This window comes from Pelophylax lessonae (genome assembly GCF_965119305.1).
Source record: "Pelophylax lessonae genome assembly, contig: HAP1_SCAFFOLD_261, whole genome shotgun sequence".
NCBI classification, from domain to species: domain Eukaryota; kingdom Metazoa; phylum Chordata; class Amphibia; order Anura; family Ranidae; genus Pelophylax; species Pelophylax lessonae.
In genome coordinates, this window is record NW_028120079.1 from 136,815 (window position 1) to 191,158 (window position 54,344).

The following is a 54,344-nucleotide window of genomic DNA, read 5'->3' on the forward strand; positions in this document are numbered from 1 at the left end:
GCTGGGTGTATATAATAATATATAATGAGATGAGAGGTGTATACATCCAGTATATGATATCAGAGTCGCACAGTCGCTGGGTATATATAATAATAATATATAATGAGATGAGAGGTGTATACATCCAGTATATGATATCAGAGTCGCACAGTCGCTGGGTATATATAATAATATATAATGAGATGAGAGGTGTATACACCCAGTATATGATATCAGAGTCGCACAGTCGCTGGGTATATAATAATAATATATAATGAGATGAGAGGTGTATACACCCAGTATATGATATCAGAGTCGCACAGTCGCTGGGTGTATAATAATAATATATAATGAGATGAGAGGTGTATACACCCAGTATATGATATCAGAGTCGCACAGTCGCTGGGTGTATAATAATAATATATAATGAGATGAGAGGTGTATACACCCAGTATATGATATCAGAGTCGCACAGTCGCTGGGTATATAATAATAATATATAATGAGATGAGAGGTGTATACACCCAGTATATGATATCAGAGTCGCACAGTCGCTGGGTGTATATAATAATATATAATGAGATGAGAGGTGTATACACCCAGTATATGATATCAGAGTCGCACAGTCGCTGGGTGTATATAATAATAATATATAATGAGATGAGAGGTGTATACACCCAGTATATGATATCAGAGTCGCACAGTCGCTGGGTGTATATAATAATAATATATAATGAGATGAGAGGTGTATACATCCAGTATATGATATCAGAGTCGCACAGTCGCTGGGTGTATATAATAATAATATATAATGAGATGAGAGGTGTATACACCCAGTATATGATATCAGAGTCGCACAGTCGCTGGGTGTATATAATAATAATATATAATGAGATGAGAGGTGTATACACCCAGTATATGATATCAGAGTCGCACAGTCGCTGGGTGTATATAATAATAATATATAATGAGATGAGAGGTGTATACACCCAGTATATGATATCAGAGTCGCACAGTCGCTGGGGTATATAATAATAATATATAATGAGATGAGAGGTGTATACATCCAGTATATGATATCAGAGTCGCACAGTCGCTGGGTATATAATAATAATATATAATGAGATGAGAGGTGTATACATCCAGTATATGATATCAGAGTCGCACAGTCGCTGGGTGTATAATAATAATATATAATGAGATGAGAGGTGTATACACCCAGTATATGATATCAGAGTCGCACAGTCGCTGGGTGTATAATAATAATATATAATGAGATGAGAGGTGTATACATCCAGTATATGATATCAGAGTCGCACAGTCGCTGGGTGTATAATAATAATATATAATGAGATGAGAGGTGTATACACCCAGTATATGATATCAGAGTCGCACAGTCGCTGGGTATATATAATAATATATAATGAGATGAGAGGTGTATACACCCAGTATATGATATCAGAGTCGCACAGTCGCTGGGTATATATAATAATATATAATGAGATGAGAGGTGTATACACCCAGTATATGATATCAGAGTCGCACAGTCGCTGGGTGTATATAATAATATATAATGAGATGAGAGGTGTATACATCCAGTATATGATATCAGAGTCGCACAGTCGCTGGGTATATATAATAATATATAATGAGATGAGAGGTGTATACACCCAGTATATGATATCAGAGTCGCACAGTCGCTGGGTGTGTATAATAATAATATATAATGAGATGAGAGGTGTATACACCCAGTATATGATATCAGAGTCGCACAGTCGCTGGGTGTATATAATAATAATATATAATGAGATGAGAGGTGTATACATCCAGTATATGATATCAGAGTCGCACAGTCGCTGGGTGTATATAATAATATATAATGAGATGAGAGGTGTATACATCCAGTATATGATATCAGAGTCGCACAGTCGCTGGGTGTATATAATAATAATATATAATGAGATGAGAGGTGTATACATCCAGTATATGATATCAGAGTCGCACAGTCGCTGGGTGTATATAATAATATATAATGAGATGAGAGGTGTATACATCCAGTATATGATATCAGAGTCGCACAGTCGCTGGGTATATAATAATAATATATAATGAGATGAGAGGTGTATACACCCAGTATATGATATCAGAGTCGCACAGTCGCTGGGTGTATATAATAATAATATATAATGAGATGAGAGGTGTATACACCCAGTATATGATATCAGAGTCGCACAGTCGCTGGGTATATAATAATAATATATAATGAGATGAGAGGTGTATACACCCAGTATATGATATCAGAGTCGCACAGTCGCTGGGTGTATATAATAATAATATATAATGAGATGAGAGGTGTATACACCCAGTATATGATATCAGAGTCGCACAGTCGCTGGGTGTATAATAATAATAATATATAATGAGATGAGAGGTGTATACACCCAGTATATGATATCAGAGTCGCACAGTCGCTGGGTATATATAATAATAATATATAATGAGATGAGAGGTGTATACACCCAGTATATGATATCAGAGTCGCACAGTCGCTGGGTATATATAATAATAATATATAATGAGATGAGAGGTGTATACATCCAGTATATGATATCAGAGTCGCACAGTCGTTGGGTATATAATAATAATATATAATGAGATGAGAGGTGTATACACCCAGTATATGATATCAGAGTCGCACAGTCGCTGGGTGTATATAATAATAATATATAATGAGATGAGAGGTGTATACACCCAGTATATGATATCAGAGTCGCACAGTCGCTGGGTATATAATAATAATATATAATGAGATGAGAGGTGTATACATCCAGTATATGATATCAGAGTCGCACAGTCGCTGTGTATATAATAATAATATATAATGAGATGAGAGGTGTATACATCCAGTATATGATATCAGAGTCGCACAGTCGCTGGGTATATAATAATAATATATAATGAGATGAGAGGTGTATACATCCAGTATATGATATCAGAGTCGCACAGTCGCTGGGTATATAATAATAATATATAATGAGATGAGAGGTGTATACACCCAGTATATGATATCAGAGTCGCACAGTCGCTGGGTATATATAATAATAATATATAATGAGATGAGAGGTGTATACACCCAGTATATGATATCAGAGTCGCACAGTCGCTGGGTATATATAATAATATATAATGAGATGAGAGGTGTATACATCCAGTATATGATATCAGAGTCGCACAGTCGCTGTGTATATATAATAATAATATATAATGAGATGAGAGGTGTATACACCCAGTATATGATATCAGAGTCGCACAGTCGCTGGGTATATAATAATAATATATAATGAGATGAGAGGTGTATACACCCAGTATATGATATCAGAGTCGCACAGTCGCTGGGTGTATATAATAATAATATATAATGAGATGAGAGGTGTATACATCCAGTATATGATATCAGAGTCGCACAGTCGCTGGGTGTATAATAATAATATATAATGAGATGAGAGGTGTATACACCCAGTATATGATATCAGAGTCGCACAGTCGCTGGGTATATATAATAATAATATATAATGAGATGAGAGGTGTATACATCCAGTATATGATATCAGAGTCGCACAGTCGCTGGGTATATATAATAATAATATATAATGAGATGAGAGGTGTATACACCCAGTATATGATATCAGAGTCGCACAGTCGCTGGGTATATATAATAATAATATATAATGAGATGAGAGGTGTATACATCCAGTATATGATATCAGAGTCGCACAGTCGCTGGGTATATATAATAATAATATATAATGAGATGAGAGGTGTATACATCCAGTATATGATATCAGAGTCGCACAGTCGCTGGGTGTATAATAATAATATATAATGAGATGAGAGGTGTATACACCCAGTATATGATATCAGAGTCGCACAGTCGCTGGGTGTATATAATAATAATATATAATGAGATGAGAGGTGTATACATCCAGTATATGATATCAGAGTCGCACAGTCGCTGGGTGTATATAATAATAATATATAATGAGATGAGAGGTGTATACACCCAGTATATGATATCAGAGTCGCACAGTCGCTGGGTATATATAATAATAATATATAATGAGATGAGAGGTGTATACATCCAGTATATGATATCAGAGTCGCACAGTCGCTGGGTGTATATAATAATAATATATAATGAGATGAGAGGTGTATACATCCAGTATATGATATCAGAGTCGCACAGTCGCTGGGTATATAATAATAATATATAATGAGATGAGAGGTGTATACACCCAGTATATGATATCAGAGTCGCACAGTCGCTGGGTGTATATAATAATATATAATGAGATGAGAGGTGTATACACCCAGTATATGATATCAGAGTCGCACAGTCGCTGGGTGTATAATAATAATATATAATGAGATGAGAGGTGTATACATCCAGTATATGATATCAGAGTCGCACAGTCGCTGGGTGTATATAATAATAATAATATATAATGAGATGAGAGGTGTATACATCCAGTATATGATATCAGAGTCGCACAGTCGCTGGGTATATATAATAATAATATATAATGAGATGAGAGGTGTATACACCCAGTATATGATATCAGAGTCGCACAGTCGCTGGGTGTATATAATAATAATATATAATGAGATGAGAGGTGTATACATCCAGTATATGATATCAGAGTCGCACAGTCGCTGGGTGTATATAATAATAATATATAATGAGATGAGAGGTGTATACATCCAGTATATGATATCAGAGTCGCACAGTCGCTGGGTGTATATAATAATAATATATAATGAGATGAGAGGTGTATACATCCAGTATATGATATCAGAGTCGCACAGTCGCTGGGTATATAATAATAATATATAATGAGATGAGAGGTGTATACATCCAGTATATGATATCAGAGTCGCACAGTCGCTGGGTGTATATAATAATAATATATAATGAGATGAGAGGTGTATACATCCAGTATATGATATCAGAGTCGCACAGTCGCTGGGTGTATATAATAATAATATATAATGAGATGAGAGGTGTATACACCCAGTATATGATATCAGAGTCGCACAGTCGCTGGGTATATAATAATAATATATAATGAGATGAGAGGTGTATACACCCAGTATATGATATCAGAGTCGCACAGTCGCTGGGTATATAATAATAATATATAATGAGATGAGAGGTGTATACACCCAGTATATGATATCAGAGTCGCACAGTCGCTGGGTGTATATAATAATAATATATAATGAGATGAGAGGTGTATACATCCAGTATATGATATCAGAGTCGCACAGTCGCTGGGTATATAATAATAATATATAATGAGATGAGAGGTGTATACACCCAGTATATGATATCAGAGTCGCACAGTCGCTGGGTATATAATAATATATAATGAGATGAGAGGTGTATACATCCAGTATATGATATCAGAGTCGCACAGTCGCTGTCAGTAGGTGAATAGAAATGACTTCCTGTATATCTGGATAATGGCGGCGGAGTCACTTCCGGTATAGAATTCTCCCAGCATGCATTGCTCTCTGATAACTTTATTAGCACACAGAGAAGCGGACAATCTGTGAGGTGAAGAGAACAGATAAAGTTATTGGGGGTGGAAATAGAAGGGGGCGGAGCTCTCCGGTATGTGAAGTGAATAGACATACAGTGGGCGGAGTATACAGTTGAAAGGAGGAGATATAAGATATCACTCGGTGATTGGATGATACAGGAATTAAGTGAAATGCATTGTGGGAAATGGAGTTTACTGAGTAAAAATGTTGATTTTATTTCCTGACAGAGGACTACATTTCCCATCATGCAATGTGATCTCCCATACAGGGAGGAGGATGTGACTCTGGTCAGTACTGTGTGTAATACATATACAGAGTGATGTGTATACAGTATATAGGAGGGTGTAATGTGCTCAGGACGAGGGGGGGGAGGTATAGTGTGGTCAGTATGGGGGGGTGTAGTGTGTTCTGTGTTATGGGGGAGGGGAGGTATAGTGTGGTCAGTATAGGAGGGTGTAGTGTGTTCTGTATTATGGGGGAGGGGAGGTATAGTGTGGTCAGTATAGGAGGGTGTAGTGTGTTCTGTGTTATGGGGGGAGGAGGTGTAATGTGATCAGTATTGTATTGTACAGATGTAGAAGTTCTATTCTGTGTTCTGATCGCCCTCCTGTGGTAGGTGACATGTATTGAATTCTCTCTCTTGTTGTACAGATTCTGTGGCCCCCTCCTCTGATCCCAGGTCCCGGCTCTCCTTTTTCCTGACACTGGTGATCAGGATGGAAGAACGCTTCCCCTTCTCAGGTCCTATAGGTGAGTACTGAGGCTGGAGGTTTCCTCTCACCACAACCTGCTTAGGCTCCTCCCATAGTCTTACCACAACCAGGTTAGGCTCCTCCCATAGTCTTACCACAACCAGGTTAGGCTCCTCCCACAGTCTTACCACAACCAGGTTAGGCTCCTCCCACAGTCTTACCACAACCAGGTTAGGCTCCTCCCACACTCTAGCCACAACCAGGTTAGGCTCCTCCCACACTAGACACAACCTGGTTAGGCTCCTCCCACACTCTAGCCATAACCTCATTCGGCTCCTCCCACACTCTAGCCACAACCAGGTTAGGCTCCTCCCACACTAGACACAACCTGGTTAGGCTCCTCCCACACTCTAGCCATAACCTCGTTAGGCTCCTCCCACACTCTAGCCACAACCAGGTTAGGGCTTCTCCCACAGTCTGGCCTAGGACTACCCCCCCCCCCCCCCCCACACTCTAGCCATAACCTTGTTCGGTTCCTCCAACACTCTGCTCCTTCCTAATAAACATCAAATACATTTGTCCATCTGGCAGACCAATATAAAATTGTGAATTGTGGGTGGAGTTGTGAATTGTGGGTGGAGTTGTGAATTGTGGGTGGAGTTGTGAATTGTGGGTGGAGTTTGTAAATTCTGGGTGGAGTTTGTAAATTCTGGGTGGAGTTTGTAAATTCTGGGTGGAGTTGTGAATTGTGGGTGGAGTTTGTAAATTCTGGGTGGAGTTTGTAAATTCTGGGTGGAGTTTGTAAATTCTGGGTGGAGTTGGGAATTGTGGGTGGAGTTGGGAATTGTGGGTGGGGTTGTGAATTGTGGGTGGAGTTGGGAATTGTGGGTGGAGTTGTGAATTGTGAGGGGAGTTGTGAATTGTGGGTGGAGTTGTGAATTGTGGGTGGAGATGTAAATTGTGGGTGGAGTTGTGAATTGTGGGTGGGGTTGTGAATTGTGGGTGGAGTTGGGCAGACAAGCAGTCAGGATGGTGTGATGAACCTTCCAGCTCCCAGCTTGGGTGTCTCCATCAACATATACAGCTTCCTCCATTCAGGAATCCGGTATTATAGCTCAGCCACACTAGGCGACACCAGCTTAGGTGTAAACTGGAACTCTTTATTGTAAAGTCACCCAGAATATACCGTATAGCACAGGAGATCAGGTAATAGGCGGATCACATGATCCTAGACAATTAGTACATCTAAGGAACAGCCAACATAAACAATGCACAGTCCGCTAATTACCATCAAGCCTTGATTAGTCAGAGGGTGCCCAGACAATCCGACACCCCGCCCACTACCCTGGATATAAAGTACATTACACATTATTATAAACACAGAACACCCCACTATGGTTCCACAACAAGGTAAGGGGGTCACCATATTAATCACATCTCCAAGAGATGATCAGACAGACAGAAACAATAGGTGACTCTATGACCAATGGGAGGCACACAATCCAAAGCAAGACCACTCCAAGGGTCCCCCAGGCACACCCCTCCCAAGAATAGAGCCCCCTCAAAGGCCAGGGCCCATAGTAGGCAAGAGGCCAGCCTGCAGTCCCCTCCAATAGCCCCTGTATTGGTTGGGTCTGTCACATTTATCCCAGAAGTAGACTTACAAGGTCCCAGACTGGACATGTGTTAGTCGGGCAGAGTGAACCCTCATAGATGGTCCACATGATTTCTATTCTTGGCCGCAGGGAATAGATGTCCTCCGTAGGTGTGGGTCAGAGGTCGTGGAATCTCTGTCCAGCTGGATAGTCTTTACCATTCCAGGGCTCGGTCCTTTGCTGGGCAGAGGGGCTGACTGAAGCCATGGAGACATTGTCCGTGTGTCACGGTCTTACCTTGCCCTCCTGTTGGCAGCCATCTTAGACATGTGCAGACTGCTGCCTCTTATAGACTGATTGCATCATCACTTCCTGCTTTCTGGGCGTCGCACATTGATGATGTCACACACCTGACTATAGCTATCATTGCCCTTGTGTTTGTGCTCCAAGAGGCATCTCTGCTAGCAGTCTTTTGTTCTCCGTGTTCCTCCGTGCATGGCCTGGCTTGGCTGACGATTCTCCTGGTTCTCAACCTGGCATTGGCTGACGACTCTTCTGGTTCTCGACCCGGCATTGGCTGACGCCTCTCCTTGCTCTCGACTCGGCATTGGCTGACGCCTCTCCTTGCTCTCGACTCGGCATTGGCTGACGCCTCTCCTTGCTCTCGACCCGGCATTGGCTGACGCCTCTCCTTGCTCTCGACTCGGCATTGGCTGACGCCTCTCCTTGCTCTTGACCCGGCATCGGCTGAGGATCCGGCTTTGGCAGATGACCTGGCTTCAGCAGACTATCCCCTTCTGGATCCGACCCCGGCTTGTTCCTGCTCTCATTTCCTCACTGTTGCTGTGCGATTATTATTATTGTTTCCTCCAATAAACTGCTTCACTTTACCTGCATTCCCGTGTGGTCTGGTTTTCTGGCACCCTGACAAGGTGCTAGGCAGAGACCAGCGGCACTCTATCATGTTGCGAGCTCTTTAGCTGGGTGTAGGAAATTCACAACATCAGCCCGTCTCTGGGGAGAGGGGCCACCTGCCCCGGTTCCCTGGAACTCTGGAGTTGTTGACGGTGTTGGGCAGAGGTTGGTAGCACTCTGTCCTGATGCCAGCGCTTCTGCTTGGGACCCCACATGATCTGCTCTGGCTAACTGTTGGGGAGGGAGAGTGACCACCTCCTCCCCCAGACTGTGGATCTGCCGCTGGGGAGAAAGTACGACCACCTCCTCTCCCTGGTCTTTGGCCTGCCATTGGGGAAGGGGAATGGCTTCCTCCCCTCCCTGGATATCTGACTTGCTGGGGAGTGTGAATGACCACCACCTCTCCCAGACTGTAAGTCTGCCTTTGGGAGGGGGAGTAGGAGGACCACCACCTTCTCTCCCAAACAGTAGATCTGCTGCTGGGGAGGGAGAACGGCCACCTCCTCTCCCTGACTGTGATAACCACCTAGTCTTCTTTCTCCCCCTGGATCCTGGTCTGCTGCCGGGGGAGGAAGAACCACCACCCTCTCTCCCTGGGTCTCCGGAACTGCTGTGGGTGTGGGGCAGAGGTCTTGGACCCTCCGTCCAATTGCCAGTGCTTATGCTGGGTTTGCAGTCAAGGATAGACAAAGCTGGGCAGCACTCTGTTCTGCAGCCAGTGCTTCGGCTGGAGAAGTTTGCTCTTACTCCACAGATGCTGCTTTTGGGAAATCCCAGGTCCCTGTCAGTGGTGTAGGAGAAAGGCCGGCTGCCTCTTCTCTCAGGAAGGCTAGAGCTGCTATTGGTGCTGGGCAGAGGTCAGTAATGTTCTGCCCTGATGCCAGCTCTTCCGCTGAGAGCAAAATGAAAAGGCGGTGGCCTTGCACAATGCCTCCAGGGCCTCTGTTACAGGCAGAGGTTAGCAGGTCCTCTTTCTCTGCCTTGATGCCTGCTCCTCTTCTGGAGGTTCACTGGGTTGTTCCTTCTCAGCAGTCTATAAACTCCCCAGTTGCTGGAGCTGGTGGCTGGGGAGTAAGAACGACCACCTCCTCTCCGCTGCTGGGGAGATGAGCCGGCTGCACCATCTCCTATACCCTCATCCAGCTGCTGGGCAGACGCATTCTAACATACAAGCTTGTCCGTACAGAACCAGGATCGTCAAGGTGAGTCAACGCTTACTGCATCCACCATAAGAGCTCCACTTTCATAGCTGGAGGTGGACAAAGCACATCGTCACTCTGCTCTTATTGCTGACACATTAGCCAGGATTTCAGGACTGTCGGCTGGTAATTCTGGATAGTCCCAGGTAAAGGGAGCCCAGACCTGCTGCTGAGCAGAGTCTAGCAGCCATCCATAGGCGATCTCTAGCTCCTATTCCTGAACGTCTGGAAACGCTCACTATTCCAAGATTTCCTGTAAACGCCACTCCAGATCACTCCCAAAGTCAGGGTCCTTGGACAGCCTCTCTAATGACAGTCCCAGACCGCTGTAGCCAAAGCCTTCCATTGGGCTGTCATCCGCTGTCCACAGGCATGCTAGGGTTACATACCAGCAGATGGATTTGTAGCTCTCGTCCAACCGCATCTCTGCCTGGACCAGCCTGCTTAACTCAGCTGTGCACTCCTTGTGCGGTTGTTCCCCAATAACAGTACTTGCACATCGTTTTGCGACCAGGATCTTTCCTGGGTGGAGATTATTTTTCCCTGGCAACACTGCTCTCAGTTCAGTTCTTCCTTCCAGAGTTGCCGGCAGACAGAGTCATTGCATCCCAGCAGGACCTGCATTGGCACTGGTCCTCTATACTTTATCTGCATCTCTTGCACTCTCCTTACGTATTCCTCTTCCATAGTGGCTGGTATCTGTAACGCTCCTCTTCTGCTATCCGGACCTCGGATCCCGGGGGAGGTTTGGATGTCCCAGACTTCAGGAAACATCCCGCCGCTCCCCACCAATGTGACGGAACCTTCCCAAACTCCACTTGAGTGCCTCAGTCAGTATACCGCTTCCTCCAGTCTGAACATAGATAAGGAACCAAGAACTAGACAGGGCTAGTTTAACTGCAAAATGGGAACTGTTTATTGAACAAGAATACAGGCTATTTATACACTACACACTCAGGTGAGGCTGATCACATTATCATATGCAAACGTAACTGTGTACAGAAATAATTAATACTATAAACATTAAGTTAATTAAATAACTAGCCACATGGACAATCAGGGATCTCATTCCAGGTCAGACTGTCTGGCATCGACCTCCCACAGTACAATACACATTATTACAAGTATAAACCCATCCCCACAGTACAATACACATTACAGACATGCAAAAATCCAGAATATTGCTGCACTCCTTGGTAAATTTAGTGAAGCATTAAAATCACATCACAGGTATGACAGGAACATAAAAGGTAACGCGTTTCGCTCTAAAGTCAGCACTTTAGAGGTTTGAGTAAGCGCTGACTTTAGCGCAAAACGCGTTACCTTTTATGTTTCCGTCATACCTGTGATGTGATTTTAATGCTTCAATAAAGTTACCAAGGAGTGTAGCAATATTCCGGATTTTTGCATGTCTCTGAATCTCACAGACGAGCTGTGCAGGACCCTGGGTTCCTGTTCACGTGTGAGATTCAGTCACTCACCTAGAGCGGCATATTTTTGGTTTTACAATACATATTATTACAAGTGTAAACACATCCCCCAATAGTTTGCTAGCAGACAATAGGTGAGTTAATTAGCACAATTAACAATACAAACAGTGATAAACAGCGGGTATATTGGATACACTCGGGGATAGGCGCGGATATATTGGATACACTCGGTGATAGGCGCGGGTATATTGGGTACACTTGGGGATAGGCGCGTGTATATTGGGTACACTCAGGGATAGGAGCAGGTATATTGGGTACACTCGGGGATAGGCGCGGGTATATTGGGTACACCCAGGGATAGGCGCGGGTATATTGGATACACTCGGGGATAGGCGCAGGTATATTGGGTACACTCGGGGATAGGCGCGGGTATATTGGGTACACTCAGGATTAGGCGTGGGTATATTGGGTACACTCAGGATTAGGCGTGGGTATATTGGGTACACTCAGGATTAGGAGTGGGTATATTGGGTACACTCAGGGGTAGGGGTGGGTATACTTGGGGTAGAAGAGGGTATGTTGGGTACACTTAGTGTACCCAGTATACCCACCGCTAACCCCAAGTGTACCCAGCATACCCTCTTCTACCCCGAATATACCCACCCCTACTCCTGAGTGTACCCAATATACCCACTCCTAATTCTGAGTGTACCCAATATGCCCGCTTATATCTCCCCGTGTACCCAATATACTCACCTCTAACCTGGAGAGGTAGAAGAGGGTATATTGGGTACACTCAGGGGTAGGATCAGGTATATGGGGTACACTTGGGGGTAGGAGCAGGTATATTGGGTACACTCGGGGGTAGGAGCGGGTATATTGGGTACACTTGGGGGTAGGAGCGGGTATATTGGGTACACTCGGTGGTAGGAGCGGGTATATTGGGTACAGTCGGGGGTAGGAGCGGGTATATTGGGTACACTCATGACTATATCTTCCATTCCTCAGGACTTTATGGAGGACTCCCAATGGTGAAGCGGGAGTTGGTGGCGGACTCTGAACATAAAGAGCGATGTGATGTCAGTGACGGCATGAAAACTGGTAAGAGGAAAGGCAGAGATTGGGGAGGGGTAATATTTGGGGTGTCATATCATTCTTCATCTGTGACAGAGAGTGACCGCATCCAGTATGAGCGCCTGGAGTCCGGTCCTGACCTCATCGTGAAAGTGGAGCCAGAGGAGGACGTGTCCAGGTGGGGACCTCCGCTGCCCCGAGACCACATCCTTCTGTCCAGGACCGAGCTGGGTGAGTGACGTGTACAGGGTGTATTACTGCGCTGGGACCGCATTCTGTATAATACCGCATACCGTTGTGATGAAAAGTCCCCCCTCCCCTCTGGCCTTGGTACAGACACACAAGGTGACACACACAGGAGGTAATTTCTCACATCTGTGGTGTCTGGGTATAACTAGTCAGTGAGTGTGTTAGCTCTCACATGGATGCACTGAGTAAGCTAGATACTTAGATATGGGGTGCAGAAAAGAACTGTCAAAAGACCTGCGTAACAAGGTAATGGATCCTTATAAAGATGGAAAGGGATATTAAAAAGCTATCCAAAGCCTTGAAAATGCCAGTCAGTACTGTTCAATCATTTATTAAGAGGGGGAAAATTTAGGGATCTCTTGATACCGAGCCAAGAAAGATTGCAGCCACATGCCAGAAGAATTGTTCGGGATACTAAGAAAACCCCCCACAGGTGAGAAATACCGGCTGCTGTGGAAAGATACTGTTTGGTGGTTTCAAGGAGCACAATACAATGATACTTGACGCCAAATGAGCTGCATGGTCTAGTTTCCAGAAAGAAGCCTTTACTGCACCAATGCCACAAAAAAGGCAGGTTACAATAAGGCGGACACCTTGACACGCCTCACCCTCACGCTTTTTTCTGGCTCCCACGGGATTACTCAGTGTGAGCGTTTCTGTGTTCATTTATAAACGGAAGAAGAGGTAGTTGTAATAGAACCATCCCACACTCTACTTGAGTGCTTCCGTCAGTATACGGCTTCCTCCAGTCTGAACATAGATATCAGATATAATAGCCGCATATTGCAACCAAGAACTAGACAGGACTAGTTTAGCTGCAAAACTGGAACTCTTTATTGAAGAAGAATACAGGCTTTTTATACACTCAGGTGAGGATGATCACATTATCATATGTAAACGTAACTGTATACAGAAATATAATTAGCACTATAAACATTAAGTTTCTTAAACAACTAGTCAGCTGGACAAATGGGGATCTCATTCCAGGTCAGACTGTCCTGCATCGAGCTCACAAAGTACAATACACATTATTACAAGTATAAACACATCCCCCAATAGTTTGCTAGAAGACAGTAGGTGAGTTAATTAGCACAATTACAAATACAAACCATGATCTCCCCCCTCCTCAGACTAGTAGGCAACAGACTATAGCAGGAGACTTACTTACAATAAGCACATTATGGCCAGGGACCCCAGACTGGTGTCTTTCTGATGACCTCAACATCTGCTAGTCTCACAGTGTGACGCAGTCACTATTTTAAATGAGGCAGCTAGGCCCTAAACAAGGACCCCGGGCCTAATGTCTTAGAGTCTATATGTCTTGGGGAGACATGGACTTTACCACAAGGGTCCCCCAGGCATACGCCTCTCAAAGAGTAGTGGCCCCCAAAAGCCAGGGCCCATAGTCAGTGGGTAAGAGGCTTCCTCCCAGTCCTCTCCAAAAGCCCCTGTCCCGGCTAGGTTGGTCACAATAGTGAACATGCCAGTTCTATTTCCTTTGCCTTCACATATGAATGACTGGCTGTATTGATGGAGGAATGCTTCCCCGCGACGCAGTTGTGTTCTGCCAGCTGAGAGCGCAGGGAACACGATGATTACTGCTAGCGGGTATAGCTGCCGGCAGTAATCGCATGTAAACGATCAGACAGGCTGGTTATACTTCCCATGTCCTGACCTTCTCTATGTATTTCATACAGGAGCATCTTCGGGGATCTCGGCGTACGTTGCCCCATCAAACCGTTTCAGCGCTGTCCGGCAGCGTAGGCATCCGGGGACGGTTCTGTCCCGCCCCTCACGTGGAGAAACGGCACGGTTCCTGGAAAGGGAACGGCTGAGGAACGTGAAGTTCAGCGATCGGGAGAACAATGTCCTGGTGAAGAATATCTCTGAGAATTATGAGAAGATTCTGGGCAGACTGATAACGGGAACCTCGGCGGCAGAGAAGAAGGAGATCTGGAGGGACATTGTGGCGGCAGTGAACAGTATCTCCCACCATACTCGCACTGTGGCTCAGTGTAAGAAGAGGTACTCCGACATCAAGAAGAAGGTGAAGGAGAAACTGGCCAAGCAGAGAGGCGGCAAGCAAGTCAACGTCTTCTTCTGGCCGTATGAGAAGCACATGCTAAGCCTCATGTCCAGCAAGATGGCCCTCAGCCTGAACGGAGAGGTGGACTCCCCAGCTATGAGCGAGGAGGAGGACTCCGCCCACACACTGACCCCATGTGAAGGTGAGAAACCCCCTTAAATATGAATGTTAGAGTCACTCCTGGTGGTCTCCATTCAGATATCAGTGCAGGAGGGTGGAGGAAGGAGAAGAGAGGGCTAGAGTCCCTTCTGGTGATCTCCATTCAGATATCAGTGCAGGAGGGTGGAGGAAGGAGAAGAGAGGGTTAGAGTCACTCCTAGTGATCTCCATTCAGATATCAGTGCAGGAGGGCGGAGGAAGGAGAAGAGAGGGTTAGAGTCACTCCTAGTGATCTCCATTCAGATATCAGTGCAGGAGGGCGGAGGAAGGAGAAGAGAGGGTTAGAGTCACTCCTAGTGATCTCCATTCAGATATCAGTGCAGGAGGGTGGAGGAAGGAGAAGAGAGGGTTAGAGTCACTCCTAGTGATCTCCATTCAGATATCAGTGCAGGAGGGCGGAGGAAGGAGAAGAGAGGGTTAGAGTCTCTCCTGGTGGTCTCCATTCAGATATCAGTGCAGGAGGGTGGAGGAAGGGGAAGAGAGGGGAAAAATCACTCCTGGTGGTCTCCATTCAGATATCAGTGCAGGGGGGGTAGAGGAAAGGGAAGAGTGGGTCAGCGTCATTCCTGGTGGTTTCAACTCCGATATCAGTGCAGGGGGTTGGGGGATTAGAGCGTCACCCCTGGTAGTCTCCATTCAGTTAGTGCAGGGGGTGAGAAAGAAGAAGAGATGGTTAGCATCACTCCTAGTGGTCTCCATTCAGATATCAGTGCAGGAGGGTGGAGGAAGGAGAAGAGAGGGCTAGAGTCACTCCTGGTGATCTCCATTCAGATATCAGTGCAGGAGGTTGGAGAATAGAGAAGAGAGGGTTAGAGTCCCTTCTGGTGATCTCCATTCAGATATCAGTGCAGGAGGGTGGAGGAAGAAGAAGAGAGGGCTAGAGTCACTCCTGGTGATCTCCATTCAGATATCAGTGCAGGAGGGTGGAGGAAGGAGAAGAGAGGGTTAGAGTCACTCCTAGTGATCTCCATTCAGATATCAGTGCAGGAGGGTGGAGAATAGAGAAGAGAGGGTTAGAGTCCCTTCTGGTGATCTCCATTCAGATATCAGTGCAGGAGGGTGGAGGAAGGAGAAGAGAGGGTTAGAGTCACTCCTGGTGATCTCCATTCAGATATCAGTGCAGGAGGGTGGAGGAAGGAGAAGAGAGGGTTAGAGTCCCTTCTGGTGATCTCCATTCAGATATCAGTGCAGGAGGGTGGAGGAAGGAGAAGAGAGGGTTAGAGTGTCTCCTGGTGGTCTCCATTCAAATATCAGTGCAGGAGGGTGGAGGATGGAGAAGAGAGGGTTAGAGTCCCTTATAGTGATCTCCATTCAGATATCAGTGCAGGAGGGCGGAGGAAGGAGAAGAGAGGGTTAGAGTGTCTCCTGGTGGTCTCCATTCAGATATCAGTGCAGGAGGGTAGAGGAAGAAGAGAGGGTTAGAGTCCCTTATAGTGATCTCCATTCAGATATCAGTGCAGGAGGGCGGAGGAAGGAGAAGAGAGGGTTAGAGTCCCTTCTGGTGGTCTCCATTCAGATATCAGTGCAGGAGGGTGGAGGAAGGAGAAGAGAGGGTTAGAGTCACTCCTGGTGGTCTCCATTCAGATATCAGTGCAGGAGGGTGGAGGAAGAAGAGAGGGTTAGAGTCCCTTATAGTGATCTCCATTCAGATATCAGTGCAGGAGGGCGGAGGAAGGAGAAGAGAGGGTTAGAGTCCCTTCTGGTGATCTCCATTCAGATATCAGTGCAGGAGGGTGGAGAAAGAAGAGAGGGTTAGAGTCCCTTATAGTGATCTCCATTCAGATATCAGTGCAGGAGGGCGGAGGAAGGAGAAGAGAGGGTTAGAGTGTCTCCTGGTGGTCTCCATTCAGATATCAGTGCAGGAGGGTGGAGAATAGAGAAGAGAGGGTTAGAGTCACTCCTAGTGATCTCCATTCAGATATCAGTGCAGGAGGGTGGAGGAAGGAGAAGAGAGGGTTAGAGTCCCTTATAGTGATCTCCATTCAGATATCAGTGCAGGAGGGTGGAGGAAGGAGAAGAGAGGGTTAGAGTCACTCCTAGTGATCTCCATTCAGATATCAGTGCAGGAGGGTGGAGGAAGGAGAAGAGAGGGTTAGAGTCACTCCTAGTGATCTCCATTCAGATATCAGTGCAGGAGGGCGGAGGAAGGAGAAGAGAGGGTTAGAGTCCCTTATAGTGATCTCCATTCAGATATCAGTGCAGGAGGGTGGAGGAAGGAGAAGAGAGGGTTAGAGTCACTCCTAGTGATCTCCATTCAGATATCAGTGCAGGAGGGTGGAGGAAGGAGAAGAGAGGGTTAGAGTCACTCCTAGTGATCTCCATTCAGATATCAGTGCAGGAGGGTGGAGGATGGAGAAGAGAGGGTTAGAGTCCCTTCTGGTGATCTCCATTCAGATATCAGTGCAGGAGGGCGGAGGAAGGAGAAGAGAGGGTTAGAGTCCCTTCTGGTGATCTCCATTCAGATATCAGTGCAGGAGGGCGGAGGAAGGAAAAGAGAGGGTTAGAGTCACTCCTAGTGATCTCCATTCAGATATCAGTGCAGGAGGGTAGAGGAAGGGGAAGAGAGGGGAAGAATCACTCCTGGTGGTCTCCATTCAGATATCAGTGCAGGAGGGTGGAGGAAGGAGAAGAGAGGGTTAGAGTCACTCCTAGTGATCTCCATTCAGATATCAGTGCAGGAGGGTGGAGGAAGGAGAAGAGAGGGTTAGAGTCACTCCTAGTGATCTCCATTCAGATATCAGTGCAGGAGGGTGGAGGAAGGAGAAGAGAGGGTTAGAGTCTCTTCTGGTGATCTCCATTCAGATATCAGTGCAGGAGGGCGGAGGAAGGAGAAGAGAGGGTTAGAGTCCCTTCTGGTGATCTCCATTCAGATATCAGTGCAGGAGGGTGGAGGAAGGAGAAGAGAGGGTTAGAGTCACTCCTAGTGATCTCCATTCAGATATCAGTGCAGGAGGGCGGAGGAAGGAGAAGAGAGGGTTAGAGTCCCTTCTGGTGATCTCCATTCAGATATCAGTGCAGGAGGGCGGAGGAAGGAGAAGAGAGGGTTAGAGTCCCTTCTGGTGATCTCCATTCAGATATCAGTGCAGGAGGGCGGAGGAAGGAGAAGAGAGGGTTAGAGTCCCTTCTGGTGATCTCCATTCAGATATCAGTGCAGGAGGGCGGAGGAAGGAGAAGAGAGGGTTAGAGTCACTCCTAGTGATCTCCATTCAGATATCAGTGCAGGAGGGTGGAGGAAGGAGAAGAGAGGGTTAGAGTCACTCCTAGTGATCTCCATTCAGATATCAGTGCAGGAGGGCGGAGGAAGGAGAAGAGAGGGTTAGAGTCCCTTCTGGTGATCTCCATTCAGATATCAGTGCAGGAGGGTGGAGGAAGGAGAAGAGAGGGTTAGAGTCACTCCTAGTGATCTCCATTCAGATATCAGTGCAGGAGGGTGGAGGAAGGAGAAGAGAGGGTTAGAGTCACTCCTAGTGATCTCCATTCAGATATCAGTGCAGGAGGGCGGAGGAAGGAGAAGAGAGGGTTAGAGTCACTCCTAGTGATCTCCATTCAGATATCAGTGCAGGAGGGTGGAGGAAGGAGAAGAGAGGGTTAGAGTCACTCCTAGTGATCTCCATTCAGATATCAGTGCAGGAGGGTAGAGGAAGAAGAGAGGGTTAGAGTCCCTTATAGTGATCTCCATTCAGATATCAGTGCAGGAGGGTGGAGGAAGGAGAAGAGAGGGTTAGAGTCACTCCTAGTGATCTCCATTCAGATATCAGTGCAGGAGGGTGGAGGAAGGAGAAGAGAGGGTTAGAGTCCCTTCTGGTGATCTCCATTCAGATATCAGTGCAGGAGGGCGGAGGAAGGAGAAGAGAGGGTTAGAGTCCCTTCTGGTGATCTCCATTCAGATATCAGTGCAGGAGGGTGGAGGAAGGAGAAGAGAGGGTTAGAGTCCCTTATAGTGATCTCCATTCATATATCAGTGCAGGAGGGTGGAGGATGGAGAAGAGAGGGTTAGAGTCTCTCCTGGTGGTCTCCATTCAGATATCAGTGCAGGGGGGGTAGAGGAAAGGGAAGAGTGGGTCAGCGTCATTCCTGGTGGTTTCAACTCCGATATCAGTGCAGGGGGTTGGGGGATTAGAGAGTCACCCCTGGTAGTCTCCATTCAGTTAGTGCAGGGGGTGAGAAAGAAGAAGAGATGGTTAGCATCACTCCTAGTGGTCTCCATTCAGATATCAGTGCAGGAGGGTGGAAGAAGGATAAGAGAGGGTTAGAGTCACTCCTGGTGGTCTCCATTCAGATATCAGTGCAGGAGGGTGGAGGAAGGAGAAGAGAGGGTTAGAGTCTCTCCTGGTGATCTCCATTCAGATATCAGTGCAGGAGGGTGGAGGAAGGAGAAGAGAGGGTTAGAGTCCCTTCTGGTGATCTCCATTCAGATATCAGTGCAGGAGGGTGGAGGAAGGAGAAGAGAGGGTTAGAGTCACTCCTAGTGATCTCCATTCAGATATCAGTGCAGGAGGGCGGAGGAAGGAGAAGAGAGGGTTAGAGTCCCTTCTGGTGGTCTCCATTCAGATATCAGTGCAGGAGGGTGGAGGAAGGAGAAGAGAGGGTTAGAGTCCCTTCTGGTGATCTCCATTCAGATATCAGTGCAGGAGGGTGGAGGAAGAAGAGAGGGTTAGAGTCCCTTCTGGTGATCTCCATTCAGATATCAGTGCAGGAGGGTGGAGGAAGGAGAAGAGAGGGTTAGAGTCACTCCTGGTGATCTCCATTCAGATATCAGTGCAGGAGGGTGGAGGAAGAAGAGAGGGTTAGAGTCCCTTATAGTGATCTCCATTCAGATATCAGTGCAGGAGGGCGGAGGAAGGAGAAGAGAGGGTTAGAGTCACTCCTAGTGATCTCCATTCAGATATCAGTGCAGGAGGGTGGAGGATGGAGAAGAGAGGGTTAGAGTCCCTTCTGGTGATCTCCATTCAGATATCAGTGCAGGAGGGTAGAGGAAGAAGAGAGGGTTAGAGTCCCTTATAGTGATCTCCATTCAGATATCAGTGCAGGAGGGCGGAGGAAGGAGAAGAGAGGGTTAGAGTCACTCCTGGTGGTCTCCATTCAGATATCAGTGCAGGAGGGTGGAGGAAGAAGAGAGGGTTAGAGTCCCTTATAGTGATCTCCATTCAGATATCAGTGCAGGAGGGTGGAGGAAGGAGAAGAGAGGGTTAGAGTCACTCCTGGTGATCTCCATTCAGATATCAGTGCAGGAGGTTGGAGAATAGAGTAGAGAGGGTTAGAGTCCCTTCTGGTGATCTCCATTCAGATATCAGTGCAGGAGGGCGGAGGAAGGAGAAGAGAGGGTTAGAGTCACTCCTAGTGATCTCCATTCAGATATCAGTGCAGGAGGGCGGAGGAAGGAGAAGAGAGGGTTAGAGTCACTCCTAGTGATCTCCATTCAGATATCAGTGCAGGAGGGTGGAGGAAGGAGAAGAGAGGGTTAGAGTCCCTTCTGGTGATCTCCATTCAGATATCAGTGCAGGAGGGTGGAGGAAGGAGAAGAGAGGGTTAGAGTCACTCCTGGTGATCTCCATTCAGATATCAGTGCAGGAGGGTGGAGGAAGAAGAGAGGGTTAGAGTCCCTTATAGTGATCTCCATTCAGATATCAGTGCAGGAGGGCGGAGGAAGGAGAAGAGAGGGTTAGAGTCACTCCTAGTGATCTCCATTCAGATATCAGTGCAGGAGGGTGGAGGATGGAGAAGAGAGGGTTAGAGTCCCTTCTGGTGATCTCCATTCAGATATCAGTGCAGGAGGGTAGAGGAAGAAGAGAGGGTTAGAGTCCCTTATAGTGATCTCCATTCAGATATCAGTGCAGGAGGGTGGAGGAAGGAGAAGAGAGGGTTAGAGTCACTCCTGGTGGTCTCCATTCAGATATCAGTGCAGGAGGTTGGAGAATAGAGAAGAGAGGGTTAGAGTCCCTTCTGGTGATCTCCATTCAGATATCAGTGCAGGAGGGCGGAGGAAGGAGAAGAGAGGGTTAGAGTCACTCCTAGTGATCTCCATTCAGATATCAGTGCAGGAGGGTGGAGGAAGGAGAAGAGAGGGTTAGAGTCCCTTCTGGTGATCTCCATTCAGATATCAGTGCAGGAGGGCGGAGGAAGGAGAAGAGAGGGTTAGAGTCACTCCTAGTGATCTCCATTCAGATATCAGTGCAGGAGGGCGGAGGAAGGAGAAGAGAGGGTTAGAGTCACTCCTAGTGATCTCCATTCAGATATCAGTGCAGGAGGGCGGAGGAAGGAGAAGAGAGGGTTAGAGTCCCTTCTGGTGATCTCCATTCAGATATCAGTGCAGGAGGGTGGAGGAAGGAGAAGAGAGGGTTAGAGTCCCTTCTGGTGATCTCCATTCAGATATCAGTGCAGGAGGGTGGAGGAAGGAGAAGAGAGGGTTAGAGTCACTCCTGGTGATCTCCATTCAGATATCAGTGCAGGAGGGTGGAGGAAGAAGAGAGGGTTAGAGTCACTCCTGGTGATCTCCATCCAGATATCAGTGCAGGAGGGTGGAGGATGGGGAAGAGAGGGTTAGAGTCCCTTATAGTGATCTCCATTCAGATATCAGTGCAGGAGGGCGGAGGAAGGAGAAGAGAGGGTTAGAGTCACTCCTAGTGATCTCCATTCAGATATCAGTGCAGGAGGGTGGAGGATGGAGAAGAGAGGGTTAGAGTCCCTTCTGGTGATCTCCATTCAGATATCAGTGCAGGAGGGTAGAGGAAGAAGAGAGGGTTAGAGTCCCTTATAGTGATCTCCATTCAGATATCAGTGCAGGAGGGCGGAGGAAGGAGAAGAGAGGGTTAGAGTCACTCCTGGTGGTCTCCATTCAGATATCAGTGCAGGAGGGTGGAGGAAGAAGAGAGGGTTAGAGTCCCTTATAGTGATCTCCATTCAGATATCAGTGCAGGAGGGTGGAGGAAGGAGAAGAGAGGGTTAGAGTGTCTCCTGGTGATCTCCATTCAGATATCAGTGCAGGAGGGCGGAGGAAGGAGAAGAGAGGGTTAGAGTCACTCCTAGTGATCTCCATTCAGATATCAGTGCAGGAGGGTGGAGGAAGGAGAAGAGAGGGTTAGAGTCCCTTCTGGTGATCTCCATTCAGATATCAGTGCAGGAGGGCGGAGGAAGGAGAAGAGAGGGTTAGAGTCTCTCCTAGTGATCTCCATTCAGATATCAGTGCAGGGGGGGTAGAGGAAAGGGAAGAGTGGGTCAGCGTCATTCCTGGTGGTTTCAACTCCGATATCAGTGCAGGGGGTTGGGGGATTAGAGAGTCACCCCTGGTAGTCTCCATTCAGTTAGTGCAGGGGGTGAGAAAGAAGAAGAGATGGTTAGCATCACTCCTAGTGGTCTCCATTCAGATATCAGTGCAGGAGGGTGGAGGAAGGAGAAGAGAGGGTTAGAGTCTCTCCTGGTGATCTCCATTCAGATATCAGTGCAGGAGGGCGGAGGAAGGAGAAGAGAGGGTTAGAGTCCCTTCTGGTGGTCTCCATTCAGATATCAGTGCAGGAGGGTGGAGGAAGGAGAAGAGAGGGTTAGAGTCCCTTCTGGTGATCTCCATTCAGATATCAGTGCAGGAGGGTGGAGGAAGGAGAAGAGAGGGTTAGAGTCCCTTCTGGTGATCTCCATTCAGATATCAGTGCAGGAGGGTGGAGGAAGGAGAAGAGAGGGTTAGAGTCACTCCTGGTGATCTCCATTCAGATATCAGTGCAGGAGGGTGGAGGAAGAAGAGAGGGTTAGAGTCCCTTATAGTGATCTCCATTCAGATATCAGTGCAGGAGGGCGGAGGAAGGAGAAGAGAGGGTTAGAGTCACTCCTAGTGATCTCCATTCAGATATCAGTGCAGGAGGGTGGAGGATGGAGAAGAGAGGGTTAGAGTCCCTTCTGGTGATCTCCATTCAGATATCAGTGCAGGAGGGTAGAGGAAGAAGAGAGGGTTAGAGTCCCTTATAGTGATCTCCATTCAGATATCAGTGCAGGAGGGCGGAGGAAGGAGAAGAGAGGGTTAGAGTCACTCCTGGTGGTCTCCATTCAGATATCAGTGCAGGAGGGTGGAGGAAGAAGAGAGGGTTAGAGTCCCTTATAGTGATCTCCATTCAGATATCAGTGCAGGAGGGTGGAGGAAGGAGAAGAGAGGGTTAGAGTCACTCCTGGTGGTCTCCATTCAGATATCAGTGCAGGAGGTTGGAGAATAGAGAAGAGAGGGTTAGAGTGTCTCCTGGTGATCTCCATTCAGATATCAGTGCAGGAGGGTGGAGGAAGGAGAAGAGAGGGTTAGAGTCCCTTCTGGTGATCTCCATTCAGATATCAGTGCAGGAGGGTGGAGGAAGGAGAAGAGAGGGTTAGAGTCCCTTCTGGTGATCTCCATTCAGATATCAGTGCAGGAGGGCGGAGGAAGGAGAAGAGAGGGTTAGAGTCACTCCTAGTGATCTCCATTCAGATATCAGTGCAGGAGGGTGGAGGAAGGAGAAGAGAGGGTTAGAGTCTCTCCTGGTGATCTCCATCCAGATATCAGTGCAGGAGGGCGGAGGAAGGAGAAGAGAGGGTTAGAGTCACTCCTGGTGATCTCCATTAAGATATCAGTGCAGGAGGGTGGAGGAAGGAGAAGAGAGGGTTAGAGTCCCTTCTGGTGATCTCCATTCAGATATCAGTGCAGGAGGGTGGAGGAAGGAGAAGAGAGGGTTAGAGTCACTCCTAGTGATCTCCATTCAGATATCAGTGCAGGAGGGTGGAGGAAGGAGAAGAGAGGGTTAGAGTCCCTTCTGGTGATCTCCATTCAGATATCAGTGCAGGAGGGTGGAGGAAGGAGAAGAGAGGGTTAGAGTCACTCCTGGTGATCTCCATTCAGATATCAGTGCAGGAGGGTGGAGGAAGAAGAGAGGGTTAGAGTCCCTTATAGTGATCTCCATTCAGATATCAGTGCAGGAGGGCGGAGGAAGGAGAAGAGAGGGTTAGAGTCACTCCTAGTGATCTCCATTCAGATATCAGTGCAGGAGGGTGGAGGATGGAGAAGAGAGGGTTAGAGTCCCTTCTGGTGATCTCCATTCAGATATCAGTGCAGGAGGGTAGAGGAAGAAGAGAGGGTTAGAGTCCCTTATAGTGATCTCCATTCAGATATCAGTGCAGGAGGGCGGAGGAAGGAGAAGAGAGGGTTAGAGTCACTCCTGGTGGTCTCCATTCAGATATCAGTGCAGGAGGGTGGAGGAAGAAGAGAGGGTTAGAGTCCCTTATAGTGATCTCCATTCAGATATCAGTGCAGGAGGGTGGAGGAAGGAGAAGAGAGGGTTAGAGTCACTCCTGGTGGTCTCCATTCAGATATCAGTGCAGGAGGTTGGAGAATAGAGAAGAGAGGGTTAGAGTGTCTCCTGGTGATCTCCATTCAGATATCAGTGCAGGAGGGTGGAGGAAGGAGAAGAGAGGGTTAGAGTCCCTTCTGGTGATCTCCATTCAGATATCAGTGCAGGAGGGTGGAGGAAGGAGAAGAGAGGGTTAGAGTCCCTTCTGGTGATCTCCATTCAGATATCAGTGCAGGAGGGCGGAGGAAGGAGAAGAGAGGGTTAGAGTCACTCCTAGTGATCTCCATTCAGATATCAGTGCAGGAGGGTGGAGGAAGGAGAAGAGAGGGTTAGAGTCCCTTCTGGTGATCTCCATTCAGATATCAGTGCAGGAGGGCGGAGGAAGGAGAAGAGAGGGTTAGAGTCTCTCCTAGTGATCTCCATTCAGATATCAGTGCAGGAGGGTAGAGGAAGGGGAAGAGAGGGGAAAAATCACTCCTGGTGGTCTCCATTCAGATATCAGTGCAGGGGGGGTAGAGGAAAGGGAAGAGTGGGTCAGCGTCATTCCTGGTGGTTTCAACTCCGATATCAGTGCAGGGGGTTGGGGGATTAGAGAGTCACCCCTGGTAGTCTCCATTCAGTTAGTGCAGGGGGTGAGAAAGAAGAAGAGATGGTTAGCATCACTCCTAGTGGTCTCCATTCAGATATCAGTGCAGGAGGGTGGAGGAAGGAGAAGAGAGGGTTAGAGTCTCTCCTGGTGATCTCCATTCAGATATCAGTGCAGGAGGGCGGAGGAAGGAGAAGAGAGGGTTAGAGTCCCTTCTGGTGATCTCCATTCAGATATCAGTGCAGGAGGTTGGAGAATAGAGAAGAGAGGGTTAGAGTCCCTTCTGGTGATCTCCATTCAGATATCAGTGCAGGAGGGCGGAGGAAGGAGAAGAGAGGGTTAGAGTCACTCCTGGTGATCTCCATTAAGATATCAGTGCAGGAGGGTGGAGGAAGGAGAAGAGATGGTTAGCATCACTCCTAGTGGTCTCCATTCAGATATCAGTGCAGGAGGGTGGAGGAAGGAGAAGAGAGGGTTAGAGTCACTCCTGGTGATCTCCATTCAGATATCAGTGCAGGAGGTTGGAGAATAGAGAAGAGAGGGTTAGAGTCCCTTCTGGTGATCTCCATTCAGATATCAGTGCAGGAGGGTGGAGGAAGAAGAAGAGAGGGCTAGAGTCACTCCTGGTGATCTCCATTCAGATATCAGTGCAGGAGGGTGGAGGAAGGAGAAGAGAGGGTTAGAGTCCCTTCTGGTGATCTCCATTCAGATATCAGTGCAGGAGGGTGGAGGAAGAAGAAGAGAGGGCTAGAGTCACTCCTGGTGATCTCCATTCAGATATCAGTGCAGGAGGGTGGAGGAAGGAGAAGAGAGGGTTAGAGTCACTCCTGGTGATCTCCATTCAGATATCAGTGCAGGAGGGTGGAGGAAGGAGAAGAGAGGGTTAGAGTCCCTTCTGGTGATCTCCATTCAGATATCAGTGCAGGAGGGTGGAGGAAGGAGAAGAGAGGGTTAGAGTGTCTCCTGGTGGTCTCCATTCAGATATCAGTGCAGGAGGGTGGAGGATGGAGAAGAGAGGGTTAGAGTCCCTTATAGTGATCTCCATTCAGATATCAGTGCAGGAGGGCGGAGGAAGGAGAAGAGAGGGTTAGAGTGTCTCCTGGTGATCTCCATTCAGATATCAGTGCAGGAGGGTGGAGGAAGGAGAAGAGAGGGTTAGAGTCACTCCTAGTGATCTCCATTCAGATATCAGTGCAGGAGGGTGGAGGAAGGAGAAGAGAGGGTTAGAGTCACTCCTAGTGATCTCCATTCAGATATCAGTGCAGGAGGGCGGAGGAAGGAGAAGAGAGGGTTAGAGTCCCTTATAGTGATCTCCATTCAGATATCAGTGCAGGAGGGTGGAGGAAGGAGAAGAGAGGGTTAGAGTCACTCCTAGTGATCTCCATTCAGATATCAGTGCAGGAGGGTGGAGGAAGGAGAAGAGAGGGTTAGAGTCACTCCTAGTGATCTCCATTCAGATATCAGTGCAGGAGGGTGGAGGATGGAGAAGAGAGGGTTAGAGTCCCTTCTGGTGATCTCCATTCAGATATCAGTGCAGGAGGGCGGAGGAAGGAGAAGAGAGGGTTAGAGTCCCTTCTGGTGATCTCCATTCAGATATCAGTGCAGGAGGGCGGAGGAAGGAGAAGAGAGGGTTAGAGTCACTCCTAGTGATCTCCATTCAGATATCAGTGCAGGAGGGTAGAGGAAGGGGAAGAGAGGGGAAGAATCACTCCTGGTGGTCTCCATTCAGATATCAGTGCAGGAGGGTGGAGGAAGGAGAAGAGAGGGTTAGAGTCACTCCTAGTGATCTCCATTCAGATATCAGTGCAGGAGGGTGGAGGAAGGAGAAGAGAGGGTTAGAGTCACTCCTAGTGATCTCCATTCAGATATCAGTGCAGGAGGGTGGAGGAAGGAGAAGAGAGGGTTAGAGTCACTCCTAGTGATCTCCATTCAGATATCAGTGCAGGAGGGTGGAGGAAGGAGAAGAGAGGGTTAGAGTCCCTTCTGGTGATCTCCATTCAGATATCAGTGCAGGAGGGTGGAGGAAGGAGAAGAGAGGGTTAGAGTCACTCCTAGTGATCTCCATTCAGATATCAGTGCAGGAGGGCGGAGGAAGGAGAAGAGAGGGTTAGAGTCACTCCTAGTGATCTCCATTCAGATATCAGTGCAGGAGGGTGGAGGAAGGAGAAGAGAGGGTTAGAGTCCCTTCTGGTGATCTCCATTCAGATATCAGTGCAGGAGGGTGGAGGAAGGAGAAGAGAGGGTTAGAGTCACTCCTAGTGATCTCCATTCAGATATCAGTGCAGGAGGGTGGAGGAAGGAGAAGAGAGGGTTAGAGTCCCTTCTGGTGATCTCCATTCAGATATCAGTGCAGGAGGGTGGAGGATGGAGAAGAGAGGGTTAGAGTCCCTTCTGGTGATCTCCATTCAGATATCAGTGCAGGAGGGCGGAGGAAGGAGAAGAGAGGGTTAGAGTCCCTTCTGGTGATCTCCATTCAGATATCAGTGCAGGAGGGCGGAGGAAGGAGAAGAGAGGGTTAGAGTCACTCCTAGTGATCTCCATTCAGATATCAGTGCAGGAGGGTGGAGGAAGGAGAAGAGAGGGTTAGAGTCTCTTCTGGTGATCTCCATTCAGATATCAGTGCAGGAGGGCGGAGGAAGGAGAAGAGAGGGTTAGAGTCACTCCTAGTGATCTCCATTCAGATATCAGTGCAGGAGGGCGGAGGAAGGAGAAGAGAGGGTTAGAGTCCCTTCTGGTGATCTCCATTCAGATATCAGTGCAGGAGGGCGGAGGAAGGAGAAGAGAGGGTTAGAGTCCCTTCTGGTGATCTCCATTCAGATATCAGTGCAGGAGGGCGGAGGAAGGAGAAGAGAGGGTTAGAGTCACTCCTAGTGATCTCCATTCAGATATCAGTGCAGGAGGGCGGAGGAAGGAGAAGAGAGGGTTAGAGTCACTCCTAGTGATCTCCATTCAGATATCAGTGCAGGAGGGTGGAGGAAGGAGAAGAGAGGGTTAGAGTCACTCCTAGTGATCTCCATTCAGATATCAGTGCAGGAGGGTGGAGGAAGGAGAAGAGAGGGTTAGAGTCTCTCCTGGTGATCTCCATTCAGATATCAGTGCAGGGGGGGTAGAGGAAAGGGAAGAGTGGGTCAGCGTCATTCCTGGTGGTTTCAACTCCGATATCAGTGCAGGGGGTTGGGGGATTAGAGAGTCACCCCTGGTAGTCTCCATTCAGTTAGTGCAGGGGGTGAGAAAGAAGAAGAGATGGTTAGCATCACTCCTAGTGGTCTCCATTCAGATATCAGTGCAGGAGGGTGGAGGAAGGAGAAGAGAGGGTTAGAGTCCCTTCTGGTGGTCTCCATTCAGATATCAGTGCAGGAGGGTGGAGGAAGGAGAAGAGAGGGTTAGAGTCACTCCTAGTGATCTCCATTCAGATATCAGTGCAGGAGGGCGGAGGAAGGAGAAGAGAGGGTTAGAGTCCCTTCTGGTGATCTCCATTCAGATATCAGTGCAGGAGGGTGGAGGAAGGAGAAGAGAGGGTTAGAGTGTCTCCTGGTGATCTCCATTCAGATATCAGTGCAGGAGGGTGAAGGAAGGAGAAGAGAGGGTTAGAGTCACTCCTAGTGATCTCCATTCAGATATCAGTGCAGGAGGGTGGAGGAAGGAGAAGAGAGGGTTAGAGTGTCTCCTGGTGGTCTCCATTCAGATATCAGTGCAGGAGGGCGGAGGAAGGAGAAGAGAGGGTTAGAGTCCCTTCTGGTGATCTCCATTCAGATATCAGTGCAGGAGGGTGGAGGAAGGAGAAGAGAGGGTTAGAGTCTCTCCTGGTGATCTCCATTTAGATATCAGTGCAGGAGGGTGGAGGAAGGAGAAGAGAGGGTTAGAGTCACTCCTGGTGATCTCCATTCAGATATCAGTGCAGGAGGGTGGAGGAAGGAGAAGAGAGGGTTAGAGTCACTCCTGGTGATCTCCATTCAGATATCAGTGCAGGAGGGTGGAGGAAGGAGAAGAGAGGGTTAGAGTCCCTTCTGGTGATCTCCATTCAGATATCAGTGCAGGAGGGTGGAGGAAGGAGAAGAGAGGGCTAGAGTCACTCCTGGTGGTCTCCATTCAGATATCAGTGCAGGAGGGTGGAGGAAGAAGAGAGGGTTAGAGTCCCTTCTGGTGATCTCCATTCAGATATCAGTGCAGGAGGGTGAAGGAAGGAGAAGAGAGGGTTAGAGTCACTCCTAGTGATCTCCATTCAGATATCAGTGCAGGAGGGTGGAGGAAGGAGAAGAGAGGGTTAGAGTGTCTCCTGGTGGTCTCCATTCAGATATCAGTGCAGGAGGGCGGAGGAAGGAGAAGAGAGGGTTAGAGTCCCTTCTGGTGATCTCCATTCAGATATCAGTGCAGGAGGGTGGAGGAAGGAGAAGAGAGGGTTAGAGTCTCTCCTGGTGATCTCCATTTAGATATCAGTGCAGGAGGGTGGAGGAAGGAGAAGAGAGGGTTAGAGTCACTCCTGGTGATCTCCATTCAGATATCAGTGCAGGAGGGTGGAGGAAGGAGAAGAGAGGGTTAGAGTCACTCCTGGTGATCTCCATTCAGATATCAGTGCAGGAGGGTGGAGGAAGGAGAAGAGAGGGTTAGAGTCCCTTCTGGTGATCTCCATTTAGATATCAGTGCAGGAGGGTGGAGGAAGGAGAAGAGAGGGTTAGAGTCACTCCTGGTGATCTCCATTCAGATATCAGTGCAGGAGGGTGGAGGAAGGAGAAGAGAGGGTTAGAGTCCCTTCTGGTGATCTCCATTCAGATATCAGTGCAGGAGGGTGGAGGAAGGAGAAGAGAGGGCTAGAGTCACTCCTGGTGGTCTCCATTCAGATATCAGTGCAGGAGGGTGGAGGAAGAAGAGAGGGTTAGAGTCCCTTCTGGTGATCTCCATTCAGATATCAGTGCAGGAGGGTGGAGGAAGGAGAAGAGAGGGTTAGAGTCACTCCTGGTGATCTCCATTCAGATATCAGTGCAGGAGGGTGGAGGAAGGAGAAGAGAGGGTTAGAGTCCCTTCTGGTGATCTCCATTCAGATATCAGTGCAGGAGGGTGGAGGATGGAGAAGAGAGGGTTAGAGTCCCTTATAGTGATCTCCATTCAGATATCAGTGCAGGAGGGCGGAGGAAGGAGAAGAGAGGGTTAGAGTCACTCCTAGTGATCTCCATTCAGATATCAGTGCAGGAGGGTGGAGGATGGAGAAGAGAGGGTTAGAGTCCCTTCTGGTGATCTCCATTCAGATATCAGTGCAGGAGGGTAGAGGAAGAAGAGAGGGTTAGAGTCCCTTATAGTGATCTCCATTCAGATATCAGTGCAGGAGGGCGGAGGAAGGAGAAGAGAGGGTTAGAGTCCCTTCTGGTGGTCTCCATTCAGATATCAGTGCAGGAGGGTGGAGGAAGGAGAAGAGAGGGTTAGAGTCCCTTCTGGTGATCTCCATTCAGATATCAGTGCAGGAGGGTGGAGGAAGAAGAGAGGGTTAGAGTCCCTTCTGGTGATCTCCATTCAGATATCAGTGCAGGAGGGTGGAGGAAGGAGAAGAGAGGGTTAGAGTCACTCCTGGTGATCTCCATTCAGATATCAGTGCAGGAGGGTGGAGGAAGAAGAGAGGGTTAGAGTCCCTTATAGTGATCTCCATTCAGATATCAGTGCAGGAGGGCGGAGGAAGGAGAAGAGAGGGTTAGAGTCACTCCTAGTGATCTCCATTCAGATATCAGTGCAGGAGGGTGGAGGATGGAGAAGAGAGGGTTAGAGTCCCTTCTGGTGATCTCCATTCAGATATCAGTGCAGGAGGGTAGAGGAAGAAGAGAGGGTTAGAGTCCCTTCTGGTGATCTCCATTCAGATATCAGTGCAGGAGGGCGGAGGAAGGAGAAGAGAGGGTTAGAGTCACTCCTAGTGATCTCCATTCAGATATCAGTGCAGGAGGGCGGAGGAAGGAGAAGAGAGGGTTAGAGTCACTCCTAGTGATCTCCATTCAGATATCAGTGCAGGAGGGCGGAGGAAGGAGAAGAGAGGGTTAGAGTCACTCCTAGTGATCTCCATTCAGATATCAGTGCAGGAGGGTGGAGGAAGGAGAAGAGAGGGTTAGAGTCCCTTCTGGTGATCTCCATTCAGATATCAGTGCAGGAGGGTGGAGGAAGGAGAAGAGAGGGTTAGAGTCCCTTCTGGTGATCTCCATTCAGATATCAGTGCAGGAGGGTGGAGGAAGGAGAAGAGAGGGTTAGAGTCCCTTCTGGTGATCTCCATTCAGATATCAGTGCAGGAGGGTGGAGGAAGAAGAGAGGGTTAGAGTCACTCCTGGTGATCTCCATTCAGATATCAGTGCAGGAGGGTGGAGGAAGAAGAGAGGGTTAGAGTCACTCCTGGTGATCTCCATCCAGATATCAGTGCAGGAGGTTGGAGAATAGAGAAGAGAGGGTTAGAGTCCCTTCTGGTGATCTCCATTCAGATATCAGTGCAGGAGGGTGGAGGAAGGAGAAGAGAGGGTTAGAGTGTCTCCTGGTGGTCTCCATTCAGATATCAGTGCAGGAGGGCGGAGGAAGGAGAAGAGAGGGTTAGAGTCACTCCTGGTGATCTCCATTTCAGATATCAGTGCAGGAGGTTGGAGAATAGAGAAGAGAGGGTTAGAGTCCCTTCTGGTGATCTCCATTCAGATATCAGTGCAGGAGGGTGGAGGAAGGAGAAGAGAGGGTTAGAGTCCCTTCTGGTGATCTCCATTCAGATATCAGTGCAGGAGGGTGGAGGAAGGAGAAGAGAGGGTTAGAGTCCCTTCTGGTGATCTCCATTCAGATATCAGTGCAGGAGGGTGGAGGAAGGAGAAGAGAGGGTTAGAGTCTCTCCTGGTGATCTCCATTTAGATATCAGTGCAGGAGGGTGGAGGAAGGAGAAGAGAGGGTTAGAGTCACTCCTGGTGATCTCCATTCAGATATCAGTGCAGGAGGGTGGAGGAAGGAGAAGAGAGGGTTAGAGTCCCTTCTGGTGATCTCCATTCAGATATCAGTGCAGGAGGGTGGAGGAAGGAGAAGAGAGGGCTAGAGTCACTCCTGGTGGTCTCCATTCAGATATCAGTGCAGGAGGGTGGAGGAAGAAGAGAGGGTTAGAGTCCCTTCTGGTGATCTCCATTCAGATATCAGTGCAGGAGGGTGGAGGAAGGAGAAGAGAGGGTTAGAGTGTCTCCTGGTGGTCTCCATTCAGATATCAGTGCAGGAGGGCGGAGGAAGGAGAAGAGAGGGTTAGAGTCACTCCTGGTGATCTCCATTTCAGATATCAGTGCAGGAGGTTGGAGAATAGAGAAGAGAGGGTTAGAGTCCCTTCTGGTGATCTCCATTCAGATATCAGTGCAGGAGGGTGGAGGAAGGAGAAGAGAGGGTTAGAGTCACTCCTGGTGATCTCCATTCAGATATCAGTGCAGGAGGGTGGAGGAAGGAGAAGAGAGGGTTAGAGTCCCTTCTGGTGATCTCCATTCAGATATCAGTGCAGGAGGGTGGAGGAAGGAGAAGAGAGGGCTAGAGTCACTCCTGGTGGTCTCCATTCAGATATCAGTGCAGGAGGGTGGAGGATGGAGAAGAGAGGGTTAGAGTCCCTTATAGTGATCTCCATTCAGATATCAGTGCAGGAGGGCGGAGGAAGGAGAAGAGAGGGTTAGAGTCACTCCTAGTGATCTCCATTCAGATATCAGTGCAGGAGGGTGGAGGATGGAGAAGAGAGGGTTAGAGTCCCTTCTGGTGATCTCCATTCAGATATCAGTGCAGGAGGGTAGAGGAAGAAGAGAGGGTTAGAGTCCCTTATAGTGATCTCCATTCAGATATCAGTGCAGGAGGGCGGAGGAAGGAGAAGAGAGGGTTAGAGTCACTCCTGGTGGTCTCCATTCAGATATCAGTGCAGGAGGGTGGAGGAAGAAGAGAGGGTTAGAGTCCCTTATAGTGATCTCCATTCAGATATCAGTGCAGGAGGGCGGAGGAAGGAGAAGAGAGGGTTAGAGTCACTCCTAGTGATCTCCATTCAGATATCAGTGCAGGAGGGTAGAGGAAGGGGAAGAGAGGGGAAAAATCACTCCTGGTGATCTCCATTCAGATATCAGTGCAGGGGGGGTAGAGGAAAGGGAAGAGTGGGTCAGCGTCATTCCTGGTGGTTTCAACTCCGATATCAGTGCAGGGGGTTGGGGGATTAGAGAGTCACCCCTGGTAGTCTCCATTCAGTTAGTGCAGGGGGTGAGAAAGAAGAAGAGATGGTTAGCATCACTCCTAGTGGTCTCCATTCAGATATCAGTGCAGGAGGGTGGAGGAAGGAGAAGAGAGGGTTAGAGTCTCTCCTGGTGATCTCCATTCAGATATCAGTGCAGGAGGGTGGAGGAAGGAGAAGAGAGGGTTAGAGTCCCTTCTGGTGGTCTCCATTCAGATATCAGTGCAGGAGGGTGGAGGAAGGAGAAGAGAGGGTTAGAGTCCCTTCTGGTGATCTCCATTCAGATATCAGTGCAGGAGGGTGGAGGAAGAAGAGAGGGTTAGAGTCCCTTCTGGTGATCTCCATTCAGATATCAGTGCAGGAGGGCGGAGGAAGGAGAAGAGAGGGTTAGAGTCCCTTATAGTGATCTCCATTCAGATATCAGTGCAGGAGGGCGGAGGAAGGAGAAGAGAGGGTTAGAGTCACTCCTAGTGATCTCCATTCAGATATCAGTGCAGGAGGGTGGAGGATGGAGAAGAGAGGGTTAGAGTCCCTTCTGGTGATCTCCATTCAGATATCAGTGCAGGAGGGTAGAGGAAGAAGAGAGGGTTAGAGTCCCTTATAGTGATCTCCATTCAGATATCAGTGCAGGAGGGCGGAGGAAGGAGAAGAGAGGGTTAGAGTCACTCCTGGTGGTCTCCATTCAGATATCAGTGCAGGAGGGTGGAGGAAGAAGAGAGGGTTAGAGTCCCTTATAGTGATCTCCATTCAGATATCAGTGCAGGAGGGTGGAGGAAGGAGAAGAGAGGGTTAGAGTCACTCCTGGTGGTCTCCATTCAGATATCAGTGCAGGAGGTTGGAGAATAGAGAAGAGAGGGTTAGAGTCCCTTCTGGTGATCTCCATTCAGATATCAGTGCAGGAGGGCGGAGGAAGGAGAAGAGAGGGTTAGAGTCACTCCTAGTGATCTCCATTCAGATATCAGTGCAGGAGGGTGGAGGAAGGAGAAGAGAGGGTTAGAGTCCCTTCTGGTGATCTCCATTCAGATATCAGTGCAGGAGGGCGGAGGAAGGAGAAGAGAGGGTTAGAGTCACTCCTAGTGATCTCCATTCAGATATCAGTGCAGGAGGGCGGAGGAAGGAGAAGAGAGGGTTAGAGTCCCTTCTGGTGATCTCCATTCAGATATCAGTGCAGGAGGGTGGAGGAAGGAGAAGAGAGGGTTAGAGTCCCTTCTGGTGATCTCCATTCAGATATCAGTGCAGGAGGGTGGAGGAAGGAGAAGAGAGGGTTAGAGTCACTCCTGGTGATCTCCATTCAGATATCAGTGCAGGAGGGTGGAGGATGGAGAAGAGAGGGTTAGAGTCCCTTATAGTGATCTCCATTCAGATATCAGTGCAGGAGGGTGGAGGAAGGAGAAGAGAGGGTTAGAGTCACTCCTAGTGATCTCCATTCAGATATCAGTGCAGGAGGGTGGAGGATGGAGAAGAGAGGGTTAGAGTCCCTTCTGGTGATCTCCATTCAGATATCAGTGCAGGAGGGTAGAGGAAGAAGAGAGGGTTAGAGTCCCTTATAGTGATCTCCATTCAGATATCAGTGCAGGAGGGTGGAGGAAGGAGAAGAGAGGGTTAGAGTCACTCCTGGTGGTCTCCATTCAGATATCAGTGCAGGAGGTTGGAGAATAGAGAAGAGAGGGTTAGAGTCCCTTCTGGTGATCTCCATTCAGATATCAGTGCAGGAGGGCGGAGGAAGGAGAAGAGAGGGTTAGAGTCACTCCTAGTGATCTCCATTCAGATATCAGTGCAGGAGGGCGGAGGAAGGAGAAGAGAGGGTTAGAGTCCCTTCTGGTGATCTCCATTCAGATATCAGTGCAGGAGGGTGGAGGAAGGAGAAGAGAGGGTTAGAGTCCCTTCTGGTGATCTCCATTCAGATATCAGTGCAGGAGGGTGGAGGAAGGAGAAGAGAGGGTTAGAGTCACTCCTGGTGATCTCCATTCAGATATCAGTGCAGGAGGGTGGAGGAAGAAGAGAGGGTTAGAGTCCCTTATAGTGATCTCCATTCAGATATCAGTGCAGGAGGGCGGAGGAAGGAGAAGAGAGGGTTAGAGTCACTCCTAGTGATCTCCATTCAGATATCAGTGCAGGAGGGTGGAGGATGGAGAAGAGAGGGTTAGAGTCCCTTCTGGTGATCTCCATTCAGATATCAGTGCAGGAGGGTAGAGGAAGAAGAGAGGGTTAGAGTCCCTTATAGTGATCTCCATTCAGATATCAGTGCAGGAGGGCGGAGGAAGGAGAAGAGAGGGTTAGAGTCACTCCTGGTGGTCTCCATTCAGATATCAGTGCAGGAGGGTGGAGGAAGAAGAGAGGGTTAGAGTCCCTTATAGTGATCTCCATTCAGATATCAGTGCAGGAGGGTGGAGGAAGGAGAAGAGAGGGTTAGAGTGTCTCCTGGTGATCTCCATTCAGATATCAGTGCAGGAGGGTGGAGGAAGGAGAAGAGAGGGCTAGAGTCACTCCTGGTGGTCTCCATTCAGATATCAGTGCAGGAGGGTGGAGGAAGGAGAAGAGAGGGTTAGAGTCCCTTATAGTGATCTCCATTCAGATATCAGTGCAGGAGGGTGGAGGAAGGAGAAGAGAGGGTTAGAGTCACTCCTAGTGATCTCCATTCAGATATCAGTGCAGGGGGGGTAGAGGAAAGGGAAGAGAGGGTCAGCGTCATTCCTGGTGGTTTCAACTCCGATATCAGTGCAGGGGGTTGGGGGATTAGAGAGTCACCCCTGGTAGTCTCCATTCAGTTAGTGCAGGGGGTGAGAAAGAAGAAGAGATGGTTAGCATCACTCCTAGTGGTCTCCATTCAGATATCAGTGCAGGAGGGTGGAGGAAGGAGAAGAGAGGGTTAGAGTCTCTCCTGGTGATCTCCATTCAGATATCAGTGCAGGAGGTTGGAGAATAGAGAAGAGAGGGTTAGAGTCCCTTCTGGTGATCTCCATTCAGATATCAGTGCAGGAGGGTGGAGGATGGAGAAGAGAGGGTTAGAGTCACTCCTGGTGATCTCCATTCAGATATCAGTGCAGGAGGGCGGAGGAAGGAGAAGAGAGGGTTAGAGTCCCTTATAGTGATCTCCATTCAGATATCAGTGCAGGAGGGTGGAGGAAGGAGAAGAGAGGGTTAGAGTCTCTCCTGGTGATCTCCATCCAGATATCAGTGCAGGAGGGTGGAGGAAGGAGAAGAGAGGGTTAGAGTCACTCCTGGTGATCTCCATTAAGATATCAGTGCAGGAGGGTGGAGGAAGGAGAAGAGAGGGTTAGAGTCCCTTCTGGTGATCTCCATTCAGATATCAGTGCAGGAGGGTGGAGGAAGGAGAAGAGAGGGTTAGAGTCACTCCTAGTGATCTCCATTCAGATATCAGTGCAGGAGGGTGGAGGAAGGAGAAGAGAGGGTTAGAGTCCCTTCTGGTGATCTCCATTCAGATATCAGTGCAGGAGGGTGGAGGAAGGAGAAGAGAGGGTTAGAGTCACTCCTGGTGATCTCCATTCAGATATCAGTGCAGGAGGGTGGAGGAAGAAGAGAGGGTTAGAGTCCCTTATAGTGATCTCCATTCAGATATCAGTGCAGGAGGGCGGAGGAAGGAGAAGAGAGGGTTAGAGTCACTCCTAGTGATCTCCATTCAGATATCAGTGCAGGAGGGTGGAGGATGGAGAAGAGAGGGTTAGAGTCCCTTCTGGTGATCTCCATTCAGATATCAGTGCAGGAGGGTAGAGGAAGAAGAGAGGGTTAGAGTCCCTTATAGTGATCTCCATTCAGATATCAGTGCAGGAGGGTGGAGGAAGGAGAAGAGAGGGTTAGAGTCACTCCTGGTGGTCTCCATTCAGATATCAGTGCAGGAGGTTGGAGAATAGAGAAGAGAGGGTTAGAGTGTCTCCTGGTGATCTCCATTCAGATATCAGTGCAGGAGGGTGGAGGAAGGAGAAGAGAGGGTTAGAGTCCCTTCTGGTGATCTCCATTCAGATATCAGTGCAGGAGGGTGGAGGAAGGAGAAGAGAGGGTTAGAGTCCCTTCTGGTGATCTCCATTCAGATATCAGTGCAGGAGGGCGGAGGAAGGAGAAGAGAGGGTTAGAGTCACTCCTAGTGATCTCCATTCAGATATCAGTGCAGGAGGGTGGAGGAAGGAGAAGAGAGGGTTAGAGTCCCTTCTGGTGATCTCCATTCAGATATCAGTGCAGGAGGGCGGAGGAAGGAGAAGAGAGGGTTAGAGTCTCTCCTAGTGATCTCCATTCAGATATCAGTGCAGGAGGGTAGAGGAAGGGGAAGAGAGGGGAAAAATCACTCCTGGTGGTCTCCATTCAGATATCAGTGCAGGGGGGGTAGAGGAAAGGGAAGAGTGGGTCAGCGTCATTCCTGGTGGTTTCAACTCCGATATCAGTGCAGGGGGTTGGGGGATTAGAGAGTCACCCCTGGTAGTCTCCATTCAGTTAGTGCAGGGGGTGAGAAAGAAGAAGAGATGGTTAGCATCACTCCTAGTGGTCTCCATTCAGATATCAGTGCAGGAGGGTGGAGGAAGGAGAAGAGAGGGTTAGAGTCTCTCCTGGTGATCTCCATTCAGATATCAGTGCAGGAGGGCGGAGGAAGGAGAAGAGAGGGTTAGAGTCCCTTCTGGTGATCTCCATTCAGATATCAGTGCAGGAGGTTGGAGAATAGAGAAGAGAGGGTTAGAGTCCCTTCTGGTGATCTCCATTCAGATATCAGTGCAGGAGGGCGGAGGAAGGAGAAGAGAGGGTTAGAGTCACTCCTGGTGATCTCCATTAAGATATCAGTGCAGGAGGGTGGAGGAAGGAGAAGAGAGGGTTAGAGTCTCTCCTGGTGGTCTACATCCAGATATCAGTGCAGGAGGGTGGAGGAAGGAGAAGAGAGGGTTAGAGTCTCTCCTGGTGGTCTACATCCAGATATCAGTGCAGGAGGGTGGAGGAAGGAGAAGAGAGGGTTAGAGTCTCTCCTGGTGATCTCCATTCAGATATCAGTGCAGGAGGGCGGAGGAAGTAGAAGAGAGGGTTAGAGTCTCTCCTGGTGATCTCCATTCAGATATCAGTGCAGGAGGGCGGAGGAAGTAGAAGAGAGGGTTAGAGTCTCTCCTGGTGATCTCCATCCAGATATCAGTGCAGGAGGGTGGAGGAAGGGGAAGAGAGGGTTAGAGTCCCTTCTGGTGATCTCCATTCAGATATCAGTGCAGGAGGGCGGAGAAGGGAGAAGAGAGGGTTAGAGTCACTCCTAGTGGTCTCCATTCAGATATCAGTGCAGGAGGGTGGAGGATGGAGAAGAGAGGGTTAGAGTCTCTCCTGGTGATCTCCATCCAGATATCAGTGCCGGAGGGTAAAGGAAGAGAAAGAGCCTTGTTATTATTATCATAGTACAGGATTTATATAGCACCAACAGTTTGCACAGCACTTTACATGAGGGCAAACAGTACAGTTACAATACAATTCAATACAGGAGGAATTGGACGGCCTGGCTCATTAGAGCTTACAATCTAGGAGGGAGGGTCAAGTGATACAAAAGGCAATAAATGGGGGGGGGGAGCTAATGGAGAAAATGAAAATACAGTTGTTAGTTATGGGTAGGATAGGCTTTTCAGGGATTGTCTAGGAGATAATCAGACAGATTGGGGTTAGGAGTTCCATAGGATTGGAGAGGCTCTGGAAAAGTCAGATCATGGGAGGAGGTGACGAGGGAGTTAGAGAGCGGGAGGTCCTGGGAGGAACGATGAGAACGATTAGGTTGGTATTTGGAGACCAGGTCAGTGATGTAGCTGGGGGAAGAGCTGTGGATGTCTCTGTAAGTTTTTAGTATTTTGAATTTTTTTTTTGGGTGAGTGAAGCCAGTGGAGGAGTTGGCACAGATGGGTGGAGGACACTGAGCGATTGGTGAGGTGGGTGAGTCTGGTGGCAGCATTCATGAGGGATTGAAGGGGGGAGGAGCCTATGTAGAGGTAAGCCAATGAGAAGGGAGTTGCAGTAGTCGAGGCGTGAGATGACCATGGAATGAACTAGAAGTTTTGTTGTGTCTTTGGTTAGAAAGGGGCGTATTTTGGAGATGTTGCGGAGGCTGAGGCGGCAGGATTTGGACAATGATTGGATGTGGAGTGAAGGAGAGTTCAGAGTCCAGGACAACACCTAAGACCTTGGCATGGGGGGATGGGCTGAGAGTTGTGCCATCGATATTGACAGAGAGATCGGGGGAAGGGGCACGCGGTGGAGGAGGAATTATAAGCTCGGTTTTGGATGGATTGAGTTTGAGGAAGTGGTGTGACATCCAGACTGATATATCTGATAGTAAATTAGTGATACGTGAGGGAGAGAGCTGAGGGGTGGATAAATAGATTTGTGTATCGTCAGCATAGAAATGGTATTGGAAGCTATGGGAGGCTATCAGCTGACCCAGAGAGGAGGTGTAGATTGAAAATAGGAGGGGTCCAAGAACAGAGCCTTGGGGGACCCCAACAGAGAAGGGAAGAGGAGAGGAGGAAGTAGAATTGTAATTAAGCTAAAGGTTGGATAAGTAGGAAGATAACCAGTGAAGAGTGCAGTCACGGAGACCAAAGGCGAGGAGTTTTTTGAGGAGGAGGGGATGGTCAACCGTATCAAAGGCAGCAGAAAGGTCCAGGAGGAGGAGTACAGAATGGTGTCCATTGGTTTTGGCCGTTAGCAGATCGTTTGTCAGCTTTAGGAGTGCAGTTTCAGTTGAGTGTTGAGGCCGAAATCCACACTGAAGGGGATCAAGGAGGCGATTCTCGGCAAGGTGGTCACTCAGTCGGTTGTAGACCAGACGTTCGAGGAGTTTGGATAAAAAGGGGAGCAAGGAAATAGGGCGTAGGTTGTTCAGATCGGTTGGGTCCAGGGAGGGCTTTTTATGGGGGGTGACTAGTGCATGTTTTAGAGAGTTGGGAAAGATTCCAGAATAGAGGGAGAGATTGAAGATGTGGGTTAGTATAGAATAGAGCCAGAGGGTGAATGTAGCATTTGCGATGGAACATGATCGAAGGGGAAGGTGGTTAGCTGGATGTTGGCAAGGAGTTTAGCGTCCTCCTCTATAATGGTGGGGATGAATGAGGGAAGTAGTGATCGCACCTGTGGGCATGAAGTGTAAAGCATGGAAGGTATCTGAACAGCAGAGAACCTCTCAGGAATTGGGTCAATCTTCTAATTGAAGTGATTGGGGATCTCCTGGGCAGTGAGGCAGTCAGTGGGTGGAAGCAGTGGAGGACAAAGAAGAGAGTTGAAGGTAGAGATGAGTTGACAGGGACTGGATGAGAAGGAGTTAATGAGAGTGATAAAATCGGTCTGCTTGGCAGTGTGGAGGCTGGAGTTGTATTTTTGGAGGGCAGATTTATATTGGGTGAAATCTTTCTGAGACCGAGTCTTACGCCATAGGCACTCCACAGCATGAATAGGCTTTTTCAGACTTCTAGTGTTATCGGTTTGCCAAGGTTGAAGGGGTCGGGGTCTGATTCGATGTGTGGTGAGGGGGGTCAGTGTGTCCAGGGAGGCTGAAAGTGAAGTGTTGCAGACAGAAGTGGTTAGGTCTGTGCAGGACAGGGGGGAGATTATGTAATAGAGGTGGTCGGTAGCGGAGTAGAGAAGGGTTAAGATGGCGTAGGTTTCTGCAGGTAACTGTAAGGGGGTTGGAGAGAGAGGCGGTGGAGGAGAGGGAGAGGGTTAAAGCAATAAGGTAGTGATCAGAGCAAAAGGATTAAAGCGGAGTTCTGGCCTCAAAATCGAAAAAATCGATTTTGGGCCATCCGCTTGCTGAGTGCAACCTGAAAAAGAAATGGATACTGCCGATTTTTTTTTTTTTGGTCACTTACCTTATAGAAGAAAATATACTCACCTTCCTTCCACTTCCTCCCTCTGCGGCCGCGGCCCGCGCCGTCTCTTCCGGTTTGCGATGACTCCTGGGAGCTGAACGTCATCGCTCCCAGGAGTCAATGCGCCTGCACCGGCCCCGCTCGTCACTTCCGGTGCAAGCGCAGCATTCCCTGCTATACAGCTTTGGGGCATGCATAGAAGCTGTGCAGGGATGACGCGCCTGCACCGGAAGTGACGAGCGGGGCCGGTGCAGTGCATTGTGGGACTCCGACATCACCGAAGAGGACGCGAAGAGGAACGCTGCGGCTTCAGCTGCCCACACCTAAGATGGCAGCGCTGGAGAATAACTTTTTAAGGTAAGTATTTCTTCTTACAGGTAAGTGCGACCCGGGACAGTTCAGAGGCTATCCATTGTGGAATGTACTAGCCCTGACTGTCCCGGGGGTATTTTTATCTAAAATTGACCCCTGAGGCCAGAACTCTGCTTTAAGTATATTGCCTTCAGAGTGGGTAGGAGCGTGTATCCATTGCTTCAGGTCAAAGGAGGAGGTTAGAGTTTGGAAGTGACAGGAGTATTATTAGGAATTTTGAAGACGCCGAATTGAATGATTGTGGGGGGATTTCAGAAGAGAGAAAATAGGGTAGCCAGGCAGAGAAGTCGTGAAGAAAGGTTAATACCGATTAAGGGGGATGGTAGATCACAGCTATCCTGGAGAAACTGCAGAGAAATGACATATGCAGTGTGCCTCAAATGAGGAGAGGGACAGGGAGGTGGGTGACGTACCTGATAGGTGCTATGTGGGAATAGAAGGTTTCCGACACCCCCTCAATTGCGTCCAGAGTAGGCCACCATGGGATAGGGAAGCAGGAGAGGCAGTGTCAGATTCATGAACCAAGGTTTCGGTGATGGCAACTAGATTAAATGAGTTAGTGATAAAGAGGTCATGAGTGGGTGAGTTTGTTACAGACAGAGCGGGCGTTCCAAAGGGCGTAAGAGAAAGGGAGTTGGGAAGAAGAGAAATGGGAAGTAAATTGTGTGGATTGCGGCTGCTGCCAGAGGGTGCAGGGTAATGGATGTGTTGAGTACAGGTAAATGATGGATAGAAGAAAAACGAGGTAAAATGGCGCTGCCTATTAAAGTTGATATATGCTGGTGTGGAAGGGGTTAAATAACGGGTAAAAAATACTAATATATAATAAAATACTGTGAATAAAAATATATATATGGTGGAAGGGATTGAATATCGAGAAAATAAATAGTAAAGTGCAAATGTACAACGTAGTGAATAAAAAAATTAAATATGAATATATAAAATAGTGATATGAAAAATTAATACCCAAACATGAATATAAAATCAAGCATAAAATTTACACTTAAATCGTGGGTATAAAGTGATATGTGCAATAAATAAAAATCAAAGTGCTAAAGTGATGATAACCAGTGGAAACACCAAAATCTGTTAAGGTATATATAAATATAAACCCAAAAAAGTCCAGAAACCGTCCATAAAATGCTTGCTAGAAAGTGATTTCTGAAAACCAATGGTGATACAATATTATTCGGGAAGTGATCCGGGTGATAAGGTGTAGGGTGAAGGAAAAAACGTGCACCCCTCCGGTATATCCCGCACTCACCAGAGATAGGTACCCCTACAGGGGTAATCAGCTTTAGAATAATAGCCTCGCCTCTGTAAATCCTAGCGATGGGCTCTAATGTAGAAAATATCCCTGGGTGTCTTCTCTCAGCGCGATCAGATATTCCAACAGACAGGTTCACCTTAATGTTCCTCTCTCATACATGGGGAGTAATCCCGAGATGGTATATGGAAAGGAAGACCTCATATAGTGATGTACCGTTTGATAAGTTTATTAGTCATAAAAATCAAAAAACGTACTCACATTTAAAAGAGGTAAAAGCAGGTATAGAAAGCAGTAGGGGCCGCGAATCCCTCGTTAGCGGCTACTTCCGGGATGCTACGATAACCAGCGACCGGATCTGCGTTCCAGTGGGGCAGAAATGACGTAACCATGCACGACGTGTTTCGTCACAGCTGACGTCATCAGGTGCAGGTAAATGATGGAGGCCCGGGGTTTGGGGATATATCTCTAGAGGTTAGGAGAAACAGAAAGGTAAAGAGTGCGATTTATATTGTTAAGTTAAGCCTTGAAATAAAGGACATCTACGCCAATCAGGTTTGCATTCGTCTTCATATGTTTTCTTAGAGTATATGCCATAAAGCCATACAGCGGACCACATATCCTCCAACAGATATGTGACCCAGATTACATTGGTTACAGAGCTTTTATAGTACATAAACGGGCACAAGCCCAAGTTACAGATTACACAAGATTACAGTCTAATTACACATACGGTCATCTTGACCCCATAATGGCGTTGACTGAAAGGTTAGTCTGACAATTAAAAAAGATTGATTAGGGTCTTTTTATATAAACATCTCTTTCCGGACATGCCCCGGTGTTCTGGAGATTTTTTGTGTATGTGGATTTAGAAATATCAGAAGATGGTGAGTGCAGTAATAAGGAGAGGACAGAAGTGAGGGTGATATATATGTGGGGGGGGGGGGGAAGAGGGGTGAAGGACAGTGTTTAAGGATAGAGGACACGGCTGTCAGGAGCAGTAGAAAGTTCATGTTACAAGGAGAAAGAGCTGAGGGGGTAAATGAGGTCACCTGTAGTCTGTGTAGTGTTTATCTCGGTATTTCCGGTGTTCATTCTCTGAAGTGCAGGGTTAGAAGTGTTCCCACTTCTCGCAATACCCCACTTTGAGAAAGAGCCCCCCCACAGAAAACGTGCCTTCCCCAAGAGATGCTTAGTTATCTGCTGTTAGGGATGGGGTGGGCGCTTTCCAATTGGCTAATCAGGAGTTAATAAAGTATGGCTGGCTAAACAGAGCAAAATTGCCACTTCAGAAGCAGACCTAAAAGAGGAGCGGTAATAAAGATAAGAACAGGCTATAAGTTAAGGGAAGACGTAGAGAGAGAAAATAAAGCCTAGCAATGAGGACCGTCTACAGATGGTTAAGCACTAATAACATAAAGAGAAGACATAAGGAGAGCCGATTTCAGTATCACAGTTTTGGGCGGAGCTGCAGCAGTAAGAACATATCTGTGGAGGGACAGAGAAGACATTTCGATGATGAGTGCAGAGTCAGAACTGTTAGTCACCCCTAGGGGCCTCCATAACTCCTATCATGGCGGGGGGGGGGGCAGAGTTCATCTCTAGTAATGGACAAAGTCTAACTCTTACTCTTCTTGCCATAGCCCTTCCCATCATGGGGAGCTTCATTGATGGAGGACAGAAAGCGGACAGCACTCCGGGGAAGGAGGACATGGCGGAGGAGACCTCGCTGGCCTCCACAGAGAAATATGACCTCTTTAGTGACCAGGACAGCCAAGAAAACGGGGACATTTCTGAAGCCCACTGTGACTCGCAGCAGTCCAGCTCTGTTCCATCACAGAACGATCCCGACCCCCACCAATCAGATACAACACTAGAGCGTTCGCTCCGCCACCTCTCTGCCTGCGTGAAAGCCCAGACTGCCACACTGAGGCAGACAAACCTCATTCTAAGGAACCTTTCTACTAACATGCAGAATGGCTTCCAACAGCTGGTTCACATCATTCAGCAAGTAGCCAGTATGCCACAGCCGAACAATCAGCCCGGGGCCACTGGTCAGTCCTCTGCACCACCCACCAGTATGCCAGCTAGTGGCCATATTGGGCGTGGCAGACCTGGTCGTGGCAGAGGACGACGCCCACACAGCACCTCCAATCCAGCAAAGAAGAGTCGGGGGAAATCATGAGACGCTTACTGACTGCATTCTAATAAAGGCTTTGTTTAACTTAACATATTGGAACCACTGTATTTCAGTGTGTGATTGCACCAGAGGAGCTTACACTCTAATGATTCCAGTACAGCTACACAATATTATATGATTGCAAATGTCCATGAGACTGGCAGCTGAGGAGGGATACAGGGGAGAGACTGATGTGTGTGTGCCGGAGGAGGGATATGGGGGAGAGACCAACGTGTGTGTGCTGGAGGAGGGATACAGTGGAGAGACCAATGTTACATATAGTTACATAGTAGGTGAGGTTGAATAAAGACAATAGTCCATCTAGTTCAACCTGTGTAGGTATGTGTGGCTGTAATCATCTCTCATACCCCTGAATGTTCTGATCCTTGAGATGTAAGTCTAAGAGTCTTTTGAAAGCCACTATACTACCCGCAGAAACCACCTCTTGTGGTAGAGAATTCCACAATCTTGTAGCCCTAACAGTAAAGAACCCCCCACGTTGCCTGAGGTTAAAACGCTTCTCCTCTAATCGCATTGTATGCCCTCGAGTCCTCATGCAATCCCTTCGAATGAACAGCTTTTTTTCTAAGCTGGGATCCCCATTAAGATATTTATAAATTGCTATCATGTCCCCCCTCAGACGTCTCTTCTCCAGGGAGAATAAATCGAGCGATTGTAGACGCTCTTCATAGTCAAGGTCCTCCAATCCCCTAATTAGTTTAGTTGCCCTTCTCTGGACTCTCTCCAGCTCCAACACATCCCTCCTGAGGACTGGCGACCAGAACTGGACAGAATACTCCAGATGCGGTCGGACCAGAGTTTTATAAAGTGGAAGGATTATAGTCTTATCTCTGGAATACATCCCTTTCTTTATGCATGCTAATATTCTGCTGGCTTTGGCAGCTGCCGCTTGACATTGCATGCTGTTGCCTAATCTATCATCAACTAAGACTCCCAGATCTTTCTCCATTTTTGATTCCCCCAAGGGTTCCCCTCCTAACGTGTATTGTGTTTTTATGTTTCTAGTCCCCAAGTGCAAAACCTTACACTTCTCCACATTAAACCTCATTTGCCATGTCGTTGCCCACTCTGTAATTTTGTCCAGGTCATTCTGTAGGATATCTGCTTCATGCTGTGCAGTTATTGCCCTGCCCAATTTTGTGTCATCTGCAAAAACTGATATCGAACTCCTGATCCCGTCCTCAATGCTGTTTATGAATAAATTGAACAAGGTTGGTCCCAGGACTGAGCCCTGGGGCACCCCGCTTACAACCTCAGACCAGTCTGAGTATGCGCTGTTTATTACCACCCTTTGGACACGCCCTTTAAGCCAATTCCGTATCCAAGAGCAAACCCTGCTGTCGATACCTGCAGACCTTATTTTATAAATTAAGCGCTTGTGGGGAACTGTATCAAACGCCTTAGCGAAATCCAAGTACACCACATCCACTGGTCTGCCCCTATCTATCTCACAGCTCACCTCCTCGTAGAATGTTAGGAGATTGGTTTGACAAGAACGCCCATTTGTAAACCCGTGCTGATTACTGCTGATGATGTTGTTGTCTTTAGCAAACTCTACGATATAGTCCCTTATCATCCCCTCCAGAAGTTTACATACTATTGATGTCAAACTGACAGGCCTATAATTTCCCGGGATATGCCTCTGGCCCTTTTTGAATATTGGAATCACGTTAGCTTTCCTCCACTCCCCTGGTACATCTCCTGTCCTAATACTGTCAGCAAAGATCAGGAACAGTGGTCTGGATATAACCTTACTGAGTTCCTTGAGTACTCTCGGATGTACGCCATCCGGGCCTGGTGATTTGTTTGTGTTAAGTTTATCCAGCCTTTCCCTGATTTCACCCTCTGTTAGCCATAGTGGCAAGTCCTGTGTATTACTGCTAACCATACAGTCATGGTCAGTGTACCCCATACAGTCATGGTCAGTGTACCCCATACAGTCATGGTCAGTGTACCCCATACTGTCATGGTCAGTGTACCCCATACAGTCATGCTCAGTGTACCCCTCCGATTCCTGTGTAAAGACTGACGAGAAAAAAGCATTCAGCACGGTTGCTTTTTCAGTGTCCTCTGTAACCATCCCCCCATCATCGCTAATTATGTGTGCAATGTGCTCTGCCTTAGTTTTTTTGCTGTTGATATATTTAAAGAATTTCTTTGGGTTTTTTTTTACTATCCTCCGCTATTTGTCTCTCAAAGTTGATTTTAGCCATCTTGATTTCGTGTTTACACTTCTTATTTTCCTCCTTGTATTGCTCGAAAGCCGATACTGTGCCCTCTGATTTCTATTTCCTGAAGGCCAATTTTTTTCCCCTAATAAGTTTTTTAACGTTACGGTTTAGCCAGCCAGGTTTGGCTTTGTCTCTTCTAAATTTATTTCCCATAGGAATGCACTGCAAGATGCCTTTGCTTTATATGGTCCTAAAGCATTCCCATTTTTCCTCTGTGGTCAGTGATCCCAGGGTTTGGTCCCAGTTTACCCTTTCCATCAATGAGTACAATTTTGGAAAGTCTGCCCTTCTGAAGTTTAGGGTTCTTATGTTCCCCACTTGCCTTGTTATATTGTTATTTACACTAAATGTGATCATCCTGTGATCGCTAGAGCCCAGGTTGTCCTGGACTACTACCTCCGAGATTAGGTCTGGGTCATTAGTGATCAATAGATCCAGGACTGCGTTTTCTCTGGTAGGGGAATCCACCAACTGTGACATGTAATTATCCAGTAAGGTTTCTGTGAATAGGCGGGCCTTCTGTGAGTGTGTAGTCCCCTCATCCCAGTCAATGTCGGGATAATTGAAGTCCCCTAATATGATGACTGATCCCAATTTTGCCACTTTACTCATTAGTGCTAAGAATTCCAGCTCTACCTCCTCCCCTTGTTTAGGTGGCCTATAGCAAACCCCCACAATTACTTTCCCCTTTTCTCCTTCCCTATGGAGTTCAACCCACACAGATTCTAACTCCATACTCATCCCTTCCGTAATGTCACTCCTTTCTATCACCTTTATATTGTTCTTGACATAGAGACATACCCCTCCCCCTCTTTTTCCTACCCTGTCCTTCCGGTACACCGAATACCCTTGGATATTGGCCAGCTTTTGTGAGGGGTCAAACCAAGTCTCTGTTATTCCCACAAGGTCTATGTCCTCCTCATGTACTAATATTTCCAACTCATCCATTTTATTAGCTAGGCTTCTGGCATTAGCATATACCCCTCTTAGTTTTACGGAAGTTGAGCGCAATTGGTGGTTATGTTTATTCCTGTTTGGTCTGAGGTTTTCCCGCACAGACCTACCAATTGACATTGTGGACCTACTGTCGCTGCTGACCCTACAGCTGCCTTCAGTCCTCTGCTCCCTCCTGACTGACTCTACTTCTGAGCCCTCCCCCCGTCTCCTAGTTTAAAAGCCCCTCCAACTTGGTGGCCATCTTTCTCCCCAAAAGAGCTGTACCGTCCCCATTAAGGTGCAGCCCACCCTTACTAAAGAGCCGGTAGCCGACTGAGAAGTCAGCCCAGTTCTCCAGGAACCCAAACCCCTCCTTCCTACACCAATTCCTCAGCCACTTGTTAAGTTCCCTAATCTCCTTCTGCCTCTCCTGTGTGGCTCGAGGTACAGGCAGTATTTCAGAGAAAACCACCTTGGAGGTCCTTTTCCTCAATCTATTACCTAAGTCCCTGAAATCGTTCTTAAGGATCCTCCACCTACCTTTTACTTTGTCATTAGTGCCCACATGCACCATGACCGCTGGGTCATCCCCAGCCCCGCACAACAATCTGTCTGCCAGATCTGCGATATGCCGAACGCGGGTGCCCGGTAAACAACATACTGTTCGGTTCACGAGATCTTTTTTACAGATTGCCCTCTCTGTCCTCTTGATAATTGAGTCCCCCACTACCACAACCTTTCTAACCTTTCCTGAGTTACGGCCCCCCTTCTTCCTGGAGCCGTCCCTCCCCTGGCAGCTGGGGGAGGGTGCATGCTCCAGCTCTGCCACCTCTGAGCTGATATCCCCCTCAACCTGCAACTCGGCAAATTTGTTAGGGTGTACCAACTCAGGACTGGCCTCCCTGGCACTCATCCCTCTACCCTTCCTAACAGTCACCCAGCTGCATACCTCTGCTGCTTGCGTCCCCTCTATTCCTCCCTCCTCTATGCTGGCCCCTGCCAGCGCCTGATAGGTAATGTCCAAGCTCCTTTCCAGGTTGTTGATGCCACGCAGTGTTGCCACTGTGTTCTGTAGGTCCAGGATCTGGTCTACCAGAGCAACAAGTCGCTCACATCTTGCACAGCAGTATTCACCCTCGATTGGTTCATCAAGGAACGCATACATGCAGCAAGAAGTGCACTGAGTGGCATCCGCAATGTGTGTGTGCTGGAGGAGGGATACAGGGGAGAGACCAATGTGAGTGTGCTGGAGGAGGGATACAGGGGAGAGACCAATGTGTGTGTGCTGAAGGAGGGATACAGTGGAGAGACCAATGTGTGTGTGCTGAAGGAGGGATACAGGGGAGAGACCAATGTGTGTGTGCTGAAGGAGGGATACAGTGGAGAGACCAATGTGTGTGTGCTGAAGGAGGGATACAGTGGAGAGACCAATGTGTGTGTGCTGGAGGAGGGATACAGTGGAGAGACCAATGTGTGTGTGCTGAAGGAGGGATACAGTGGAGAGACCAATGTGTGTGTGCTGAAGGAGGGATACAGTGGAGAGACCAATGTGTGTGTGCTGGAGGAGGGATACAGGGGAGAGACCAATGTGTGTGTGCTGGAGGAGAGATACAGTGGAGAGACCAATGTGTGTGTGCTGGAGGAGGGATACAGAGGAGAGACCAATGTGTGTGTGCTGGAGGAGGGATACAGGGGAGAGACCAATGTGTGTGTGCTGGAGGAGGGATACAGAGGAGAGACCAATGTGTGTGTGCTGGAGGAGGGATACAGAGGAGAGACCAATGTGTGTGTGCTGGAGGAGGGATACAGGGGAGAGACCAATGTGTGTGTGCTGGAGGAGGGATACAGGGGAGAGACCAATGTGTGTGTGCCGGAGGAGGGATACAGTGGAGAGACCAATGTGAGTGTGCCGGAGGAGGGATACAGGGGAGAGACCAATGTGTGTGTGCTGGAGGAGGGATACAGGGGAGAGACCAATGTGTGTGTGCCGGAGGAGGGATACAGGGGAGAGACCAATGTGTGTGTGCTGGAGGAGGGATACAGTGGAGAGACCAATGTGTGTGTGCTGGAGGAGGGATACAGTGGAGAGACCAATGTGAGTGTGCTGGAGGAGGGATACAGGGAGAGACCAATGTGTGTGTGCTGGAGGAGGGATACAGTGGAGAGACCAATGTGTGTGTGCTGGAGGAGGGATACAGTGGAGAGACCAATGTGTGTGTACTGGAGGAGGGATACAGTGGAGAGACCAATGTGTGTGTGCTGGAGGAGGGATACAGGGGAGAGACCAATGTGAGTGTGCGGGAGGAGGGATACAGAGGAGAGACCAATGTGTGTGTGCTGGAGGAGGGATACAGGGGAGAGACCAATGTGTGTGTGTGTGTGTGCGCCGGAAGAGGAATACAAGGGAGAGACCAATGTGTGTGTGCTGGAGGAGGGATACAGGGGAGAGACCAATGTATGTGTGTGTGTGTGTGTGTGTGCCAGAGGAGGGATACAGGGGAGAGACCAATGTGTGTGTGTGCTGGAGGAGGGATACAGGGGAGAGACCGGTGTGTGTGTGCTGAAGGAGGGATACAGGGGAGAGACCAATGTGTGTGTGCTGGAGGAGGGATACAGGGGAGAGACCAATGTGTGTGTGCCGGAGGAGGGATACAGGGGAGAGACCAATGTGAGTGTGCCGGTGGAGGGATACAGTGGAGAGACCGATGTGTGTGTGCTGGAGGAGGGATACAGGGGAGAGACCAATGTGTGTGTGCCGGAGGAGGGATACAGGGGAGAGACCGATGTGTGTGTGCTGGAGGAGGGATACAGGGGAGAGACCAATGTGTGTGTGCCGGAGGAGGGATACAGGGGAGAGACCAATGTGAGTGTGCCGGTGGAGGGATACAGTGGAGAGACCGATGTGTGTGTGCTGGAGGAGGGATACAGGGGAGAGACCAATGTGTGTGTGCCGGAGGAGGGATACAGGGGAGAGACCAATGTGAGTGTGCCAGAGGAGGGATACAGTGGAGAGACCAATGTGTGTGTGCCGGAGGAGGGATACAGGGGAGAGACCAATGTGTGTGCTGGAGGAGGGATACAGGGGAGAGACCAATGTGTGTGTGTGTGCCAGAGGAGGGATACAGGGGAGAGACCAATGTGTGTGTGCCGGAGGAGGGATACAGAGTGCAACACTGGGCAGAACTGGACAACCTTGAAAGGGGTTCTCTGCTCACTGAACAGGGGGTTAGTAGGGTTGATGTGGAGGGGTAAGTCAGGATTATCAGGTAAGAAGATGGGTTACTGTAGTGAGAGTGAGTGGTATGGGCTCACAGAAAAGGAAGGCCAAGTTGGATGAAGATGTGGGGGTGGCAAGCTCAGAGGTGGCAGCACTAGATAAACAGCCGGGAGAGCAGCCTATCTAGTAGGAGTAGTGAGGGTAGTGCAGGTAGGCCTAGACAGTTGGTGGTAATAGGGGATTCGATATTTAGAAGAGCTGTTAGAATAATTTGTCACCAAATTATTAAGTATACAGAATACATGGAAGGTGGAGGCTCCAATTTAATGAACTAGGCTGCAAGTTGAAGGGAAGGACCTCCAAGGTGATATTTTCTGAAATATTGCCTGTGCCAAGTGCAGCACATGAAAGACGGGGTGATTAGAGAGCTGAATGCATGGCTAACGACCTGGTGTAAGAAGGAGGGATTTGGGTTTCTATAGCACTGGGCTGACTTTTCATTGGGGTACAACCTATATACTAAAGATGGTTTGCACCTAAATGGAGGGGGGGGGGCTATTGCAGGTGATATGAAGCTTCCCATGTTATAAACAACCATTGGAAATGGTACTATTTGTACTAAAATAAAAAATATAGAACATAAGTGTGCAAAATGTGACAATGAACTAAAGTGTTTGTTCACCAAGGCCAGAAGTCTGCCATGCCAAATAGGTGAGTTGGACACTTTGGTGCACGAGGAGACCTATGACTTAATTGGTATTGCTGAATCTTGGCTTTATTCTTTACATGACTGGGCTATTATTATACCTGGCTATGCTCTCTTTCGGGGAGATGGGGTAAAACCGAGGGGTGGTGGTGTCTGTCTCTATGTGAGAAATTATCTCAAAGCGAGTGTGAAAGAGGAACTAGTTGATGGAGTGTGATGAGTCTGACTGAACCGTTATGGGTGGAACTGCACATGGGTATGCGTACTACAAAGGTTATCATTGGAGTTTGTTATATGCCCCGCACAGTGTTAATAAGGAGGTGGAGACTCCGCTCCTTGCACAAATAGAAAGGGCTGCAAGTCATTATGGGGGATGATAACTACCCAGAAATTGACTGGCGTAATGGCACTGCAGGGACAGTTAAAGGGAGAAAATGTATAAACCTATTACAAGACAATTTTATGGTGCAATTCATAGAGGCCCCGACTAGAAATGATGCTCTGTTTGACCTGGTAATCTCAAACCATGCAGAGCTGATTACCAATATTAAGAAGAACATCTGGGTAGCATAATATGATTTCATTTAATGTTAGCTGTAAGCAAAAAAAGAAAAACATACAGGAAATATAAAAACAATTATTTTAAGAGAGCAAATTTTCTAAGGATGGGGGCTGCTCTCCAAAACTTAGACTGGGAGGGTATATTGGCATCGAAAAACACAGAACAGAAATGGGAATTCTTTATAAAGTCTGTATGTGATCTCACTGCAAAGTATATTCCCATGGGCAATAACTTTAAAAGGCTAAAAATAAAACCTATGTGGCTCACAGCCAAAGTTAGAAAAGCTATAAATAATAAGAAAAGGGCTTTTATAAAATATAAAAATGAAGGAACACTATCATCGTTTAAATGTTATAAAGAATATAACAGACAATGTAAAAAGGAAACCAAGGACGCAAAAATTCAAAACGAATGACAGATTGCAAAAGTAGGACAAAGCTCCAAATCTCTTTAAAAAAATGGTAAAAAGGTCAGGTCTGAGCATGTAGGCCCTTTACAAAATAATCTGGAGTGGGTGATTGGGGTAAAAGAGAAGGCAAAGTTATTATTATCCCTTCTTCAGCTCTGCATATGGCTGTGGATGGGGTATACTTGGACGGGGGGGGGGGCTGTGGACATAGTATACTTGGACAGAGGGGTGGCTGTGGACGTGGTATACTTGGACAGAGGGGGGGCTGTGGACGTGGTATACTTGGACAGAGGGGGGGCTGTGGACGTGGTATACTTGGACAGAGTGGTGGCTGTGAACGTGGTATACTTGGACAGAGTGGTGGCTGTGAACGTGGTATACTTGGACAGAGTGGTGGCTGTGAACGTGGTATACTTGGACAGAGGGGTGGCTGTGGACGTGGTATACTTGGACAGAGTGGTGCCAGTGGACGTGGTATACTTGGACGGGGAGGGGGTGTGGACATAGTATACTTGGACAGAGGGGTGGCTGTGGACGTGGTATACTTGGACAGAGGGGGGGCTGTAGGTGTGGTATACTTGGACAGAGGGGTGGCTGTGGACGTGGTATACTTGGACAGAGGGGGGGCTGTGGACGTGGTATACTTGGACAGAGGGGGGGCTGTGGACGTGGTATACTTGGACAGAGGGGGGGCTGTGGACGTGGTATACTTGGACAGAGGGGTGGCTGTGGGCGTGGTATACTTGGACAGAGTGGTGGCTGTGGACGTGGTATACTTGGACAGAGGGGTGGCTGCGGACGTGGTATACTTGGAGACAGTTCCCCACACACGGCTAATGTGTAAGGTAAGGTCTACTGGCTTGGAAAGATCGGTTTGTAAATGGATAGAAAATTGGCTAACAGATAATTCAGAGAGTAGTGGGTAATGATTCTTACTCTGAATGGTCTAAGGTTATCAGTGGTGTACCCCAAGGTTCAGTGTTATTAGTGGTGTACCCCAAGGTTCAGTGTTATTAGTGGTGTACCCCAAGGTTTAGTGTTATTAGTGGTGAACTCCAAGTTTTTCATTGTTATCATTGGATTACCTCAAGGTTATGGTTATCAGTGGTGTATTCCAAGGTTCAGAGTTATAGGTGAGCTGCCGCAAGATTCAGAATTATCAGTGTTGTATTCCAAGGTTCAATGCTGGGACCTTTACTTTTTAATCTATTTATAAATGATAGATGGTGTGGGATTTCAGTTTTTGGCAGATGACACCAAGCTATGCAGAGAAATAATGTCCTTACAGGAGAGAGAGACAGAGTGAGACAGATCAGTTTTGGCCTCCAGTTCTCAAAAAGAATATGGGGGAACTGGAGAAAGTTCTGAGAAGGGACATGGAGGAGGTCCGCTATGAGGAGAGATTAGAGGAACTGATTGTATTCTCTCTTTAGAAGAGAAGTGTGACAGATTACCTGGCACGTGGACTTGGTGCCTCTGTCAAGATATACAGTACAGGGGGCTTCCTCCACTCTGGAACCAGGAATTAGAGGTGAGAATTGCACCCAAGAACTAGACGACACTAGC

The 54,344-nt window shown here is 48.1% G+C and overlaps 1 protein-coding gene across 1 annotated transcript; it reads left to right on the forward strand.

Moving 5' to 3' along the window:
- Positions 1–6,177: 6,177 nt before the first annotated feature.
- On the forward strand, positions 6,178–44,856 carry LOC309543597 (uncharacterized protein). Its single transcript, XM_082276057.1, has 5 exons — positions 6,178–6,330; positions 12,420–12,512; positions 12,582–12,716; positions 14,432–14,962; positions 44,161–44,856. Exons 1-5 carry the CDS (start codon positions 6,297–6,299, stop codon positions 44,700–44,702), a joined length of 1,335 nt encoding a protein of 444 aa, XP_082132183.1. The 5' UTR covers positions 6,178–6,296; the 3' UTR covers positions 44,703–44,856.
- Positions 44,857–54,344: the final 9,488 nt, after the last annotated feature.

Excerpts from the sequence above, each read along its gene's own strand:
- LOC309543597 (XM_082276057.1), top strand. The coding sequence starts at position 6,297 with ATGGAAGAACGCTTCCCCTTCTCAGGTCCTATAG. Across the intron at positions 6,331-12,419 it reads CCCCTTCTCAGGTCCTATAG|GACTTTATGGAGGACTCCCA; the intron begins GTGAGTACTGAG and ends TCCATTCCTCAG. Across the intron at positions 14,963-44,160 it reads CACACTGACCCCATGTGAAG|CCCTTCCCATCATGGGGAGC; the intron begins GTGAGAAACCCC and ends TTCTTGCCATAG.